The sequence below is a fragment of the Cervus elaphus genome, chromosome 30, assembly GCF_910594005.1.
Source record: "Cervus elaphus chromosome 30, mCerEla1.1, whole genome shotgun sequence".
NCBI lineage: Eukaryota > Metazoa > Chordata > Mammalia > Artiodactyla > Cervidae > Cervus > Cervus elaphus.
In genome coordinates, this window is record NC_057844.1 from 22,956,308 (window position 1) to 23,028,396 (window position 72,089).

The 72,089-nt window shown below is 43.0% G+C and overlaps 1 long non-coding RNA gene across 1 annotated transcript; it reads left to right on the forward strand.

Moving 5' to 3' along the window:
• The first annotated feature begins 10,193 nt into the window (after positions 1–10,193).
• Positions 10,194–58,378, forward strand: LOC122686942. The gene is made up of 3 exons (XR_006338956.1): positions 10,194–10,426; positions 11,380–11,500; positions 57,782–58,378. It is a non-coding gene; the product is annotated as an uncharacterized LOC122686942 (long non-coding RNA).
• Positions 58,379–72,089: the final 13,711 nt, after the last annotated feature.

Sequence of the window (72,089 nt, forward strand, 5' to 3'; positions counted from 1 at the left end):
TTCGGCAACCATCATATCTGTATCTTGTCCTCTGACCTTTTGTATGTGTATTTCCCAGGTGGCTCCATGGTAAAGAATCTGCCTGCCAATGCAGGAGATGGGGGTTCGATCCCCAGATCAGGAAGATCTCCTGGAGAGGAAAATAACAACCCACTCTAGTATTCTTGCCTGGAGAGTCCCACACACAGAGGAGCCTGGTGGGCTACAGTCCATGGGGTTGCAAATAGTCAACACACGACTTACCAACTAAACAACAATAAAAAAATGAATACACAAATTTTTCATTTATCTTTTTAACTCTATGCGTTTGCTACATAGACTTCATTTTTAATGAGTAGAGAGGAATCCATCAAATGAATAGATATGCCATTGTGGCCGATTGCAAAACTGTCTCTAATTCTTTTGGGGGTGGGATGGGGCAGGGAGACAGTCGCATGCTGGACAGCATGTGCAATCTTAGTTCCACAACCAGGGATTGAACCTATGCCCCCTGCCTTGGAAGCAAGGAGTCTTAACCACTGGACCCCCAGGGAAGGACATCTATTTCTTCATCCCTCTCTGTTTTTGTCTCCTTTGCAACGTGACTTTATAGCCTCTCCCATCAGGGGATACAGTTGATTTTCTAACCCTTGGAATATGGGCTGGCCTTGTGACTTGCTCTGACCACCCAAATGCGGCAATAGCAAGTGATGGTGTGCTGATTCCAAGCCTATGCCTCAAGAAGTACTCAGTGCTTCTGCTTGCCTTTTTGGAACCCTGCTGTAGACTATTATCTTGAGAAAAAAATCTCTAGCTAGCCTACTAGAGACTAAGAAACCATGTGGTGTGGGGGCTGGTCACCCCAGCCGTCACAGCGACCCCTATCTGGACCAATCAGCTCCCGACTGGTCATCTAAAATTTATATGTCATCTAAAATCATGGATAGCTAATTCAAGTAATAATAAAAGCCACAGTAATTTTTGTTAGCTAACATTTAGTGAAATCTTGTTATAGGTGGTCATTTAATCTGCTTCCTTCCTTCTTTTTAGACTTAATTATCTCTTCATTTACTAATACCCTTAACTAACATTTACCAAATGCCCTTAGATAGGTATTTGATTAGATTCATTCATTCACTGATACATCTGTGAGCTGGGCATGATCCATAGTTGAGGATACAACAGTGACTATAAAAAGATGCTGTTCTTGGGGTAGAACTCCATGCTTCCACTGCAGAGGGGCCTGGGTTCCATCTCTGGTGAGGGAACTAAGATTCCTACAAGTTGTTTGGTGCAATCAAAAAGAAGAAAATCCCCTTTTCTTAAAAGTTTATATTCTAGTGGAATAGGTGACAAGCAATAGACAAATTGATGGCATGTCAGTTGGTAGTAAGTGTCATAAGAAAATAAAAAGCAGGGAAGAGTGATAGTGACAGAAGCAAAGTGGAAAGAGTAAAGAATGTTTTGTGAAGGCGATCCAATAGAGAATAAATATAAATTTTTGTTTTGAAGTCTTGAAATTGTTAGATTTTTTTTTCTTTAGGATAAATTTAGATAATCTCAATCTCTTTAGGGCAACAGTCGTAACGTGCTGAAAGGCCCTCTACAATGTGTTTGTGCACCTTTAGAGATGGTCCCTTGGAAAAGGAAAATTATCTTAACCAGCAGGAGCATCTGACCCTGGAGGTCACCTTGTCCTTAACTTGTCAAACACCGTTTGCAGCCGGTCTGACGTCAATCAGCAAGGGTTGACATATGATTCATCTGAGCTCGTACCATTGTTGGTTCCTGTTATTGTTTTCCCCCTCACGTTGTAGTTAATCATTTGTTTGAGTTTGGTTAAACACTCACGTGCTTTATTCGGCCTTTTCCGTACAGTTTCATCTGGGCCAAACCCTTGGTGAAAGTGTGCATGTGAGTCGGGTCTCTATCAATGATCTAAGGCCTACTCTCCTGTTCCCGAGGGGCCAGCACACTGAGGGATGAGAAGCCAGAAGAAATGAATCCGGTTTCTAAGCCAAAATCACAAATATGCATAGGTTGGAGAACAGAATGAGTTTTTCTTGCTATGAACCAACTTCAGAGAATCTCAAAGGTTCTCTTTTTTCCTCTGAAGTTACTGTCAAGTCTTAAAATAATTCAATCCTGAGCCATTGACCTGAATCCACTACAAATAACCAGAGAAGGAAGGATGGTGGGGATTTAAGGATAAACACAGGAAGGACAGAGACCAGACTCCACCAGGATTTCAAAAACCCAGATCTGCTTACAAAGTACGTTCTAACCCAAAGTTTCTTAGTTGAAAAGTCACTCCCTAAGAAATGCAGACACAAAGGGAAGAGTTTAATAAAACTCTCCTCTTCCTAACCAGGGGGAGGGAACCATAAACAGCAGGAGACTTTTTAGCAAGTTTTTCTTTCCTTCCTTTCTTCTCCTCCTTCCCTCTGCTTTCCCTCCCTCCCTCCTTTCCTCTCTCCCTCCATGCCTCTTTCTTTCTTTCCTTCCTTCCTTCCTTCCTTCTTCTCTTTCCCCCTAAAATATCCTCCTTCTTAGCTTGACAGCAAACAGGACAGACCCTCTGGCCCTGACTTGCACCTTCTGGATTGGGAAGCCTTCTTCTTCCTATCCACTTGTTAGAAGGCTCTTAGCCCTCAAACCCAGAAAGAGGTAGATCTCACTACCATCCACAATCTATTTCTGATCAGGCTCCAAATGAAACTTCAGACCAGCTTGGAGTCTTTCAAAGTCAGGCCACGCCACTAAGTCTGGGCCCTGCTTGCAAAAACAACTAATGACTTGCTGGTAATCGTCCCAAATTCAAGGAGCCTGCAAACTCTTGAAACAGGGCTTTGGAAATGAAAAAGAAGTTTCCCCTCTTAGTTCATCTCCTCACCATCTGGCTAAATGTTATCATCCTTATTGCACTATGATTAATTTTTTTATGCCATAGATTTCTGCTAATTAATTGCAATGACCAAGAACAGGAAATTTCAGCAGGACCAGATCATGTTTACCCGGAATGGCCAAGTTGGAGAATGGTTCTTTAAGAGGCGTTCCTTGGGACTGACAAATTTCAAAAGCTGAGCAGAGTCTCTGAGATCAACCAATTCAAATAGTTCACTGGTAGATGAGGAAACCTGTGAGAGTTAGCCCAGCTCATTACTGGTTGGTGCGTTGGTGCATGCGTGCTTAGTCGTATCCAATTCTGCAACACGATGGACTGTAGCCCGCCAGGCTCCTCTATCCATGAGATTTCCCAGGCAAGAATACTGGAGTGGGTTGCCGTTTCCTCCTCTAAGGGAATCTTCCTGACCCAGGGATCAAATCCGAGTATCCTGCAGGCAGATTCTTTACCACTGAGCTCCATTTATAATGAGCCAGGAAGCCCCATCTGTAATAGAGCAAGGACAAAAATCCTAATATCCACTTCTCTGCTACAGAGATGATGGTACCAGGCGCCGCTGCCTCAAGAACTAGTTCAAACCAGAAGCAGCCACTCCTCTCCGTTTGGGTGGAATCATTAGCTCCAGGATGGAATTTGGTCAAATGTCTCATTGCATCATCACATCGCTTTGAAACTCCAAGTTCTCTGGACATAGAGTTCTTGTCTAAGTGATGTGAACCAGTAAGTTTTCTGGAAAAAAATCAGTCCAAACACTTGGCTGGTGTCTTGGAGGGGAAAAAAAAAAGAAAAGAAGAAAATTGGGTGATTAAGTTTTACAAACTGAATTAAAAACTGCTATGTTTGCATCCTGTGGACACTCCTATTGGGTCTAGACCAAGTTGTCCAAGGCTGGGGCTGGGTCGTAGCATTGTATGGAAGTTGTGTGGTAGCTGTTTCTTGGCAGCCAGTAACCTATCAGCCCTTGATTGTTGTCCAGGGTGACAGGGAAGCTCCAGGTTTTAGTCTAGTGGTTATTAAACTGTCAGGCTATGTTTCACTTCTAAACTGAAGAATTGCTTTTTTTTTCCCCCCAAATAAAATAGTTCTGTGTAATCTCTACACATAAAATAGATAAGGGTGACATTTTATATTTAAAATTATAAATTTTCCCCCTCTAAAAACAATAAATGGGAAAAATAAAATTGTCTGATTGAACGAACATTTGAACTTGTGAGCTAGAAGAATCAGTTTTAGACTTAGTGCATCATCAACATGTAATTTGTCTCTGTATGTGGGTTTACTGGCACTGTACCTTATTCACCTGGTATATCTGCTGCTCCACACAAGGTCTGGCTCATGGGAAATATGAATATATCAATGACTCTTAGCTTGTGTTGCTTCAGAAAGGCAGGAGCTACATTTTAATTCACCATTTATCCACCCTTCCCTGAAATGAGTGTGACTTCCACAAAGAAGGCATCTGAGAAATGTTGGTTGGATTAGGAGGTAATGAGTATGTATTTGATGAGGTTGAGTAAGACTGGCCCACAGGAGAGCTCAGTGAAGCGGAGGGCTATGGCCAAGTCGGTGAGTTCAATGAGATGTTCTACCTGCAATGTAATGGATGAATTAGAACCAAATGTGTCAACCTGCTTTGGCTTCCCAGGTGGCTCAGGGGTAAAGAATCTGCCTGCCCAAGTGGGAGACCCAGGTTTGATCCCTGGGTTGAGGAGATCCCCTGGAAGAGGAAATGGCAACCCACTCCAGTGTTCTTGCCTGGAGAATCCCATGGACAGAGAAGCCTGGTGGGCTATAGTCTATGGAGTCATGAGAGAGTCGGACATGACTAAGCACACACGCATGCACATGTCAGCCTGCTTCATACAGAGTTTTCCTCCTCATGGCAGATTTAATTTATGGCATTCCATGGCCCTTGTTTTCATTTGGGCAGGAACATTTTCCAGCTCCTCCTCTAGTCTTATAGATCTTATCTCCTCTGTGGCCCCGTTGGTCTCTTTAGATCAGCGCCTTGATTTGGGTCGTCATCATATTTCACCTGGTCTATGGCTATAACACTCCAAAGAATACAAGTATACTTGTCTCAAGAATCTACCTCTGCCAATTCATGCTGTGCTTTGTTAGAAAGTTTATTTTCTAAAGCCTAGATCTAAACCACAATGAGGTACCATTACACGCCAGTCAGAATGGCTGCTATCCAAAAGTCTACAAGCAATAAATGCTGGAAAGGGTGTGGAGAAGAGGAAACCCTCTTACACTGTTGGTGGGAATGCAAACTAGTACAGCCACTATGGAGAACAGTGTGGAGATTCCTTAAAAAACTGGAAATAGAACTGCCATATGACCCAGCAATCCCACTCCTGGGCATACACACTGAGGAAACCAGATCTGAAAGAGACATGTGCACCCCAATGTTCATCGCAGCACTGTTTATAATAGCTCGGACATGGAAGCAACCTATATGCCCATCAGCAGACGAATGGATAAGAAAGCTGTGGTACATATACACAATGGAATATTACTCAGCCCTTAAAAAGAATACATTTGAATCAGTTCTAATGAGGTGGATGAAATTGGAGCCTATTATACAGAGTGAAGTAAGCCAGAAAGAAAAACACCAATACAGCATACTAACGCATGCTGTTATATATATATGGAATTTAGAAAGATGGTAGTGATAACCCTATATGCGAGACAGAAAAAGAGTCACAGATGTATAGAACAGACTTTTGGACTCTGTGGGAAAAGGTGAGGGGGGAATGATCTGAAAGAATAGCATTGAAACATGTATATTATCAAGTGTGAAGCAGATCATCAGCCCAGGTTGGATGCATGAGACAAGTGCTCAGGGCTGGTGCACTGGGATGACCCAGAGGGATGGGGTGGGGAGGGAGGTGGGAGGGGGGATCGGGACGGGGAATACATGTAAATCCATGGCTGATTCATGTCAATGTATGGCAAAAAAACACTACAATATTGTAAAGTAATTAGCCTCCAACTAATATAAATAAATGAAAAAAAAATGTTATTGCACCCAAAAAAATAAATAAATAAAGACGACCCAAAGAACATTAATTGATGGACAAAAAAAAAAATCCAAGACTTTGACATTTGGCAAAATGTAGATGGCATATATTTTCTCTTTCTATATATATATCACCCAGTGTTAAGTAATACATTTTGTTTAACTCACTTTTTTATAAAACAGGCCCATATCTGGTGAACTGACATTAAATTATAAAATTATATGTGTTTGTTTGGAAGAGATACATGTATTTCACACATGACCAGTGAAAATATAGAAGGTTATGGCTTAATGCTCACTTTTTTATAAAACAGGCCCATATCTAGTGAACTGACATTAAATTATAAAATTATATATGTTTGTTTGGAAGAGATACATGTATTTCACACATGACCAGTGAAAATATAGAAGGTTATGGTTTAATGCTCTGTTGGTATTAATCAGGTCTGTGTTTAACTTAGCATTTTCACCGTAACATTCCTTTATTAAATTGTTTACAAATACCAAAAATAAAATAAAATAAAGCCCAGATCTAGTCAATGAGCTCACCTGCTGCAAAGCCTTCAATGGCTCCCTAGTGTCTGTCGGTAATTTCAAATTCCTTTGCAGGGGGTGTTCAACATCAGGCTTTCCTTCTATTGTCACTGCCCCACCTTACGTGACCCTTAATTTACCTCCATGATGGAGACAGTGCTCTTTGGGGCTTCTACTCCTTTGCTTGTGTTATTTTCATCCAAAATGATCTGTCCCAGGATACCGCTAAGTTTAGCTTCCATGTCTCTCAAAGTCTGCCCCCTCCGTATTCCACAGCAAAGATTCTGGCATTCCAGGGTGAGAAACACCCTGGAACTTGTTAAAATGCATGTTTCTGAGACTTACCTTGGAGAACTCTGCATTTTTAGATCAGCATTCTGGCTGATTTTGATATAGCAGGTTCACTGCCTGCACTTTGAGAAACATCTTAAATGTGTGCATCAACAATTCTGCACGTATTCATTCATTCATTCCTTCATTCATTCATTTGTGCTTAGTCACAAACACAGGTATTTCTTCCACAGCAGAGCTTTTTAAAAAAAATTTATTTTATTGAAGTATAGTTGATTTACAATGTTGTGTTAATTTCTACTGTAAAGCAAAGTGATTCAGTTACACACACACACACACACACACACACATATATATACATTCTTTTATAAAATTTTTAACAATTTAATTGCTTTTGGCTGTGCTGTGTCTTCATTGTTGCATGGGCTTTTCTCTAGTTGCAGCAAGAGGGGACTACTCTGCAGTTGCAGTCAGCTGGCTTCTCATTGCAGGGGCTTCTCTTGTTGCAGAGCACAGGCTCTAAAGTGTGCGGGCTTAGTAGTTGTGGATCCCAGACTCTAGAGCACAGGCGCAGTAGGCGTGGTGCACTGGTTTAGTTGCTCTGCAGCCTGTGGGATCTTCCCAGGCTAGGGATAGAACCCATGTCTCCTGCATTGGCAGGTGCATTCTTTACCACTGAGTCACCAGGAAAGCCCCATATACACACATTCTTTTTCGTGCTCTTTGCCATTATGCTTTTCCACAGGATATTGAGAACAGTTCCCTCTACTCTCAGCAGGGCTTTGTTGTTTATTTATTCTATACGTAGTCTTCTGCATCTGCTAATTCCAAACTTCCAATCCATCTTTCCCCCACACCTCTCCTCTTTGGCAACCACAAACCTATTCTCTATGTTATAGCAGAGATTTTATATCAAGAATTACATATGATAGGATCAATTAATTGAGAAGAATAAGTGACATTTTATGTTATTAGTTATAAACAACTGTCTTTAAAATCATCTAGGATTCATATATCTTTAAAGACAAAAAAATGCTCAAGTCTGCCCCACATAGCTGCTTGGGGAAGCTGTGTGATGTAATTGCACCTCCATGTATGATAAGAAAGTATGAGAAACCTGCCCTTACATGATAAGGGGGAAAGAAATGCCTCACTCAAGGTAGATAGATGGATTTAGACAATTGTGTTTAATTTTTTAGGCTACACTCTTATACATATATTTAAAATTCCAAAAGGAAAAAAAAATTTAGCTTCTGAATTGCACATTTGAAAACTTAGCCTATGGCTGAAATATGTTTTTTGATAACAAAATATTTATTAGGAACACAATGCTCAAAGAACAGAGAACAAATTGTATGGTTCATTGAGTCTACCGTGTTCCAAATGGTAGACACATAGATGGCATTATTTACAGATTTATAGGACTTACTTTCCAGGCTTCCAGGGGTTTATCAGGTTTAGTGATAAACCCTGATGTGAAAATCATATTTTCCCATATAAAATCATATATGGCCTTACAAATCTGAAAGTGAGATTATTCAGAATCCCTGGATGCATGCTCCTCTTTGCACATGAATTTACAGTTTCATCCAAACTGATCTGCTTATGGTCCCTAACCTTGCCTACACCTTTCCTGCTGCCTCTGTTTAGCTCATGTAGTTTCCCATTCTTGGAATACCCTCCTTGCTATTGTTTTAACCACCTAAGCCTAACCTTTATCCAAGATCCAGTTAATGTTTACTTCTTTGTGAAGTCAGCCTAAACCATCTCAGACCACAATGAACTTCAGAACACCTCTCGCCCTTATTGTTTAGCCACTAACCTGGCATTTAACAGATGCCAAGGTAGCATTACAAACCTTCTTACGTACAGATTCCATTTCCCCAATTACACTAGTGCACAGCCCCCGCATGCCATATGTGTCCTTCTGTCCACTAGACTGACTATAGGATCAGACCAGTGGTGGGAATGCCTCTAAGTTAAGATATGAATGCAAATGTGGACATTGTCTTTATTCTTTTTGTATGTGTGTGTCAAATATTCTCTGTGGTTGACCCATTCTATCGTGTAGGCTCTGAACTCCACTCACGGCCTATGACATTTAAAATTTCAGTAAAAGGTCTTGTTAAGTTCAAAGCTATCTCTTGGGATAAGGTCCATTTAAAATCAGGAGTCTCAAACTTATGACAGATTTTATTTTGTTGGGCTCCAAATTTACTGTGGACAGTGACTGCAGCCACAAAGTTAAAAGACTCTTACTCCTTGGAAGGAAAGCCATGACAAACCTAGACAAGATATTAAAAAGCAGAGATACCACTTTGCCACAGAGGTGCATATAGTCAAAGTTATGGTTTTTCCAGTAGTCAGGTATGGATGTGAGAGATGGACCATAAAGAAGATTGAGCGCTGAAAAATTGATGCTTTCGAACTATGGTGCTGGAGAAGACTCAAGAGTTCCTTGGACAGCAAGGAGATCAAACTAGTCACTCCTAAAGGAAATCAACTCTGAATATTCATTGGAAGGACTGATGCTGAAACTGAAGCTCCAATACTTTGGCCACCTGATTGCTAAGAGCCCACTCACTGGAAAAGACCCTGATGGAAAAGACTGAGGACAGGAGGAGAAGCGGGCGACAAAGGATGAGATGGTTGGATGGCATCACTTATTCAATGGACATGAGCTTGAGCAAACTCTGGGAGACAGTGAAGGACAGGGAAGCCTGGTATGTTACAATTCATGGAGTCACAAAGAATCAGACATGACTTAGCAACTGAAGAACAACAAACTTATATGCTTTCTGAGGCCAGTCAAGTAACCTCATAGACTGTGCCCACCCAGCTCCATATTCTTGTCACGAGGGAATATAAGCTAAGTCTGTTCATTAGAGCTGAGCATGTTCATGCCCCAAGGAGCTCCACTGGAGCTCTAATGCCATCAGCAATCCATGGTCTTTGAACTCATTGCTAGGGCAGTTTGTTCTCTGGTTAAGTGCCTCTTGCCACCCTCAACTAAATGCAAATGTCTGGACCCAAATGCAAAGACCCATCTCCAGGTACCCTAACCTCTGTTGACCTCTTTGCGCAGAGTCCCATTGATTCTCAATTGTCAATAATGTCTCTCCGGGCAAGGCTTTTTGTTGGCTTCTACCTCTGCCTGGAGTTTGATGGCCTACAGTGCTCATCAAGCTCTGACTCTCTGCTGCCCTCAACAGGCCGTTGACCTCATTGCCTTGGCCATTGAGCGTGCTTAACTTTGGCCTTCCAGGTGAGATAAAGAAGGTCTTAACAGTTTGAGATGAATCATTTTGTGTCAAGTGCTTCTGTGTGTTTGGTCATTACATATTGTTCTGGTTGTGCATGGGTAGATGCTTTCTTCTTAACTTGCAGTTATTGTAGGTACATTCCAGTGGTTTTTTCCTTTCTATACCTAACATCTTTTCTGTGTGTTTTTCTAGCATCTTTTTGGTGTGTTTTTCTTCCATTTAAAATCACAGTGCTATGAAGTAGAAGTCCAGGTGGCACTATTGGCGAAGAATCCACATGCCAAAGGAGGAGACATAAGAGACATGGGTTCAATCCCTGATTTGGGAAGATCCTTTGGAGGAGAGCATGGCAACTTACTCCAGTAGTCTTACCTGGAGAATCCCATGGACAGAGGAGCCTGGTGGGCTGTGACACAGAAGTCAATTATCTGGGTAAAGACAGTATGGTTTAACTGAAAGCATGTGACATTTGGAGTAAGACAGATCTGTATTTTAATCTGGACTCTTCCAATGACTGGCTCTATGAACTTGGGCAATATTTTTTCTGTTTTGTTCCTTTCTGAAAAGGGCATTATGTAATCATATGCAAGCAAAACTGACTCACAGATGGTGCTTAATACTTGGGTTTTTTCCCCCTTCTTCTTCAGGTATTTTCACTTTGAGTAAGGCAGTCAGTCGTCAGCTTTCTTGCTATAGAAATTAGCCATCACTGTGTGGGAGACATTTATCATCTACTTTTCCCCTCCCCTCCCTCTCCTTTGTTGTCTTCAGTCTGTGGTCTCTCAGATTCAGGAGAGAGAATACATCTCGGGCAGACGTTTAGTCAGCAAGCCTGGCACTTTCTCCCACTGACTGAAGGATCTTACTTGACTTGCATGCTCAGGAACCATCCTTTGACTGTGAGCAACAGCCCTATGAAATGTTGTTGTTTAGCCGCTAAGTTATGTCTGACTCTTTTGTGACCCCATGGACTGTAGCCCACCAGGCTCCTCTGTTCATGGGATTTCCCAGGCAAGAATACTGGAGTGGGCTGCCATTTCCTTCTCCAGGAGAATCTTCCTGACCCAGAGATGGAACCTGCATTGACAGGTGAATTCTTTACAGCTGAGCCACTAGGGAAACCCCATGAAATGTTAGTCATATGAAAATTAGGCAGACTGCTCTGTCCTGTTAAAACAAAACTGGATCTGGAAGGGTTCATTGGAAGAGTAGGTGTTACTTTCTAAGCATAATAGGCAAATGTGGTACGGCCAGCAACACCAGTCCAGGGTAAGACCACAACTCTGTGACCACATGTTGAATTTTCACTGTCAGAGATGTTACATATTATATCTTTGACTCATCAGAAGAGCTTTGTGTGGTGGACTCTCATTCCCATTTTACAGATGTGGCAACTGAGGCTCCAAGAAGTGGAAGTAACTTTCTCAAGATCATATAACTAGTAAAGGCCAAAGCTGGAATTTGAACCAAAGCCTGACTGGACACAAGATGCTGTGTTCCATTACAGTAAGTCCCCTGTATGTGAACCTTCAGGTTGCAAACTCTCAAAGATGTGAGTGTGCCCCTGTGTGCTGGCTATCGTACCATTGCTGTTATTTAGTTGCTCAGTTGTGTCCAGCTCTTTTGCAACCCTGTGGACTGTAGCCCATCAGGCTCCTCTGTCCATGGGATTTCCCAGGCAAGAATACTGGAGTGGGTTGCCATTTCCTTCTTCATGGGATCTTTCCTGACCCAGGGATTGAACTCACATCTCCGGCATTGGCAGGCAGGTTCTTTACCACTGAACCCCCAGGGACGCCCTATTGTACCGTACTACTGTACTTTTCAAGGTATTGTACTGTAAGATTAAGCGTATTTATTTTTGTGTTTGTTTCTATATATTATTTGTGTGAAAAGTATTATAAACCTATTGCACTACAGTACCATATAGCCGATTGTGTTAATTCGGCACCTAGGCTCACTTTGTTGGACTTACAAACAAATTGGACTTACAGGTGAGCTCTCAGAACAGAACTTGTTTGTATGTAGAGAACTTACTGAATCTCTAAAGATAAGGGATTCTGAGAGTCAGCCGATGGGGAGCACAGCCAGCAGGGATACAAGTCTTCACTTGGCTCCACAGGGAGACACAAGTTTCAGCACCTCATGGCTCTGTGGGGGCTCCTAAAGGCTGGGCTGAAGGCCAGCGTTAACTATACTACTGTACCATACTGAAGTCAGATCATAGCCTTCTGTCGGTTGCTGATCCGGTGTTGAATGACGGGTTACATTTTTAAAGATTGCATCAGTAATTCATGCATTATTACTCCTGAATTAGTGCAACGCTTCAAATCATCTTGTTGTACTTCAGCATAATTACCTACAATTAAAAATAAATTCCTGTAGGGTGAGAATATTAATTCCTACCCAAATGTCTTTATTTCAGTTGTACCTATCAACTATTACCCAGCTCTTACTCAACAACTCTGAACACTTTTTGTGGAACAGACTCTGCTCTGTCCAGTGAGTTTGTGTTTCCTATATTACAGTATATTCATCTCTCTTTGGGGTCAGCATTTTCCCTGGTATTTTGTTAGTTGTTGTTCAGTCGCTAAGTTGTGTCTGACTCTTTGCAACTCCATGCACTGCAGCAAGACAGGCTCCTCTGTCCTTCACTATCTGCTGGAGTGTGCTCAAATTTTGTGTTAGTAAATGTTCTTTTAAAAATAGGAAACCATTCTTAAAGTCTTTATTGAATGTGTTGCAATATTGCTTCTGTTTCACGGTTTTTGGTTTTTTGACCATGAGGTGTATGGGATCTCAGTTCCCCGACCAGGGATTGAACCGACACCCCCTGCATTGGAAGATAAAGTTCTAACCACTGGACCGCCAAGGAACTCCCAGTAAATGTTCTTAAAGTTACTGGTTTTTATTGGTTTGCGGTTTGATTCACTGGTAGATTCTGAGGAAAGCTATGAAGCACATTCAAGAACAAAAACACACAGGCTCCTATGCACATATTGTGCATGAAATTTTAGGAGAATCAGGAATCCCCTAGGACCTTCGTAAGTGGGGTCCCCAGGCCAGCGGCACCAGCATTATTGAGAGCTTGTTGAAGAGGCAAATCCTTCGGCCCTACTGATCAGAAACTCTGGGGCTGAGGACCAGTGATCTGGGTATTAATAAGCTTTCCAGATGATTCTGATGACCGAATGTTTGAGAACCATGGCATGAGGAGTTAAGAACCTTGCCCTGGCAGGATGCCATTCACATCCTGCAATAAATATCAGCTCTCTGAGAGCAGAAAGGGTAATGGATCCTTGTAAGCTCTGATCCAGTTACCTTCCCTGGGTGCTAACAGCTGCTTCATGTTTCAGCCCAAGGATGTATTTGCTTACTGGCAGTAAGCAGGGGGCTGGCAACACCATCGCTGATCCTGCCGAGACACCTGCATTGGCAGGCGGCTTCTTTACCACTGAGCCACCAGGGAAGCCCCAAGTGTGATTAAGGAGAATACAGTTTGGTGCTTGGATTTTCAAGAAGTCAACTTTTGGAATCAATCTAAGTTTTCCATGCAGAAAATTTTACCTTTCATCAAAGTAACCCAGTCATTGTGTATGCTTAGTCATATCCGACTCTTTGTGACCCCATAGATTGCAGCCCCCCAGTCTCCTCTGTCCATGGGATTTCCCAGGCAAAAATACTGGAGATACAGTACATTTCCTCCTCCAGGAGGTCTTTCCTGACCCAGGGATCGAACCCATGTCTCCTGCATTGGGAGGTGGGTTCTTTACCACTGAACAACCAGGACAGCCCACTGGGCAACTTACCAGATGCAGTTGAAGGTTTGAGTGACTTGTCTTAGCCCCACTCGTGAACAGGAAATCAAGATCCTTTTCCACAGAGAGTCCACTGCCTCCCTACATTGCAGGACAGCTTACTCCCTGAAAAAGAAAGGAAAACAAAGCTAAACAAGAAAAGAGGTTATTTAACTGAATATTTGAATGGGTCCCCAAACTGCTAAGCACTATTTTCAGGAATCTGAAGATATAAGTTCCGTGACTCTGCTTCTCCCTCCAGCTGACACCCCATCTCTCCTCTCTGCAGAATAGCTGTTTCTACTTCTTCAGCCCCATCGGTCCACTGAAATGGTTTTAGCCATGATGACCTGGGGTGGCCCTGGCTCTCTCTCTAGGAGTCTGTGATTCTCTCAGCGGTAGCTGACTTAACTTACTTCTCAGCGGTAGGTAGAGCTGCGGATCACTCCCCACCTTTTTAAGCTCTTCCTTTCTTTTATCAAAGCACCTCTTTTTTGTAACTATTTAAAAATATCTTGCTGTTTCTTGGGTGCTAGCCTGCTCCACTGTCTTAAAGTCCTTGTTAGTCACCATGTTTCCTTCGTGTGAATTTCCCAAATGGTTGTGGAGGAGAAAGGGGGCATTATTCTGTACCTGCATGACCGGCACATTCCCATTGTTCACGACTCCACCCAAATTGGTTCCTTGTAGTTCTTCCAGGTGCCATTCACCTGTCCACCCTGGCATCTTTACACACTCCACTCCTTTACCTACAGGGCTCTCTTTCCATCTTTGCCTTCAGATTTCAGCACAAATACCTCTCTTCCTGGGAGCCTTTTCTGACCATCTGATCACCTCCATGCTGGGTGAGTTGGTTTTATTATTGTTCTCCCAGGACCAGGTGCTTTTCCTTCAAAGCACTTATTCAAGTTTCTAAATGTATATCTATTTCTGGTGATCTGATGAATACTTACCTCCCCGTAGATGGTAAACTCCAGAAGGGCAGAGACCTGGTCTTCTCAAAAAAACTTTTGGCTAAATAAATCACTTTATTATCTCACTGAATTTGTAAAACAATGCATAGAGCTTTGACCTGACAATTCCTAGGGGGCTCTATGCCCCCTCCTTCTTCTGCATTCAACATCTGTCCTTTTGTTTCACTCTTCCCCAAAGGGAGGAGAGCCTGAGTTTGTCTGGCAAGTTTGAGAAAATCAACTCTGTTACATAGCCTACCTGGTCCCAGTCCTTGCCCTGCTCACAGCTCGCCAGTCATCTAGTTTGTTGGGGCAAGTGGTCATGGGTGATTCCAAGTAGCTTATGACGAGGTGGGTAGATCTGCCTATTTCCAGGGCAAAGCCCATTTGTCAACTGTCTGAGCCACTTCTCCAGGGGAGCTATATCAATCTGACATTTTGACTTCCATCTCTCTGACCTTTTGATTTTCTTAATGAGTCAGTAGGTTGGATGAAGTTAAGTGTTAATTTTGTCCACTAACAAAAATGGCAGACTTCTCAGATTTTCCTCTTCCCTGTTATAATGGATACTCTTGTTCTCTGAGCTGACTAGGTCTGAACACTTTTTCTCTTTTCTTCAAATCATGGCGTAAGTCGTAGTAAGTTTCCTGTTTCCCCAGAAACTCCTTTCCTATTCAAGTACTAGTTGTACTGAAAGTTTCAATAACTCCTTTTTTTAACTTTGTTATTTTTCTTATTGAAGTATAATTACCTTACAGTGTTGTGTTCGTTTCGCTGTACAAGGAAGTGAATCAGCTATATGTATACATACATCCCCTCCCTCCTGAACCACTCCCCATCCCACCCCTCTAGGTGCATCACAGAGCACTGAGCTGGGCTTCTTTTGTGATACAGCAGTTTCCCTCCAGCTATCCATTTTACACATGGGAGTGTATTTATGTCGAACCTAAGCTCCCAATTCATCCCACCCTCCCCTTCCCACTCTGTGTCCACGCATCCATTATGTCTACATCTCTATTCCTGCCCTGGAACTAGGTTCATCTGTAATACCATCTCAGAGTCAATGATGAGATGAGTATCTCACATATCAGCTGTCTGTTTCACCCAGACTTCTAGTAGGAGAGCCGTGTCTGGCAAATCACACTATGAATTTACCAACATTTTCCCCTGCTCGTGAAGCTGAGCTGACTTGCAGGTTAGGGGCACTTGACCTGAGAATGGAGACTCAAAGGAATCGAATATTTACCTGGCTTGTAGCCTATGAGGTAGCCTGGCACAAAAATCAATGTTCAAACAAGGTCAGAAAATGATTAACTAGGTCAAACAGAATTCTTCTTGGAGAGAATTGAATTGGAGATGGGGGGGAGTGTCCACTAGTTGGGAAAGGAGGACCCAAGAAGGTAGCTGCACAAGGAAGCTGGAATCTGATCATCATGGAGACTTGGTAAAGGAGGAACTCCAGAGAGAGATCGCCGAGATCCTGTTGCTGGTTGCCCGATAGATAACCAGGTTGTCAGATGGATAGTCGGGTTGCTAGGTGTACAACCAGGTTGTTAGAGGGATAACCTGGCTGCTAGGTGGACAAACATGTTGATAGATGGACAACCAGGTTGCCAGGTGGGCATCCTGGTTGCTAGATAGACAACCAGGTTGCTAGGTGGATAGCCAGGCTGATAGGTGGGCAACCAGGTTACTAGGTAGACAACTAGGTTGCTAGATGGACAACCATGTTGCCAGGTGGACAACCAAGTTACTAAGTGGACAATCAGCTTGCTCAGTGGACAACCAGGTTGCTAGAAGGACAATCAGGTTGCCAGGTGGACAACCAGGTTGATAGGTGGATAAACAGGTTGCTAGGTGAATAACCAGGCAGATAGGTGGACAGGTAGGTTGCCAGGTGGACCACCAGGTTGCTAGGTGAACAACCAGGTTGCTAGGTGAACAACCAGGTTGCTAGGTAGATAACTACGTTGCTATGTGAACAGCTAGGGTGATAGGTAGACAACCAGATTTCTAGGTGGGCAACCAATTTGCTAGGTGAATAACCAGGCTGCTAGATGGATAACCTGGTTGCTAGATGGATAACCAGGTTGCCAAACAGACCCCAGATTGCTAGAACTGCCTAGGACCCCAAGTGTGCCCGTGCTCTGCTTCCAATACTATTGGAAGACCAAGTGCATCTTTGTCCTTTGCAGCCAACAAAGCTCAGTGAAGGTTCATGATTCAGAATGCTTCCGCTTGTCTCTCCTGAATTCCCTGTTTCTCCAGCACCCTTGAGTAAACTTCTAGAGGGTATCCCTCAGCACAAAACAAGAGCGTGTCTCTTTTCCCCAACAAACTACACTATCCGTGGTCTCGATTTACTCCCAACTTCACACATGACCTCGCTGACCACAGAAGCCCATGTTCTCAGTGTGGTGGAATACAGCAAGAAGTGTGGGACCTTGGTGACAGTCACACAGCTTGCAAGCTGATCCCAGCTGGTCCATGTGCCTGGTTTGGCTCGCACGTATGTGTATGGAAATTTTAAAAATTAATTTCTCACACTGAAGGAGATTCCCCATAAAAATCCAGATTCCTAGATTTCCTGAAAAATTGTGAACAAACCCCCTGACAGCACTGGGCCTCCTTTTCCTGAGTGTGGTCATTCATCAGTGCTGAGTAATGTCCACCCCTCTAGCTGAACATACTCTTAGCTCTAGTTCACCCCTGACCTGCCTCCATCACTTACGTGCCTCTCTGATCCTTGTTGTCGCTGGACTTTGCACTCACAGATAGAAAAAGAAGGAAGAAGCAAACAGATGAGGAAAAGAAGTTATCTCTTAAGCCAAGGCAGGAAAGAATTAAGGAAGGGTTGTAATCGAGACAGGATACCGGGGAGTGACCCTAAGGATGGGGACCCAGCAGTGCCATTGAATTTGATGAGGAGGGTATCGCTGAAGTTCTCCATGAGTCCAGAAGTCAGATGGCAAGAGGACAAGGAAGCTGATGGTGGTCAGGTTGGATAGTGGAAATTCAAAGAACTGAGTCATGAAACGCAGAAGACAGATGTGACTGTTTCAAAAAAATGTTAAATAGTGACCATTGCTATTATCTTCAGAATTTCAGAGACTTAGGGGAATTTCAAACAAAGAAAGGTAAGCCTGTGACTTAAAGAAAAAATAGATATTGTCCCCAAAGGAGATGAACTATCTCTGGGAAATAATAAGGTGGGATGGAGAATTCTGATGACGGCATGGGGAATTTTCATCTTCCAGAGCTAGAGGGAGATCGTCTGTCTCCTCTGAGATTTATAAGTTCCTGTGGCATTTTGTCCATGTTTTAGTTTTCCTGCCGAAATGGAGGGACTCTGAAATTCACAATTAGGAACAGGTCTGTAACTGAGCAGGAGCCTCTGGGGACTTCCTAGGATAGGCCTTCGCCTATATCCCCTGCTTCAGCTCCTCTCTGAAGTACCCAGATGACAGTATTTGATGCACACTTCCTGAGTTGTTTTGCAGATGTGAACCGCCCCCTGAAAGGGAAAATATTAACTACTTGATGACCATGAGCACATAGCCCCAGGCCTCCTGGAGCCTACTGCTGTTCAGTCACTAAGTCATGTCTACCTCTCTGTGAGCCCATGGACTGCAGCGTGCTAGGCTTCCCTCTCCTTCACTGTCTCCTGGCGTTTGCTCAGACCATGTCCATTGAGTGGGTGATGCTATCTGATCATCTCATCCTCTGCCTCAGGATTGATATTAACCCCTGTGACTTCACCATCAGCTCATTAGTGAACCGTGCATGAGCTGACCATACACCCTGTAACCCTTCCTCACTTGCCCTTAAAAAATGCTTTGCTGAAACCACTTCGGGGAGCACAGGGTTTCTTTAGGGCATTAGCTGCTTGTCTCCTTGAATGGCCTTGCAATAAACCTTTCTCAGCTCCAAACTCCAACGTTTCAGTTTGTTTGGCCTCACTATGCATCGGGACCACGAACTCTCGCTAGCAGCACTTTCTTTTAAAAAATGTCCCCGTGGTAATGTTTTTGATGGAATATTATCCTTTGGCCTGTTTCATTTTTCTCAGTGCTCTTTGGAATATCTCATGTGAAATAAATGCTTCAGATTTACATGAGGAAATTTGATTTACAAAAAATAGCGTCATAGCCATTAAATATTACTTGGTTTGTCAGTGTATAGTCACTGAGAATTATGACTTCTGTTTGCAAATCCATGTGCCTCAACCTGCAACAGCTGAGGTTATTTAAGATCTCAAAATGGACTTGGTTTGTGTTCTGCCTTACCTTGCTAGGAGTCTTGGTAATACACCCACTTCTGTGGGTGTATTCGTTAAGCTTCTGTCTTCCTTAAGCTTCCAGATTAGAAATATCTGCTCTTGAGCGAATACTTAATTATTCATTAGGGCTAGTCCTTCTCATACAGCCCTGCCCTGCTCCTGATGGAGGCTAAGAAAATTCCCTTAGATTCACTCACATGAAATATCTCCTCTTCTTTCTCGTATGGCCTCTGGCTTCTTGCTTCCTGCTTTGTTGAAATCCATAAATTTTCATGTGATCTTTGCTTCTCTGGCTTGATCTCTGCCTGAATCCCCTTCTGGGCTCAGCCGGGCAAGAAGACTTGGCTTCTTTCACTGGTGGCTGCCATCTTGTTTCTACTCCCAACTCTGATGTTTTCCCAGCCTTTTCTTGCTGGTCAGCTCTTCCTCCAGCACTGGCTCCCTTCCCTATGGTAACTCTCACAGTGCAGGACTGGGTGAGTCTCTGTTTACAGTTTGCTGCAAGTCTCATTATAGTTATTTGATGGGGAAGGTTTCAATTACACCCCAGCTGGTTCATTCATTTTAATTTACACTCCCACTACCTGCTCTCTTCACTTATACTTCCTATACTTCTAACGATTAGTCACCTATGTGGAAGGAAGATAGTGAAAATACCCTTCTGGGTTGACCTGATTGTGCGGTTCTTTTCAGATTACAACTATGTATCTGAAAGGAAAGTGAAAATCTGAGGACAGTGGGCATTTGTAATATCTACAACATTGATGGTCTTTGGGGCTGGAAGGATCTGGAGAGAATTCAATCTAAACTCTTTATTTTCTAGATGAGGCTTGGAGGAGAGATCTGATTTATTTGGGATCATTTTGCTAGCTAATGTCAGATACCTGTCTCCCTAGATAAGACCCTTTCCATCCCAGAGTATTTACTGAGAACATGGTTACGCCTGTATAGTCCTACCTACAAATAAACTATTTATGTGTGTGTGTGTGTATACACCTGAAGAATGTTTCCCAAACCTGTCAGAATCATCTCGGATGACTTTTTAAAAGCACAGTAATATAGGCTTCTTTCAGACACCCTGAAACAGAATCTCTGAGGCTGGGCTCAGGAACTCAAGGTCTTTCCTGAAGGATGCTATTTTGTATAATTCTCTCACCCTCCCCCTCTCTTTTTTTCCTTCCATCAGGTACTGCATTTTCTAAGACTGGCTGTTATCAGCATGAAGGGGCCCCCAGGTAGGCTCACCACACTATGTTGTCAGGGTAGAAACCAGAAATCCAGGGCAGAGAGGTACACATGTAGCAGCTTGTATGTGGCCCTGAGCATGAGGTCCTGTATCTTTAAGCAGAGCTCGGCAAGCTTAGAGACTGGCTTTGCTTGCTCATCTATGCGGAGGCGGCCGCCATCCTGTGAGCAGTACCTGGGGTTGTGGGAGTTCTCTGGGGAAAATGCCCCGTGAGTCAGGCCTGCAGAGGGCTGTGGGGCAGAGTTCTCAGCATGCTCAGTGGTGATTCAGGGGCCCAACTGAGACCTCGGCAGTAACCAAGGCTGCCTGAGTAACCCGTTCTCCCTGGTCCGGAACTGGCCCTGTCTGGCTGGTAGGGAGCGGTCCTGACTTAGACAACCACATCATCACCAGCAGTGATCAAAAAGATGCCCACAGGATCAGTCTCCTGGCATCAGCCGTGGCATGTGGGCACAAGGAGAACTGAGGAATAGGGTATGCAAATGGTCTAAGAAGACCAGCTCTCCAGTGAACAAGCATATTCACTATGGCATTAGTGCTAGAAAGACCACACATTCACTGGGTGTATCCACAGGGGTTACTCAACAGCATGATACATGAGGGGCTGGAGCTGTAAGTTCCTTCTTGTGTTTAGGGATTGAAAGTCCCCTCCGTGGTCAAGGATTTGGGGCAGTCCTATGTGAAAGTAGTGAGAGTGACCCAGTGGCTTCAGGGCTGCCTCCCAGTCCTGCCCTGGACCACAGATGCATCAATAGTAGTTCAGCAGCTCTTTAGTCTTGATCCTCAGAAGGTGAAATATTGGCCTCCTTCTCCCTGCAGATGCTCAAGGTCGGCTCAAGAGCTCGTAACGATTCATCCTCTTCTCATCTCATGGCTCTGATGGCCTCCAAAGCCTTGCTGCCTTGCAGCCCAACCAGAGGTCAAGGAATAATGCAAGAAACCCCGTTTCACTCAGATTATCCTGGAATCACTTTTCCCTGGAGCTGGAAGAGAATCCGGGCCACCTCCCACCCCCTGAATCACTGAGAAACTGGGAGTCCTAGAGCAGAGGGTGGATTTCAAATGGAACAAAAAGGTCCCCTTGAGCAGATGCAGCCAGAACCATCATGTCTTTCCAAGGGGATGAGGAGATGCAGGGCATGTAATCTGTAAGGGTTTTTGTTTGTTTTAACCTGGAATCCTCCATGCTTTCTTGTTGGAGAGCTTGTCCTAGAAGAACAGCTTGCTAAGTGGCTGGTCCACGTTGAAGGGGCATTGTGAGCATTTTGGTGGAACTGTAGTAGCCAGTAAGTGACATGACCCCTTGGCGATGCACTCTGCTCCCCATCAGTTTCTCTAGCATCCAGCACAGGTGGGACCAGTGGATGTGTAACCTTGAGTTGAGAGGAACCATGACCCATGGTGGCCTGGTCACATAGACAGGGACTGGGGTTATTGTAAGGAATGAGGAGTGATGCAGGAGAAGTTTTCTGTTAAGAAACCACAGAGGGGTTTGTCTACCTGGATATTAGAACTGGAGACAAGACAACTTTCGGGACATTGACACTCAGAAGTCGTGGACCTGGTGCTTTGCCATTGTAGGGACTTGGCCAGCTCTTGGATTTCTGCTTCTCTCTGTACATAAGCTTTATCTTTTTCTCCTCCTACCTTTGACCTAATGTAACTCCTCCATATTGTATCTTTGGGGCTTCCCTGGTTGCTCAGTGGTAAAGAACCCACCTGCCAAGCAGGAGATGCAAGTTCAATTCCTGGGTGGGGAAGATTCCCTGGAGAAGAAAATCGCAACCACTCCAGTATTGTTGCCTGGAAAATCCCATGGACAGAGAAGCCTGGTGGGCTATAGTCCATGGGGTCACAAAGAGTCAGACATGACTTAGCAACTGAACAACAACAACATCGTATCTTTTCCTTAATCATGTTTCTCAGTTCAGTTCAGTTCAGTTCAGTTGCTCAGTTGTGTCTGACTCTTTGTGATCCCATGAATCACAGCATGCCAGGCCTCCCTGTCCATCACCAACTCCCGGAATTTACTCAAACTCATGTCCATCAAGTCGGCAATGCCATCCAACCATCTCATCCTCTATCGTCCCCTTCTCCTCCTGCCCCCAATCCCTCCCAGCTTTCTACTTCCTCAAAATTTGGGCTTGCTCTTGACTTCAGCTGGCTCAAGGCTATTCATGGTCTTACCCACTGCATCTCAGCCCCTGTCGCAAACAGCCTGAGAATCTGCATTACTTCTCAATTCAACAACCTATGAGTGAGAATCTAATTGACCCAGCAGATGCCTGTTTTGAGTGCAGATTTTTTTTTAAAAGAAACACTACTTTTTTAAAAGATTTTTTTTTAATGTGGACTGTTTTAAGAATCTTAATTGAATTTTTTTACAATATTGCTTTTGTTTTTAAGTTTTGGTTTTTTGGCTTTCAGACATGTGGGATCTTAGCTCCCCTGACCAGGGATTAAACCAGCACCCATTGTGTTGAAAGGCAAAGTCTTAACCACTGAACCACCAAGGAAGTCCCCTGTAACTATCTCTTAATTTTGTGTCTCCCCCATCAAACTGTGTCTTATTCATCTTAGTATCCCCAGTGCCCAGCCCAGTGCTGGAACCAATGCCAAGTACTAAATATGGGGACAAAGCAAATGATCAGTTCAGTTCAGTCACTCAGTCGTGTCCAACTCTTTGTGACCCCATGGACTGCAGCATGCCAGGCTTCCCTGTCCATCACCAGTTCCCAGAGCTTGCCCAGACTCATGTCCATCAAGTCAGTAATGCCATCCAACCATCTCATCTTCTGTCATCCCCTTCTCCTCCTGCCTTCAATCTTTCCTAGCAGCAGGGTCTTTTACAATGAGTCAGTTCTTCATAAGTGGCCAAAGTATTAGAGTTTCAGCTTCAGCATCAGTCCTTCCAATGAAAATTCTGGACTGATTTCCTTTAGGGTGGACTGGTTGGATCTCCTTGCATCCAAGGAACTCTTAAGAGTCTTCTCCCAACAGTTCAGAAGCATCAATTCTTCGGTGCTCAGCTTTCTTTATAGTCCAACTCTCACATCCATACATGACCACTGGAAAAACCATAGCCTTGACTAGACGTACCTTTGTTGACAAAGTAATGTCTCTGCTTTTTAATATGCTGTCTAGGTTGGTCATAGCTTTTCTTCCAAGGAGCAAGTATCTTTTAATTTCATGGCTGCAATCACCATCTGCAGTGATTTTGGAGCCCAAAAAAATAGTCTGTCACTGTTTCCACTGTTTCCCCATCTATTTGCCTTGAAGTGATGGGACCGGATGCCATGATCTTAGTTTGTTGAATGTTGACTTTTAAGCCAACTTTTTCACTCTCCTCTTTCACTTTCATCAAGAGGCTGTTTAGTTCTTCTTCACTTTCTGCCATAAGGGTGGTGTCATTTGCATATCTGAGGTTATTGATATTTCTCCTGGCAATCTGATATATAGATTATAATCTATAATATAAAGCAAATTATATACAAATGCAAAAATGGTGGAGAAGGGAAGAGGGAGGCTTGGAAATCCAAGCAGACATGAAATATAAAGATCCAGGGGTCATGGTGATACATAAGCACTGCTGAATATGTCCAATAATGTTGATTTAGAATATGATGCATAGGATTCGATACAATTTCTTATAGTGTTCTCAGCATTGGCTAAATCTTTATTCTACCTAGTCTGTTTCTACATTTTTTAATGAAAGAAGAAGAAAGGAAAAGCAGAAAATGCTAGAGAAGATTGGAATATGCAAGGTAAAAAGAACAGAGGGATGTAAAATAATAGTTGGATTCTTTAGTTTGGGAATAAAAAAAAAAAACAGACTAAGGATTGACTTTTTCAATTCAGCCTCAGAATCCAAGGCAACAGATGTGTGGACTCTCCTTTTATTCCAGTGTCACAATTAAAATCAGAAAGAAAAATGGGGAAGCAAAAATTGTTGGCAGGTTGATTGCCAAGCAACTGATCGAATTGCAAGGGTCCAAGTCAATTCACTCTTCTTAACAACAAAATAATTGGACTATGTCTGAACTATGTGAAATTATCTCCATTTTAAAGATACTAAATGAATTTGATTATTCAATAATCAGTGCACTGCTCAGCATTAGCAAGTTATAGCAGCCAAAATAGCTGATTTGACTCCAAAAATGTCAACTTGACAGCACCCTGTAAACACACTCATAGTTTGTAGAAGAATGGGCTCCCGAGCCAGAACTTGACTTACCACTTTACCCAGAGAGACAGTGGGTGTGAAAGTCACTTGGCTTCCTCTGGGAAGATGGGAGGTTGCTTGCTTTTACCCCCCTCACTGGACTGTAGAAGATTCATCCAATCATTCAAAAATATGCTGCAGTACAGTGCTGACATCAACCATCCAGGGTTACCACAGACTCTACAGGAAAAGGGCACTGTCCTCCTAAGACTCCTTTCCCTTCTAATACCAGCTCCACGTTTCAGGGTCCCCAGGCCACTTCTGAACAACTGGCTACAAATTTGGGAGTTCTCATGACCCTCTCAGATTTGATAATTCCCTAGAACAACTCACAGACCTCAGGAAATCTCTCTCCTTATAGATTTACTGAGGATGCAAATCTGGACCAGCCATAAGACACCCATAGGGTGAGACCTGGGAGGATCCCAAATGCAGAGGTCTTGTGTCTTCTCCATCTCTTCTCTGTATAGAATCAGGATGTATCCTGGTACACTGATACATTCACCAACCATTTGAACCTCAGGGTCCAGAGTTTTTATTGGGATTTCATTATGTAGCCATGATTGACTGTATCATCAGCCAGTTGTCTGAATTCTATCTTCAGCCTCCCTCCTCTCCATGGAAGTCAGGAATTTGGGTTGATATCATGTGGCTCAAAGCTCCAACCTCAAGTTACATGGTTGACACTTCTGGCATGGCCAGCTTCCCCCTTGAAGTCACCTAGTGGCCCACCATGAGTCACCCCAGCAGCATCAACTCAGGTGTGGTCCCCCAACTATCTTCTGGTGAGACGGGAGATGCCCAAACTTCTGTGACTGCTGCCACTGCCCACAGGGAGAAGAATAAAGTTTAGGTGGCATTTATGCTTCCTAACCTGTGTCCCAGTGTCTTGCCCTTTTACCTCCATCCTTTCACTTCTCCTACCGTACTCCCCTCAGCTCTCACATGGGGTACCCAGAGCTCCAACATGGGGAAGTATCTCTGTCCTCCTTTCTTGATCACTTCTTTTTAATTCAAGTTATCTGTGTCCCAGGAAAAATGGCAGTGGAATATTCATTCCATTAATAGTCCCCCAAATAAATTGTTCTTTGGTGTATTTCCCAAGATATGTGTTGGGCTGCTTGGTCTGTGCTTACCTTCATTATCACCATCACCACAACCATCATCATCATCATCAATCGCCCTCCACCACCTCCTTCTTGAAATTCACCCCCAAGACAAGTGCCCTACAAGTACTAATAGGAAGCAGCCTTCTGTGTTTTCACCCAGAGAGAAAACCATGCTTTGGGAAGTGAAGTAGAAAACAGACCAGCAGGCACAGCAGGCAACATGCCTGAGCCCCATGGCACTGGGAGGTTGAAGGAGGAGAGAGCAAGCAGGAAGGATGCGAAACATCGGTCTTCCTGCAGACAGGCAGACAGGCCAGGCCAGCTGTCAGCCAGAACAGGCCAGAACATGGTCTCCTGGGGGACAGGCCTGCTGGGGCAGTCAAAGCCAATTGTTTGAAAGCAGAATTATAGAGGAAGCATGGCAACGAGAGGAATGACGCTGGCCCCTGCCCTCTTGTCTTCCCAGACACAGGAAAATCATGGAGCCAGGACAAGGGCTGCTCTGTAGCTTGCCCAGTTCACAGGGCAGGTGGTCACGCAGGACATGCACAGCTACTGTGTTCTCTGTTGTTGAGTTGGTCATCACAGAGACAGAGGGAGACCCGTTGTTCTCTTAGCTCCCAGATCTGGGATGACATGGTACTTTGGGGCCAGTAGACTTGGGTTTGATTCCTGTCTCCAGCTCTACTGATAGCTAGCTGTGTTATGGTGGGTGTGTGGCCTGGCTTACACTAAGCCTTGTTTACCATGTGTCAGGCTGTCTTCTGCCTATTGTGTAGCGAGGGTTAGATGAGATGATAGACAGGAAAGCTTATGATACCCAGCACATTTAGCCTGTTTCCCTTCCTCTCCCTCTTGTCCATGGGTCCCTGGTGCCACCATCCTCTGCACAGCATCCTGTACCTGTAGATTTGGCAGAAGCTCCTGCTTCATTTCCTGCTGGACTGGAATGATTCAGGATCCCCCACTGTCCACCATGGTCAGCCCCTGATGGGGAGCAGTACTGAAGCAGAGCTTCTCATGTTCCCCTTGACTCACCCCATCGACTTTGCTGGAATAAAAGGAGGTTGGCATTCATGTGCTTTAATTTCCCTGACACCAGAAAAAGCCTTTCCTTCACTCCCCTCACTTCCCCCAACCCCCAAGAAAACAAAAACAAACCCTCCACTTTGCGTTAACCTGCTGATATTCAACTATTGGGATTTTCTTCTTTTAAATTATCAAAATGCAAATTTTCTTAGAAGTCATGATATTTAAAGCCTGAAATTTGTCTGTCTGAACAAATGAAAGAGTCTCAATCTCCCCTCTGAGGTCCCTGTGTGAGGGAGGGCCTTATATAATTGCTGAGGAAGAAAAGCAGCCCAGACTCTACTTAACCTACTTCCACAGTTTTGTTTTGAGCCCATTTCAAGAAAGGCTGCAAGACCAGTTTCTCATCAAACCCACAAAACTCATATTCTCAGACTTGGAGTTTTTTCTGTCCCCACCGCTACCTCACCCCACTTCCTCCCCACCTCTGTACGCCACCGTGGCAGGAAGGAAAGATGGGACCTTTGCTGAGGGTTCAGGAGTATGGTCTCAGGACCAGGGAGCCTGCCTTTCCATCTAAGCCCTGACCCTCTCCAGCCATGTGACCTCAGACAAGACATATAATCTGTCTGGGCCTCAGTTTCCTCATTTATATATTTTGGGAACAAAAATAGTTCTTATTTCATAGGATTTGTTGCAAGGTTTAAGAATTAGATGCTTAAAACAGTACTCAGAACCTAGAAAGCATCATCCACATAGTCAGATAACAGAGAGGAAAGCCCTGGTGTTGGCATCAAGCTGCCAAGGTCTGCATCCTGGTGCTGCTGCTTATGACTGTGACCTTCAGCTGGAAACTCAAACCTCTCAGTCTCAGTTTGCCTCTTCGTAAAAGGAGGATGTGTGCTAAGTCGCTACAGTTGTGTCTGACTCTGTGCAGCTCTAAGGATTGTAGCCCACCAGACTCCTCTGTCCATGGGATTTTCCAGGCAAGAACACTGGAGTGGCTTGCTATTTCCTTCTCCAGGGGATCTTCCCGACCAAGTAGTCAAACCTGTGTCCCTTATGCCTCCTGCATTGGCAGGCAGGTTCTTTACCACTAGCACCATCTAGGAAGCCCATTAAGGAGGATAACAGTAACCATATCAGGGGATTGTTGCGAGGTTTAAATGAGTTATTATTACAAAGCTTTTCAATCAAACACACCAGGCACCAGTGAGCACTCAGTATAATTATTATTTTACTCTATAGCATGTTGACACTGTACAAGGTGGTCCCCTGTCAAAGAGGCGATGGAGTGACTTGTGACACCTGTGATTTTGTTTCATGATGAGATAATATGAAATGTGGGCCAGAAAATAGCCACTTCTATTTATCACTTCACACACAAATAGTTGTTTTCAAAAGCTGTTAATACAGTTTCAGTCACTAGCTCCTGATCTAAGACCTCTCCCTAGAGACTCCTCCCATTTGAGTCCCATACCCCCAACTTCTCCACCCATGTGAAGTCCTTTTTACCCAGCTCACTGCCTCCCGCCTCCTGCCTGAGTCTGTGTGTTAGCCATAATTGCTTCACAAAATTATACGACTCAAAAAACAGAACAGCATATTGAATGGGAAATAAAACGACACATAAGTTGGGTTCATCACATCTTGCAAGGGTCCTGGAGTTTTCCACATGATTTGATTCCAGCTCAAAAATTGCAGTAGGGCTTCTGTAAAGTCTGCTAAAATTGACCCCTGTTGTTGTTTGGAGGGGTGGTTTTCTGATTATCTCAGAGTCGTGTGTTGTCTGTTAGCTCCTTCCCTTAAAGTGCTGCTAAAAGTGCACAAGGATCATGAGTCTTGGGAACTGGTTTATCCAGTGGCCACAGGGCATAACTCAGATTTTGGAGAACTGGGGTATCTAGAGGAGGGAGGGTCTGGATGTTCCTGCCAGTGCTCTCTGCGTAGCACTGGATGGTATAGATGGGCTGCTCCAGAATTACAGAGCTGCAGAGAGAGAAGCAGACCAGTCATATGTCATTGAGAAAGGATTGGACAGATATGGTGAGAGTCTATGGGCTTCCCAGATGAAATTAAAAGATGTAGAAGTAAAGGCCCCATGCTGTAAGCAAAGGAGAGAAATAGGGAGAAAAAGGTAGTTTGCAGTATCACTCGGAGCTGGAGCTTTGCCAAGCAGACCCAGTCAACGTCCAGAAATGCAAGGCAACTGCAGATGCTGGTGAAATGATAGTTTCAAGGAACAAGCCTGAAAACAGGCTAGGAAGCTAACAATACTCCTTCTGTCTCCTTGTTTACCCCAAGGAAGCTCAAGGGAAAGAAATTACCTCGGAAGAAATTATGCCTGTCTTGTAATCATTATTACTTAACAGATGAGATCCCCTTTCCACTTCTGCTCCAATTCATAATTATGAACAACAATGTATTTAACTTCAGATGTCACCTTGTCCTTGTCTTGGGGTTAAGCATCAGTTTAAAGTTTGGGGAACTCCAGAATTTTTAGATGACCACCTCGTCCCCACCATTGCAATCAGGCATTCCCCCAGCAACCTGGGTCGGGGAGGGGGCAGCGTGGTATTTCATCAAAAGGAGGAAGGGACTTTTACCCAGACCTGCTGAGGGGTGGTCACCCAGGTCTCCATAGAAATGACAGAAGGAAGGCCAGGAAGTCCCTTAAGAAGCAAGCATTGTAACTTGTAGTGGAGGATATGACCCCACTTACCATCAACCTACACCCCCCACCAAAAAAAAATTAAGAGTAGGCAGGAGGTTTTTTTTTTTTTTTTTTTGGCCGTATCCCATGGTACTCGGGACCTCAGTTTCCTAATCAGAGATCAAATCCATGCCTCCTGCACTGGGAGCATAGATTCTTAACCATTGGACCTCCAGGGAAGTCTTGAAGAGATTTTTTTTTTTTTTTAAAAGAAATAGGTTGGGCTGTGGTCTAATAGGAGTCAATTGATTGGATGGAAAATTAAGAACATAGCGAATAAGGTTGTGGTGCTAAAACCTCATTGAATTGAATCTTCATTGAACCTTCACTGAACTGGAAAAATCATTTTTTCTGGCTGGTGGTGGTGGTAGCAACACAAGCAGAGATTGTTTTCTCTCTCTGGTTTGGGACACCCCTTCAGTATAATTGATAGAAGAAGAACTCCACCCGGTGACACTGCCATTTTTCAGGAGGCCAAGATGCTCCAAGAACTTGACTTCTGATTCACCTTGAGAATGTTCTGGAAAGGCCTCTCATATTTGTCCACTACAAGATAGAAGCTCCTCGAGATGGTTTGTCCATTTATTAGCTGCAGAAACATGCACCTAGCTTGAGTGCCATCCTCACTTTGAACAGAAATGAATTAGAACTCATACAAATATATTGTGAAAAATAAAAATGGTATGTGTACAATACATTATGGCTCATAAAGCAATTCCTCTCATTACCATATTTGATCTTCTCAAAAATTCTTTGTAGTCAGTTGTTATTCTGAGTTAAAAAACAACTCCTTAGCTTGATAAGTTATTTAGCTTGAAAATATACTTTTTTATCATATTAATTTGACTGAATTTTTCTTTTGCTTTCCTCAATATTTCTAGACATTTTCATTTCACTCTCCTCCTCCTAAAACCTTCAGTAGATTTCTAGAATTACATGAAATCTCTCATACGATGCCCACCATGTTTAGATTCAAATCATTCTTCCAACTGTATTTCCTCATCTCATCTCCTTGGAAGCACAATTCTGTGTTCTCTCTCTTCTTCCTCCTCCAGTCCCATTCTTGCCTTCCTCTTCTCCTGGCTTCTCTGCTTTTAACAAGGCTTGATTCTAAACTCTGATCACTTCTTAGAGGCTTTGCTCAGACACCACCTTCTTAAAAAAGATCATTCTTGCCAACATTTTCACATTTGGCTGTGATCCCTTCCTTCTCAAGGTTCCCAACATAAGTAAAATCCTTGTTTCAAAAACTATGGTAGAATGGTGTCAAAAGTATTTAGTGAAATATCTTAGTAGGTTATAACTTCTTGAAAGCTGTGGCTTTCTTCTTTTTAGTTCAAAACCTAGATCAAGTATTATTTCCACTATGAAATTCTTTTCTACAGGCACTTCATCATTCCGTTCTGTCTCTACCAGGTCCTTTTTAAACATTAGTAACATCTTATGGAAAAACTAAGAGCTTACTTTTTGGCCAATCTAATACTTTAAGCACATGTGCTTATCACATTGTATTGCAATGGTTGGTTTTGATGTTTATCTTCCCTACTAAGCTGTAAGCAACGCAACAGAGCACAACATGGTACTTAAGCGGCCTCAGCGCCTGGGTCTAAATCCCCAATCTGGTATTTAACAGGTGTGACTCTGGGCAAGTTATTTAGTCTCTCTGTGCTTTGGTTTCCTTATCTCTAAAATAAAGATGACAATAGTACCTACCTCACAGAATTGCAAGGATTAAATGAATTAGCCCAGTTAAATGCTGATCAGGCCAGAGTAAGCCACTTAATGTTCTTTATTGTTCTTTGTATTATTATTGACGAGGACAATGCTTAAATAGGCACATGGCAGGTGTTTGTTGAATAAATAAGTGACTACATGAGGGAAAGTGTATACGATGGTTCTTTCTTACAGATTCTAAAGTCATAGGCTGCCTCACAGCAATTAATATGAGGCTTATAATAGGTGATCAATAAATACTTGGGAGCATGCTTTATAATATTAATCCAGTGACTGGCAGGTTGAGAAAGAAACTAAATTACACAATGCATTAGGCTTAGATAAAATACATGGTCACACAGGATTTTACATTAAGGTTGTGAAATACATTGCCCTTTTGTTTTAAAGCTCCCAGCTGGGAAGAGTATTTAATTCGCATGGTTGGTATTAACCAACTTTGGGCTTCCCTGGTAGCTCAATGGTAAAGAACCCACCTGCCAATGCAGGAGGTGTGGATTCGATCCCTGGTCGGGAAGATCCCCTGGAGAAGGAAATGGCAACCCACTCCAGTGTTCTTGCCTGGGAAATCCCACGGACAGAGGAGCCTGGCGGGCTACAGTTCTTTGGTTTGCAGAAAGAGTTGGATACGACTTAGGGACTAAACAACAACAAGCTCTCTCATACGGTGGGGGAAATTCACAAGGTAGATATCAGCTTAGATCATGGGGGCAGCTAGAAACATGCAACAGGAGGTGAAGATGGACACTGAGATTCTGTGTCCCTGTGGGGTGGGTGCAGACTCCAGACTTGCCACTGGGGACAAGTGTAGGGAATCTTATAACTGATACGGTTCCTCTGTCCTCTGCAACCTGGAGGAGGTCTCCTGCCACGCTGAGGATTTGGTAGAAAGAATGAATCAACGAATCCTTTCTTTCTTTCTTTTTGAGGATTTCAAGAAAGCAGATTAGAAAAGAGCTCTTTTGGCCGATTGATCAGGCAGGTATTGGGCTATTTCACAGTCCAGCAAACACGCATGCGCATGTCAACGACCACACTGCAAAAAACCAGGGGACCTGTTTGTTCAGGTAGAAATGCTTACACTGGTTGCTTTCCCTCCCTCCTGGGTTTGTCACTCAACTTTCCTAATTCTGCGCTGGAGGGTTTTTTGTTTTTTTCTTCCTCCTCTCGGCTTTTTAAAGTAACATCGGTGGAGCAGCTAATGAGGCGGTGGAAACCAAGCTGGTCCGTTCTAGGTTGCTAATGACTCCATTCCCGGGAGCCTAATCAAAGATTTGTACATTTAATTGCTGTCAAGTCAGCTCCAACCACCTGCCATTTCTGCAGCACCTGAGCTCGTGGCTCGGTAGCCCCTGATTCTAAATGAATCCATTACCATTTCTAGAGGCCAGAAAGCCAAGCTGCTGGGCAACCCTGAGGAGGTTTATCTGGGATGGCAGGGACTATAGACACTTCGGAGAGGTGTCACTGACCTAACTGGGTCTGCAGTAAAGGAAATGGTGATTTACTAGAATCAATTTCTCCTGCTTCTAGCAGTGAGGGAAAGGGTGGGTGTGGTGAGGATGGGGGTGTTGAGATGCTTTTATCCTTGAGGATGACTTAATTTCCATCCCCAGCACGGTTGTGTCCTGGATCAATATTCTCTGGGGATGCTTTTCAATTAATATAACAACTGTTTTATTCTTTTTCCCAAATTCATGTTGTCATTGTGCTCTGGGCTTTTGTGGTGATTTGAGGAAAAAGAAAGCAGTTACTCTGGACCTGCGTTTAACCCAATGATAAAACAGGTTACCTTATGGGGATAGAAATTAGTTAGAAAAGAAAATTTTGTTTAGCCATTGTTCTAATTACAATAAGAATTCTTTAAACTCATGGCCTACATACACTCTGACTTTCACCAAGAACTTGATTGGCTTTGCCTACCAGTATGTAGTGAGAAGGAGGCACTGAGCCTGAGAACTTATGTATGAAAAAGAAGGGCTTGTTTATTTTATTTTATTTTTTTTACCTTCCCATCACAGGCACGCATATCATGTGCAAAGGAAGGAGATGTAACAGGCCAACCAAAGTTAGACAGGTACAGTGTTTTGACCTATAGACAAATAGTCCCTCCTGTCTGAGAATTCCCTCAGTTGGAATATGGCTAATTGCGTTTGAGATTTATTCTCACTTAGGGTGAGCAACCATTCTGGCCTGTCTAGGGCTGAGGGCTTTCCCAGGGTTAAAACTTAGAATTCTACACAAACCGGGACATGGTTCCTCCCCTCTCCCTTAAGCAGAATCTGCAGCAAGAAAGGCAAATTGTTCATTCAGATTTACAAATAAAATGAAGGTAAATACTGTCAGGCTGTAAATGCTTTTTCCATATTCCTGCCAAAAAAAGAGGGACTAAGGTATTTAGGTTGGTAAATATTCACTCATGAGCCCTAGCTTGTCTTTGACAAATACTTGCTCTGGGCAACTTTAGAACTGGACACACTTCTCATTATTGACTGAGAGTAGGGAGGTTTTCTTTTTTCTTTCTTCAGGAAAGAAATTTGGTAAACTTGACCTGATTTAAAAAAAAAATAAATTAAGAGACCAAAATATCTCCATCATTTCACTGCAGCCTATAGCTTCTCCTTGATCTTGAATTTCTAGCTTAGCCTTTGATGGTCAACCAGTTGATGTGGTGAAGATATTGTCATGACTAGCTATGCCTTAAGGCTCTCTGTTAACTGTTATTTTTCCATATTTATTTGTTTTCCTCCACTTTACACTGTTGTCACCATGCTCCAGACAAATGCACACTTGTTTTGATTTCTTCCTTACTGCTTAGTCTATTTATATCAGGGGACCCTGGAAAGTGTGCAAGATAACCTGACCAGAAAGCTAAATTAATTCCAAGAGCAAACACCATAGGATCTGCCAATCAGATGGGAAAATATTATTCATTGTTATTCACTTACCACCCCCAAATCTTTCCCCAGAGTGCTTGAAATCACAGACAGGAGGTACATTTGCTCTTGATTCCTTTGAAATTTGAAGATAGAACCAAAAAATAATTGCTATCAATCTGACAGGACTGAGGAGGGCAAATATGTGTATATCCATGTGTATATACTTTCATGGAAAAATTAAATTGGCAGCCTTCTTGATGGAAAATTCCATGCCGTTTGGGTTGAGAATCCTGTAGGGGCAAACATAGCCTGAAAACAGGACTCCTGGTTTTGTTACCTTCTGCTTATCTTGCAAGGCTATGCTGAAGCTCTTTTCTCCAGGAATACCCTCCCTTCCCTGGCTGGAGCCTCTTCCACCCTGGGCTGCTCTGACCACCCCTTCCTCCATGGGGCAGTTATTCTGCATCTCGGCTTTAGCCCTTATTACACAGACTTGGGGTCATTCGTGTCTGTGTTTGTCTCCCAGGTTGGCTGCAAACCCGCTGAGGTCAGGATCCAGCAGATATTCCTGCTGGTGCCTTGTGATGGCACCACCAGTGGGTGCTCAGCAAATGCTTGTTGATCAAACGCCCGGCTGTTATACTTGAAACGGTTTTGGTGATGCTAGGCACAGCACTTGGCTGATCATTTCTGCAGAATTTAGCACTGTAAATAGGATTGGGGCCAAGTCAAGAGATTCTTAGCATTCTGCCCTTCTAACCTACCATCTGGGCCCAAACATCCTTAAAGGTTAAATTGGCTATGACTTGAGAGATGGGGTTAAAAACATAAGGTTAAGAGGCGATTGGCTTGTTTTATTTCACTTATAGTTAGTGCACTTGCTTTTCATTCCCAATGGTCCCATAAAGCCTGTATGTGTTAGTTGCTCAGTCGTGTCTGACTCTTTGCGACCCCATGGATTGTAGCCCGCCAGGCTCCTCTATCCATGGGATACTCCAGGCAAAAATACTGGAGTGGGTGGCCATTTCCTCCTCCACCCATAAAGCCTAGAGCTATGGAAATTAAAACGATCAGGAAGCTTGTCGTTCTCACCACTTTCTTTCTCCCTCCCCCCTTTTCAAGCAAGTGGGAAGGCTGCCTTCTGCTTTGCTATGAGAGAGACAGACTGATTCTGTCCTAGAGAAGCATTTATTATCACCCTGCAAGCCCTGCCAGGAATAATAATCAAGATGGTACCCGGTGCCCTAGGACAGAGAGGTCTCTGTTCAGCTCAGCCTAACTCTCATTTTTGCACTTCTGCATTCATCTCGCCCAAGTATTATGGCACATGGTGGAAGAAATGGAGAATATTCTTCCCTGGAAACCTTGACCATATTGCAAGTATATCTCACTTTACCCAAGAAATATGGTCCCAAAGAGCTACATTGAAAGTCACCTTTTTTCTAAAGAAATCCAGTGCTTGTTGAAAATGCATGAGAAAAAGCTCGTGTTTAGTGGAGGTGTTTATGAATATTCCAGAGTTATATCTCTGCTAATGGAATATCGATTCATAATTTCTCTTCTGTGAAAATCCTCATTTTTCACAACATGAGTTTGCTCCAAGTGGGATGTGTAGGAACGGTTAAGTGTTGGTGCTGTGCGATTATTAACAATGATTAATAGGTCAGCATCCTTTAAGGTTCTTGGGCTTTCAGGCTCGAGTTTCCCCTCTGTTCTGCTGCCTCTCCAGGGTCCTATCCCCCAGCTCACCCTGATGAACAAGGGAAAAAAACAAAAAAGAAGAGATGAGAGCCTTTTCTCCATTCCCCTCTGAAAGTGTGGGCTTGTTGGCAAAGAGTAAGGGGAACAGTTGAGATTGAAAAAAGAGAAATGGGAAAAAACATCACCCCCAGAATGTAGGGAAGCACCAGGGTGGAATTAAGCCCCCTGAACCCTTTAGTCTTTCTGGCCTGACTGAGGAGGGGACCCAGTGTGACTTGGAACAGAGAACACCCAGTCCTAGCCCCATCCCACTCCTAGGTTCCCGCCACATCACTAACCCGACAGTCAACGTTTCTGGGCCTCCATTTCCCACATGGGTACCCAGTGGAACCCTGGAAGGGCTTCAATCAGGGGCACATTATGAGTGTACCATATGTTTGGTATGACTGTTGCAGAACCTCATGGGATTTGCTTGTTCAGTTAGGCGACGTGCCAGAAAGAGAGGAGAGAATCTAGTCAGGAGATTTAGCTTATCAGCTGCCACTGCAAGAATTTTCCCTGCTACAAATTTCCTAACATTTTGACCCTTCTGGTTTGAAAATTTCCAAATCTGTTCGTAAGCCAACCCAAACCATGACATGGTCTATATCACTTGTGCAGTATAGATAGCAGCCGGATCTATGTTACCAGGAGGGTATATGGAAGCTGTGATGTATTTCCTGTTCTTTCCTGTGGGTGAGTCTAGTGTTTCCAGATATAGAAACAGAACTCCCGAGACCCAGATTCCTCTGTAGGTACCCAACTGCCCTGTGCCTCCACTGGGTCACCCTTAGGAAGTTTGTAGTAATAAATCTCTAAAACATCCTTGGGAGATTTATAAAGACTCCTGGACACCTGGCTGACAAAGGAAAGGCCAGACAGTTCACCTCAAAACTGCAAATATCCAAGTGTTTTCAAACATGTAGTCAAAATACCAGAATGCCATCCTGAATACCAAAATGCCATAAGACCATAATGCCTACATAATTGTAAATTAGATGCTTGGTTTCATGGAGCCGTAGGTCAGTATTTTAGACAAAATCCTGACATTTGCTTTATGTCTCTTTTTTGGAAATTCACCCTCATCTTTATCTTTACAGTGAGAAAAAGCTTTGATCTGTCTCTACCAGTCTTGCTTTTTATTTTGATGATGGACTCACCTTAAAGATGTAAGAGCTTGAATAGCATTTAAACCTTCATCATCACCACTGCCAACCCACCAGGCAACAAACAAATAAGCATGAAGTCAGAAGCTCTATGGCCCAGCTCTACCATTCACTATCCTGCTGGGATCTGGCTCAGTCATATCCCCCCAGCCCTAGCTTATTTGTCTGTACAACTGGAATGATGACCCCTGTCTCAGAAACTTCTTAGAAGATTCAGCAAGATGCTGGGTTGGAAGCTCTTGGAAGTTGCATGAATATTGCCTCATATTTTTGCCCATAGGTTGTCCTGGCACCTGCCCTTTGTCCTACAGGAGGACCACTGAAGGATGTGCACCCACACGTACCAAGCTTGGCTCTTACCCTGGCCAACCCTTTGCCACCCCAAGCTACACTATCAACAATCCTAGGATCAAAAAGTTTGAAATGCTGTTCCCACACGCACCCTCTGTGGTCTCAGAACAGCAATCAGTTTGCCCTGCTGGGTCAATGCTGTCCAATCCTGACTTCATTTAGATATCAATTTAATCATTCTTAGTGGAACACATCTACCTGAACATTGGGATTAAGAGGAGAGTAATCTCACCTAGTCACTTTCTTCTTTTTACAGAAAAACTCATTTAAAATGATTTTTGGTCAAGTTTATTAAGTGTAATTTACATATACTAAAACTTACTCTTTTTAGTGTAAAGATCTATGAGTTTTGGCAGACACGTTTCTTGCATGACCACCATGATCCATCAGTATACAACAGTTCCATCACCTCCTGAAATGCCTTGTTCACCCTATGATTGTCAATTTCTTCCCGCTTTCCAGCCCTGGCAACTATTGATTGGTTTTCTGTCCCTATAGTTTTGCCTTTTCCAGTGCACGTGTACTAAGTCGCTTCAGTTGTGTGCAACTCTTTGCAACTCTATGGACTGTAGCCCACCAGGCTCCTCAGTCCATGGGCTTCTCCAGGCAAGAATAGTGGAGTGGGTCGCCACGCCCTCCTCCAGAGAATCTTCCTGACCCAGGGATCGAAGCAGTGTCTCTTATGTCTCCTGCAATGGCAGGTGGGTTCTTTACCACTAGCGCCACCTGAACCTTTTCCAGGGTGTCATGTAAATGCAGTCATTAATTATGTAGTTTGGGGGGATATGGCTTATTTCACTGAGCATGGTGCATTTGAGATTCATCATGTTGTTACATGTATCAGTAGCTTGTTCCTTTTTAAGGTTTCATGGTAAGCTGTCCAGGACATGGTGTACTTCAATTTCCGTATCCATTCACCAGTTGAAGGACACTGAAATGTTTCCACTTGGTGATTATAAATAAAGCCTCAAACACTTATGAGGTATTTTGCAGGTACCATTTGGCTTTAAGAAATGCATTTGAGTTGAGTTCCTGATAAACACTCAGGGACTAAAAGACGGGGGCCTCTTGGGGAGAAGTGAGACTATATTCCCTTCATCGGACAGTCAGGCTCAGATCTGTAAGCTAAACATGGGTTAGTTGGAGCTGGAGGCTGTTATTGTTTTTGTTGAGGACATGTGTCGAATAAAAATTAAAATTAATTCTATTTTCCTGAGCCCCTAGGGACAAGTGTAAGTATATGGTGGCAACTATGAGTTTAGTGTGCCTAAGGTTATGTAGGAGGTAAAAGAATATGTCCATGGAGCTGGCAATTCCCAGGATAGGTCATCTATGTGTACTGGATGAATTATTTTTCAAATCATGGGTAACACCTCTTTAATAGGTAAGGAAGAATGTAGGGCCTGAGAGTAGGCTGTTTTATTAACAAACTTCTTAGGGTCATTCAGGTTGAATAAACTTTCTTTGCCTAAATTAGGGGACTTGTCTATTTCATAATGATAGACTCAGAAGTTGGTAGAGATAATCCTAGCTTCCTCCAATTTGAGAAAAGAAACAGCTCTTACACAGGAAGAGGGGGTGATCTCACATCTGGGCTTGTTAGGGAGAATGTTACACCAAACAAAATAAACTTTTCTATTTCTATATGAATTCTACTTTTTTCCCAATCACGACAAAAAATGTGATTTGTTCATGAGGTCAGGAAGCATTGGTGGAACTTCCTTAGGTAGATCAAGGGGGCACAGTGGTTCAGGCAAAGTAATGACATTCTTGCAAACGTGGTGGTGTGAATTATGATGGTGTCTTCAGGGAACTCCCCAGAAGTGGCTCCCTGGGGCTGGGACTTGCAGTGGGAAGAGTGACGGGCTGAGCATGAGACACAGCGGTGGGGGGAGGGCGGGAAGCTGCAGCCTCAGAAGTCACAGGGCTTTAGTGTAGGGCTTACAGAGTGAAGTCTTGCTTCCATTTGGGTGGTGAGCCATACAGGGTGAGATTAGAGACAAAGATTCTTTACTAGTTATTGCAATAATTCAAGAAAGAAGTGATACCATTTGGGGGACAGAGAGAAGGTACCAGACTCAAGAGGCTATTTTATCAAGACAAACTTATTTGGGTTTGGTTGCCAACTGAAGGGGAAATGGAGAGACATGTGGGGCCTGGTTTCTAAGTGGCTGATCAGTGGTTCTATTAGTTAGAATGGGAGACATAAAAGAAGGAGCTAGTTTGAAGAGGAAGAAAGACAAGATTGGCTTTAGATCGGCCATGGAAATGACTAGGAACCTACTTTGTCTTGATATAAGGAAGATCTTCCTAACCTTTTGATCTGTACAGTAACGAGTTCCCCATCACTAGGAGTATTCAAGTAGAGGCCTGCACAACCCTCTGTCAAAGCTGTAAAAAAGGCAATTCCCGCACTGGCTTGGAAGCCAGGGTAAACAGCCTTTCAAAGATCTTCCAGCTTTAAGAGTCGATGATGCTATAGGAGTAGGAAAGAAAGGCTGTTTATTTCAGACACTGTGATATCTTCTGACAGATTTGAAATCCCACTGTGACATATACCATGAAGCAAAAACAAGCAGGAAAAGGAGAGTGATAAGTGCACACTTTCTATATGTGTATCGATAGCTGTACATTTACTTCATGCTCATTTTTTATGGGAGGCTGTTTATATCCAGAACTTCAGTCACTGTTTTAACAAGTCAACGTTCAGCATTTGACATACTTGTCAATGTCGGGTGCTGTGATATAGCCAGTTCCACGTGAGTATGTGTAAATATGTGGTTGTGTATGTGTAAATAAAAAGAAAGGACCATGATTCCTAACTAAATGATTACTATTTTCCTTTTAGTGCAGTATCTATTCTATTACCGCCTAGCAGTCATTTATAAACCTTTTGCAAGGCACTGATGCTGAGGGGAGTTAAATATCAATCTAAGTATAACATCAGTATGTAAACAGATTGATGAATTGCTAGATTGCTAGGATATAAACCATATGGAACAGCAGGAACGCTCCGAGGAGCTGAGGATAATTTTAGCATTTCATAAAATCTGAGGATGAGACCAGTTGATTAAACTTGCTATTCTGGTTTTACTCTCAAGGCTACATAGAACAATTAGCGTCTTGAACAGTGAAATAAAACTTGCCAGCTTGTTTTCCCTCTAAGGATTAATGGACCCTGTTGGTGTTGGTGCTAGAACACACTGTAGGGATAGACTGGGGAGGGGTTGTCACCCTGAGGGCAGACTCTGTTATCTGTTCCCTTAAATGTTGTGCACACACAGTTAAGGTTCCAAAGCATTTAGCAGATCTTCAGTGCAAGAAAGATGAAGAATCCATTGCTTTTCATGTGGTGGGAACAAGACTAGAAACCAGGTTTCTCCTCTCTCCATTCTGAGCCCTTTTTGGGCAATTACGCTAGCTTCACAGATTGCATTCAGCAATGGCATTGTATATTTCACAGCTTGCTGTGATCAGGAGAGACTGCCTCTCTTTCCTGGATTCTATAAGTAGATCCTTCTTCCCTTCCAATTGTGGATGTAGCCCGACTAGACGCACTGGGGTGGATGGAATTAAGTTGAGAGGTCCCGCGGCTCCTTTGAGGAGTTAAGGAATTTCAGGGTAATTCCATGCAGTCCAAGAAAAGCTGAGAATTAAGGAATTGGGACTGAATTTAAGCCCAAGAGGCAACAAAGGTGGAAAATGACTTGAGCCTTCACTGAACTGGAGTTTGGCAAATCGGACCGGAGCTACCCAAGAAGAGAAAGTGGAGTCTTCAGAGGCGAACCACGGAAGAGATGAGAGAAGAAGGCTCTCAGTTCAGGCTCAGAAGACTGCAGCCACTGAGCCAAGGAGGCTGTGGGTGAAGCTGATAAGGCTGCCTGCCAGGCTTCCCTGGCATGCTTACCCCGGGAGTCAGGGCAAGATGTCTCCAAGCACATAGGCAATCGGGCTAAGCTGCAGCTCTAACCTTGCACCTTTGCTTCCAGGGAGCTGCTGGCAGAATGGTGGTGTGAACAGCATCTGGATGAGGAGGGACCCCTCCTTTCCGGGGGGAGGACAGGACAGCTCTGGGGAAGGCTGACCCTACCACTTCCTGGGGGCAGGATAGGGCCCAAGAGGAGCTGGGCTTGGCGCGGCCCCTGCACATTTGACTCCAAACCGGCCTTCTATCTCCCAAGAGAGAATGTAGGAGGAACCCTGGAACGTGCCTGGAGCCAGAGTCATCATTTTGCTGCCCTTCTAGTCCATTTTGCAAAAGTGTGCATTCTTTCCACGATGTTTAAAAAAAAAAAAGAATGAGTGTGCTCTACTTTAAAGTGTTATGTAGTTTTCCTTCAGGGATAATCATAAATGCCTCATGTATTAGATGTGACCATTTACTCTAACTTCATTGGGTAGTGATTCCATACAGTCTTTCCAGAAGTCTCTAGAAAGTTCCCTTGCTGATTTCCGACGCATTTAACTACCTGGGGCTCAAGGGGGGATCCTCCTCACAGCATCTTGAACTGGACTCAAAGGAACTACTATCATTTCTAAAAATGAGTATATCAACCAGGGGTAGAAAAATGTATGCACATCACCTTGAGTGGGACGTGGTAGGGCTTGGTGTGAGAACTACCATATGAGGTTTTAGTGAAATAAAAAACTATGAATGTATAGGACAGAATAGGCTTTGAGTTCAATGGACTGATTCTTGTTCTCTAAATGGATGGGTAAGGGAGGAAGAAGAGGAGGGAAGGAAGGCAGGGGAGGGTGAGGAGAGAGAGAAGAAACTGCAGCAACATAAGACGCTATCCTGAACTTTGAGACGGTAAACCCCTCTGCACTTCCCAGAGGAAGTTTGTCAGTTTCACTGACTGCCCGGATATTGGTAAATTGCACGTACCATAGTTAGAAGCCGTCCTGGTTTTGTCAGTTGCCCCGCTGGGTGCGTGACCTTTGGCAGACACAGTGTGTATTTGCTCCCGCTTGACTCCCGGTGGCAAGTCCACTTAGATAAAGCCCTCCCCTCAAGGCCATCTCTCCACTGATGACCTCTGGGGCGCCCATGCTCTGCTTTCCTGCTTTGAGATCTTCCTTGTCAAGTCCCCCTTATCACTGGGAAAACTTGACCTCCAGCACACAAAGCGTGCCCTACACACAAAACTGGGGGCAACAGAACTTTCTGACTTTAAAGTCAATCTGGCTTTGCTTAACTTTGAACAGAGCATTTGTATTTTGAAACTGTTTATGAGAAGTCCTCTGAGCTCTGACCTGCAAACACAGATATCAAGAAATGCTGGGGCCAGAGTGTCCACATGGCTGGGATAAGGACAACTGAGTTGAAGAATAATAAAACCTGTCACTGATTGCTTAGGGTTTTGAATTCTCCAAAGGCAGTCCTTTCTGGTCTTTGGCCTTTGGTCCAGGGGAAAAAAAAAAAACAGAGGCTTCGGAAATAAAGTATATTAGAGTCTTCTCCTGGCTATTCGCCAACTGTGAGAACTTAGGTGTTCTGCTTTGCTCAGGAAGCTAAGTTTTATCAGGTATAGTAGGGAACAACATCTGTTTCACAGGATTGTTGAGAGGACTAAATGAAGTAATAAATGCTTTCCAAGAGCTTCTCAAATATTTTATGTCTTCCCCCATTTTACAGATAAGAATACCAAGGTCCAAAAAGGTTAAATAACTTATCCAAGCTGGGAAGACATATTCAAGAATTAAGGCCAGAGGAGGTGGTCAAGAAATTCCCATTAAAATCAGATTTAACATCATGTTAATATGATTCTATCTATCTCCCTCAGAAATTTGCCTTTGGGGCTAAAAGAACCATGGTGTTTTTTAATATTTTCACAAGTTATTTTAGGTTCGATTTTCTTCTATGAGGCTTTCTTGGAGATAAAAGGGACAAAGAACCACTGTTGCATTTGTTCTGTGATCCTTGTAATATAAAAATTATAACAGAGCTAACCCCCAGTGACAGACACAAAATGAGGAAAGCATGAACAAATACAGTCCTTAGTACAGTGTTCTGCAAATAGTACGTGTCCAATAAGTATACGTCGATTGGGTGTTTAGAAAGATCAGTTCGCTGATATTCTGGGAGAAGGCCAACAAGTCCTGGAAAAGAAAACAGACATTTCATGTTGCTGTACGTGTCCCACCCTGGAGGAAGATAAACAAGCACAGTTATGTCCGCAGGGCTGGGGTCAACGTGACACTAAGAACTACAAAATCGAAGCGGTTATTTTGGCAACCGGAGTCCTAGACACTCACCACGGCACCAGATGATGTTTATTCCAAGGAGAAGATTATTATAATGTATCTCTTGGATTAAGTTTTTCCTATTACAAGAACTCTGTGTCAGATTCAGCTAAAATAAACTAACACGAATACCGCCTTACCAATGGAGTTGCCTTTTCACTTTCAAAAGCCCACCTCCATCTTTACAGATTGCCTTTCTGGACTTGATCCCCAGAACAACCATGTGGAATAAATAGAGCAAGTATTTTTGTTTGTGATCTTTACTGAGGTGGGGCCGGGGAGCTTGTGTATCACGGGTTCATCTAGCAAGGTGACTGGTACATGTGTGTGTGTTAACCGCTCAGTTGCACCCGGTTCTTTGTGACCTCATGGACTGTAGCCTGCCAGCCTCCTCTGTCCATGGCTGGTATATAATGGGTCCTTAATGAACAATAATTAATAGCCATCACTGAGTGTTTTCCATGTGGCTGACACTACTCTGAGCTCTCCACGTACGTCTTTAGGGGGAGTTAGGCATCATCATGATGAGCGTGTGAGAGCACTCGTAGGGTGACCTTGGGCAGGTTACTGAAGCACTTTGGTCTTAGTTTCATTGCCTGGAATATGGGAATAATAACTGGGCTGACCTCATAAGGTTATAGTGAAGATCACCTGAGCTGATGCAGATGAAGCCTTCGGAGCAGGGCTGGCGTATCTGAATGCTCAGTAAATACTGACTACTATTTGTCCTTATCCCAGTCACCTCTTCAGTCATTGGTGGAATCAGCATTGGAACCCAGGTTGCCTGGCTCAAGAGACTGGGTCTCTGATCCTTATTTATTTGGAATGAGTAACCAGAGCAGTGAAGAAATAACCTAGAGTCATGCAGCAAGACACTGGCCCAAAGCCACGTCTCCCATCCCTCAGGCTACAGTTCCAGCGCCAGGTGGAGGCGGGGCTGCGGAGAGTGCGCAGGCGGCTGCCGAGGAGGCGGCGGGGCGGTCAGGCACCCTCGGGCCTCAGATAACCCCTCCCTCCAGGCTGCTGATGAGCTTAGGACCGCAGGCATCAGCTTTCTGCTCTTTGGCGGTAAAAGGCTGGATGCTGTAGCGCGCTGAGGTGGGGAAAAAAACTGAGTGAGCTCAGAAGTGCTCGTAAGTGGTAACAGGTAACTCTCCAGTTTACAAAGCACTTTGACGTTCATTGTCTCACTGGACCATTGGGCCAACCGTTGTGACATAGACTATTATCTCCAGTTTTCAAGCAACCCAAGCGCAGAGACGTTTTGTGAACCTGTCCAAGTGTTAGGGTTGCAAAGCCCAGAGCCCAGCCTTCCACGCAGGGCCTTCTCACTCCAGATCTCACGTTCCCTTCTGGACAAAATATTTGACCCATTCCACTGAAGGATTTTTGTCCTTGGCCTCATTAAAAAAAAAAAAAAAATTTCATGATCTTTCCACAGTGTTGATTTTGGTCTTCTTGGGAAAGTTTCCGTTTGAACCTTTAGGAAGACAGAGAGTATGGAACAAGATGAATTCCCCGATCACATCCACAGCCATGGCCTCTGTGATTCTTTTCCAGAATTTTATGAAATAAGTAAAATTATTTACTTGGAATGCCTGGTGCAGGAAGTGTCACAGAAGCTGTAAAGAACCATTTATTGGGGACTGTCTAATCATGTGCTGTGACAAAAAGAAAGTGTGGGAGAAGGAACGGGGGCATAGGGGAGTTTATTTCATTCACTTTATATGTTATTGTCTTATTCTGATGATCTTTTATTTCAAAACTTCAGTCTACAGCAGTCTTCCACATAAAACAGCACTCTCTGGATCCTCTGTGATTCATCATGCTTCTTTTCCTCCCATATCTAGAGATTGTTTTTCATTTTGAACCCAATTGCTGCTTCTTTGATTCTGTGGCAAATCGCCCTCCTCAGCCGTGTGGTATAATTACTTCCATGGCAATGGGCTGAAGTTAGAGACAGGCTATTATGTGAGGCTGCTGGCTGAGCGGAGAGACCAGAGCTAAGAGTTCCTTTTAACCCGGCCATCCTTAATAATGGCAGGACAGAGGTAGAAAATTACTGGCATGATAAATTGCTCTTTTCAAAAAAGGCTTTGTTCCTATCTCTTAAAAAGCTGTGCCACACTGAGAAAATTTCTCCACATTTTTAATTGTGGATCATTTTGTGTAAGAAAAACCTCCCAGTGAAAATGGTCTAATGCAGTGTGCTGAGTTCGGCTTTGGTAAGGCTCCACATCATCCTAACGGAGTGCGTGAAAGCACACACAAACGATATTTGCTTTTACCTAAAAGTGTAAGTGATCGTTTGCGTCAAAAGCAATGTAGGAGATGGAGGAGTGGAGACTGGCCCCTAAGCAGAACGCCTACTTTTTAACACACTTACAGGAAAGAGTAGGGGTAAAGGAAGTGGGGTGTGCTGCCACCAAGCGGTGAGCCCGGTAAGACAGGTGACTACCAGGCTCCTTCATCTATCCAGAACCCAGCCTCATCCATCCGGAATGGAAGAAAAGTTAGGAAAAAAGCAAAGCCTCCCCCCTGCCACAATTAGGTAACTGCTAGGAAAAGACACATTCTGAAGTTTGTGTGCTTTATTCAAAGAATGCAGACTCAGAACCTTGTCTGTGCTAATTTTAGGCGTGATTCTAACAAGCTTGCTTTAAAATCCCATAGCATATTTGAATCAAGGGACTAGAGTGGGAAGAAGAAACGAAAGTGAATAGACTGGGCATTTCTGTCATATTTATTTTATTCTAATAGCAACCGATCTCAGCCAGCGTTACACTGGTGTGTGAAGGACTCATTTTAAAGATGATGAAACAGATTCAGAGGTCAGACAGCCAGTATATGGTAGACTTGTGCTCCATGTTTGGGATTCTGTGATCCCAGAGCTCATGTTCCTTCCTCTTCTGCCCCTGACCTTTCTAAAGACAGGCCCTCTAAGAATCCCTGATGATCAGGGCAATGGCAGGAGGCAAAAGAGAATCATACTTAAAATTTACCACACTCTGAGACTGTCAAGGACTTCCTAGGTGGAGCCAGTGGTAAAGAACCCCCCTGCCAATGCAGGAGACATAAGAGACATGGGTTTGACCCTTGGAGGCTCCCCTGGAGGAGGGCATGGTGGTCCAGTGGTTAGGATTTGGTGCTTTCACTGTGGTCCATCCCTGGTCAGGGAACTAAGATTCCATATGCATGCAAGCTTAGTCGCCTCAATTGAGTCTGACTCTTTGTGACCCCATGGACTGTAACCTGCCAGGATTCTCTGTCCTGGCAAGAATACTGGAGTGGGTTGCCATGCCCTCCTCCAGGGGATTTTCCTGACCCTGGGATCGAACACATGTGTCTTATGTCTCCTGAATTGGCAGGGGGGCTCTTTACCACTAGCACCACCTGAGCCCCCTAAGATTCCACAACCCTGCAAAAAAAAAAAAAAAAAAAAAAGAGTGAATGAATAAACAAATACATACAAAAAAAATTAGAGAATGCTTAGTTTGTAAGTTCAAATTTACAACAGTCACCGAATCAACCAATGAGAACAATAAGAAGGTATTAATTCAGAAATTAAGGGTGCCTTTGACATGCTCTTCTGGTCCTTCTGCTCAGTTAGGTTTTCGTCTTAGACTTTAGGCTGGTTGCATAGAGTGCAATGAGACTTACTGCCTTTGCTATAACAATACTGTAAGGGTGACGCATCGTATCTCTGGGGAGGACCTCTCCCCGGGAAACTGGGGGTTGACTGTAGAGGATTAGTAGATTGGAAACCAAGTTGGCACCTACTGAAGGCTCTGGGCTTGCTTATGGAGCTGAATCATATATCCTGATGGAAACTTTCCCCATCCTGGGAACCATTAATGTGTCATAACCCATCATTTAAAAATTATGGGGTGTTTCGGACTTCCTTTCTCACTCAGCCCACAGATCCTTATCCTGACACACAAACTGAACCTTCTGAATATAAATGAAAGGGAAAATCCTTCCATCACCTCCTCCTGGAGCAATTCTATGAGAACAGGCACAAGAAGAAACCATCTACTCTGGGTTCCTTGTGGGGACAATAATTGTCACCCTCCTTAGTCCTTGGGGCTGACTGCTGCTTTTTATTCTCAGAATCCAAGCACATTTTTTCCTCCTGGCAGACCCTGGGTGACCAGTCAAAATGAAGAACTCCTCCCAGCCTGGCAACTCGATTACCGGGTTCACCAAGGTCCAACCAACAAAGGCAATGGCCACAGTGAAGTGACAGAGGTCCTGCCGCTGAGGATGAAAATCAACCTCGCCAGTGTTTTACAAGCAGGGCCAAATTTCCAGGCTGCCTCACTCAACATATGAGCATCTTTTTGTTTCCCTGTTCACCTTAAGAAACTATGAAATGGAGGGTGAGAGAGATAGCATCAAACATTTTGCAAACGTCACTCAGTTTTACATCTGAATAATGTACAGTGACGCCGGGACCAGGTGGACAGTGAGGACGAGGGAAGGGATGACAGAGAAAGAGGTTTTTCAAGGCCTACCCTCAAGACTTCCTCCAGTTTCCCCCTCCTGGTGTCCCCGGTACATTCTGCTGATGAATTTAGATGGTGATGTTTACTTTTAATTTTATCTGCAGAAAGAAGGGAAGACAGAGCTAGTGAGACAGTTAAAGGCAGTCATCTGGATCTCTTCCTGACTTTTAGATAAGTGACATACCCACATCATTTACTCTTGATAAAGGCTCTCAAGGCTGCTCATTTGCCAAAGACATGTGACTTTTTAACCATGGAAAGTTTGAGAGGTTGCCAGAGCAAAACTCTTCACTCCTACTTGTGGAACTCCCTTCAACACACACACATACACACACATACACAGAAATTTTTGCACCCATTTTTATAGATGTCGCCCATCGCCTGTGCTTCCATCCATTGCTGTTGCAACATCTGCACGTCCATATGTTGTGACATCAGTCTAATTGGCTCCTGCTAGCTCTTCTGTGTTCCCCACACACCCAGGGGACTCTCCTGGTACACCCCCAGGCCCACTGAACCTCCAGAGGATTCCCCCTGGAGGAGGAGGGTCACTGGGATGTGCAGGGAGGTTAGAACACAATGACCCAGTCCACGGGATGAGGACATCTGTCTGGCTGTACTGTTCATTCCTGCCCACGACCTCACAGAAGCCTCCATGGGATCGGGCAATTAATATGGTCAGGACCAAATGCTGCCCAATTTAATTCAATTACTCTTCACCTCGAGAGAAAATATGCTTATTATAGTGACAGGGCCTGGGTGAGGAAGACAGGCTTCTGGCCAACAGTCTGCCCACACGTTGCCAGGCTTCAAGCAGGGTGCAGAGCAGGGGGTGTGAGGAGACGGCGGAGTTCGGTCTGCTGTGGATTGAATGTCAGGACCCGACTACTCAGAGGCAGCTTTGCTGACACTGTGGGCATAGCAGTTACCAAGGAGAAGCCAGGCTTAGCTGTTACATGATAACTGCCTCATTCACCAAATCCCAGGGAGGAAGGGCTGAAGTAGAATGAATGACAGTGGCCAGCAGAGAAAAAGGAACCATTTCCCAAAGCTGGGCTTCCCCAGTGGCTCAGCAGCAGAGAACCTGCTTGCCAATTCAGGAGATGCAAGAGATGCGGGCTCGATCCCTGGGTTGGGAAGATCCCTGGACGAGGGCATGGCAACCCACTCCAGTATTCTTGCCTGGAGAATCCCATGGACAGAGGAGCCTGGTGGGCTACAGTCGATGAGGTCACAAAGAGTCGGACATGACTGAGCACAAACAAAACTTCTTCCCAAAGCTACTATTTTAAGGGAAATTCCTTATTTATGGGTCATAAATCTCTATAACAAATTTGATCACCAAAAAGACCATGTAGACCTTAAATCTCTTTTTTTAAATAAAGCTTTATCTTGGGGACTCCCCTGGCAGTTCAGTGGTTAGGACTTTGTCTTCCAATGCAGGAAGTGCAGGTTTGATCCCTGATCTGGGAGCTAGGATCCCTCATGCCTCTTGGCCAGGAAAAAACCCCAAAACATAAACAACATAAACCACAGAAGCAATGTAACAAATTCAATAAAGACTTTAAAAATGGTCCACATCAAAACAAAAGTCTTTAAAAAAAAAAAAAACAAAAAACTTTATCTTGCCCTAATTTGCCCTTAGCCTGCAGTATTTAATAATAATTCACACCACCATCTATACCACATGAACTGCTAACCAGCCACTGTTCAGTGCTGTTTGTAGGGGCAGTTCTATTTAACCACCCCCCTACCATGAACAGTGTGATATAAAGCCCTCCTTACCCCCATTTTATGGTGGGAAAAATAAGGCTTGGAGAGGCTGAGTCACCTGTCCAAGGTCACCTGGCTGGTAAGGGACAGAGTGGACTCCAGTCACACCTGTTGATCACGAAGCCCTTGTTCATGACCATTATTCCAGATTTCCCCTTGGTTTGAATCTTCCATATGTTCTTTTTTTAAGATTTTTTTTTTCATGTAGGCCATCTTTAAAGTTTTTATTGAATTTGTTACAATATTGTTTCTGTTTTATGATTTGGCTTTTTGACCCCAAGGGTGTGGAATCTTAGTTCCCTGACCAGGGATTGAACCCGTGCCCCCCACCTGGAAGATGAAGTCTTAACCACTGGACCACCAGGGCAGTCTCTGACTCTGCCACATCTTCTTTGCCTCTTTTGAATGTATGCACGGCACTGGAGAGAGGTCCTCCCTAATGCTTAGGGGCACATTGACTACCCGAGACCCTGTGTCCACATAGAACCATGTCATCATTTCTTAACCAGCATCGTGGGTTCAAATCCCAGCTCTGCCACTTGCCAACTGTGTAACCGGGAATTCTCAGTGTATGGGCTTTCACATGGAAATGAGAAAAGATATTTCCTCCTAAGGTCGTGAGGGAAGCTGACAGAGTCAACACACTGAAAATGGTGCCTAGGAAAGGTGTTCAGAAATTGCCAGCTATTATTATCACGTCCCTTGTGAAAGCAACTCGTGTAAAAATTGGAAGCAAAGGAGGTTTTCCTTGGTGTTCATGGATTTGCAATACATGCGGTAGTCAGGCTTTAGCTGGCACTGTGGTCATGAATAGTCATACTGGCCAAGGAGCCCTGCCCTGGTTGGGGTGGGGAGGTTGTACTTGTCCCAGGAGACTCCTTAGCACATTCATTTTGAGGTCAAGTGAGCTCTTCTTTTAGCTTGATCTCCTGTCTTAAGCACTAACTGTTTTGACTCAGAAACAGCATGAGGGAGAGATTGGACAACTGGCCCCCTCTCTACCCCCCACCCCATCTCCAGGCCACACCAGGTAACAGCCAAGGGCTCTGCCTTTCACATCCCCTCTGGAAGGAGGGGGACTGCCGGGGGCTAAGTGTCCATCCTGGTAACTGCCCTTCACACATTAACTCTGAGTTTGCCAACATGCTTCCTTCAGATGAAGCGTCGTCTAGCAGCTTTGCGGGGAGTTTTGAAAACTCGAGAAACTCACAGGAATTTCCCCAAGGTCTTACCACACTCGCCCAGATCATTACAGAGACACAGAGGTCTCCCCGAAGCCAGGGTGCAGGCGTCTGCAGCCTGAAGAGATGGAGGGCGAGTGCTTTGAGTCATACTTGAGCTGTTAAGGATGGTTCTTAATCACCACTTGGATTTCTTTCAGGGCCAGGGTCACTTTTTGTAGTTACCATAAATCTAAGCTAATATGCATATCAGTGCATATCAGATAATGTAAGCCCTGGAATCGCTCTCTATAGTGATTCCGGCAGGAGCCATGGCAGATCGCCACTGAGCTGGGAGATAAGAGTTACTTCTCCCCACCGGAGCCCCTCATGCACGGCTCCACTCGCGCTGAGGAATGGGTGGTGATCTGCTGCGTTCAGTGCCTCTGATGGTCACTTACAGTGTCCTGGCCCGGCCCTTTCTGCTTCCAGATTCCCGGTGGAGAGTCTGGAGCCCACGAACAGCAGCCAGATCGTATGGGTCAGTTTTGTTTGGACATTGTGGAGTTAGGATTCTGAGACAGATGTTTTCATAAAGGGAAGAACTCTTTAGTGTCCTGCCTAGAAGTAGCATCTTCTCCTATGGGATTGCGGCTCGAACAAATGGAGTGAAAATGAACAGAAAAGCGGGAGCCTGGCTTCTCTTCTTCTTCTTCTAAGTACTTATTCAGTTGACTGCGTTGGGTCTTAGTTGTGGCTTGCAGGCTCAGTAGTTGTGGCTTGTGGGCCCGGCTCCTTCATGGCATGGGGGATCTTAGTTCCCTGACCAGGGATTGAGCCCATGTCCCCTGTATTGCAAGGCAGATTCTTAAACACTGGACCACCAGAGACATTTCCTGGCTTCTTTTTTTTTTTTTTTTTTTTGCTTTACATTTTCAAGTGAGTCCTCCAGACTCTCAGCCTTAGTTTCCCCATTACCATGGTTACTGAAATGGACCATTTCCACAGCCCACCCTTGTATCCTGCAAACAAGTTGGCTTCATCATCTTCAGCGGCCTAAGCCCTCCACCAGTCTGCAATGTACATTTGAGTTATAATTGACAGTATCACTCAGACAAGGAAAAGAAGTGTTTCCAGTTCTGGATGAGCAGGGCTCACCACTGTAGCCGGATATGAGAGGCGCAAGGCTGGTAAACGACGTACATGCCCAGCTCTTGGGGCCTCCAAAGGGACCCTGGGGGAGAAGACGGCGACCCCAGTCAGGTAACCATTTCAGGGGGATAGGGAGCCATGTTACCTAGGTTTCCACACCAGCTGAACTCAGGGATAATTATACGCGATGCAACACAGGGCATAAAACAGATTCACTTAGCATCTGCAAGAGTTGATTGCACCCAGGCCTGCCCAAACTGGCCTTTCTCACTGCAGGGTGTGGGAGAGCAGGGCTGTGCAGGCCCCCTGAGGCTGCTGGTGCTCAGCCGTGGGAGACACGCCAGTTCTCAGGTCTGCTAATGAGTGCTGCGGTGTCTGGCAAGGCCCCGGCCCGCGAGTGAGTGTGACTAATCAGGAACCTTTTCAATAACGCTGACGGTTCATTCTCCTTTCTTTTTTTTTCCCCTCCCTTCCCTGTTCTCTGGGCAGGAGCCGGTTGAAATAAGAGCAAATTAACCTCATTCTGGATAAAGGCAGGGCCTGATAAAGGACCCCTAAAAGGTTTGCCGTGCCCCGTGCCTGCATGTTTTGCAGTCGGGCTAATTATCGGACTTGGGTGGGCCGGCAGGGGATTTTTTTGTGGTCGTTCCCTCCTCTCCATAGGAGGCAGCATCTAAAGACCGTGCCCGGGCATCATTCCACAGGCTGCTTGACAAATAGGCTTCTGACACCAGCAAAGGCAATGTCATTGCGATTATTCTACATGTGTTCCAGCCCAAACTGACGACCCTCCCATTTCCTGTTCAAAGGCTACATTTCATCAAGTACTGTTTCCCTCTCGCATGGAAATGTGAGACCTTAAATGCCCTGGACTCCTTAACTGGGAGTGGGAGCCAAAGAGGGGGGCGACCCTTTTTCAAACTCCTCTCTCTCCCTGCCACCCACTTTGTTGCTTGATAAGTTCATTGTGCTACTAACACCCAAGCCCAACTGTATATTCACTCATGGGGAAGGTGTGTACGTCTGTGTGTGTGTGTGTGTGTGTGTATCTCAGAGGCGTCAGTAATGCCATCTGTTGGTTAATGGGTTGGAAGAATTTCAAGCTGGAAGGCAGGTTTTGCTGATGTTGGACCGAAACTTTTAGAAAGGGGTAGTTAATTGTTTAATTGATGTGGTACCCTCATCATGGACTAGACCTCTGAGAATGACTCAAACACAATTTCTTAATGATAGAGCCAAAGGATTTCATGTTGAGAGACAAGAGCAAGTGAAAGAAATGATGGAGCTGGAAAACAATGAGGTGGTTTTTAACTTTCTTTATTCCCTAAAATAAACACATAGCCTAACTCAATCTTCTTTCTACCTGTTTAATTTAAGCCAGTTTGTTCTCTCTTCTCAGCCCTGCAGGACTACTGATAACTGGCTAGGAGGTCCAAGATGCTAACTAGAGTTATCAAACCTTCTAAGTTAAAGCTTGAGACATGTGTTCCAACAGGGGTCAGAATATTCGCAGGAACAATAAGTGAGAGTATTTAAAATGGGAGAGTTCCTTGAACGTTCTGACTGCTAAGCTCTTTTCAGCCTCTGGGCACCTCGTATGTGTAAAGAGTCATGGTTATGGTTTCATGCAGGAGTTGCGACTGGTGATGGGAGACCAGATCTGGCCTTCAGCCACGTTTTATGTTGTAGGCCAGGAGATCCACAGATACCGCTGCACTGGTCGACAAGAACCCAGAAAGGTAGATAAGGGGACATCACCCTTACTTTATGGCAGAGGAAGCCCCTGTAGAGATTCATAGACTATTCAACATGGACGAGCCTTAGGAGGTCTCTTGTGATGAAGATAGTAACCTCCTCAGTAGACCATGCAATCTTTTTCTAATTGTCATCATTATTAGCTCATGTCAATTGAGGGTTACTGCTACAGCACTGTGCTAAGGATTTTTTTTTAATTATTTATTTTTAATTGGAGGATAATTGCTTTAAAATATTGTGTTGGTTTCTGCTATACATCAACATGAATCAGCTATAGGTATAGGCATGTCCCCTCCCTTTTGAATCTCCCTCCTACCTCCCACCCATCCCACCCCTCTAGGTTGTCACAGAGCATCAGACTCAGGTTCCCTGCATCATACAGCAAATTTCCACCTGCTATCTAATTTTACACATGGTAATGCTTATGTTTCAATGCTACTCTCTCAATTCTTCCCACCCTCTTCTTCCCCCTCTGTGTCCACAAGTCTGTTCTCTATGTCTGAGTCTCCATTGCTGTCCTGCAAATAGGTTCCTCTGTACCATCATTCTAGATTCCATACATATGCGTTAATATACGATATCTCTCTCTCTTTCTGACTTAGTTCACTCCATATAGTAGGCTCTAGGTTCATCCACCTCATTAGAATGGACTCAAATCCTGTTATCCTCTCACAACCCTCTGAAGCAGGTGTCATTACAATTCCCATATCTCAGAAGAGTCAATGGAAGAACAGAGAGGTTAAACGCTCTGCCCAAAGTTTCACAGCTGGTAATTGTTGGAGCTGGGATAGACACAGTGGTAGACACAACGTTGCCCTAGTTGTGAAATAATACAATGAGGTCCTGACTCTTAATGTCATATACACAGAATCCACAACCAACTCGATTTCAGACCCCAAACCGTCTCCAGACGCTCGTCATGACCACTGGTCCAGAAACACATAGGGCCACACTCAAGCTCACACTCGCACACAACATGTACATGTGCACTCACGTACACACTTGGGAACAGACTTGCTCTGTTCTGCCTCCCAAACTTGTACATACTCAGGAACACAACAAAAAAGGCAATAAAATGTGGTGCTGTTTCTCCGGCAAGTTCCCTATTCATAAAATGGAACTCGAACATTGCCATGACCTAAATTCCAGGGATATTACATAAAGGAGCCTGCTACCGTTTTTGTACTGTGATTGATTCTCCTTGGGAGAACGGAAATGGGTAATTATGCATTGGCATAGCCTCAGGGAACATCAGGTGAATTTAAAAAAAGAAAGTAAAGAAAATTCCACATCAGACCCCTTGAGGACTTCTGTCAATTACCACCTGATCCTGAGCACAAGGGGATTTGTTTTCCCGGGTATTCTTAGGGCTTCTCTGCAGCAAGCCCCTGGCTCTGTCCTTTGCAGAAAGACTCCAGGAGTTACTCTTGCAAAGAGGCCTCCCTCCTGACCTCAGCAGAGCATTGACATCCAGGCCCTGGAGGGTGACTCAGGTGGTCTTGGGGTGGAAAAGAAGAGTGGACTGACTGGAAAAGACCCAGATGCTGGGAAAGATTGAGGGCAGAGAAGAAGGGAGTGACAGAGGACAAGATGTTTGGATTACATCCGACTCAATGAACATGAGTTTGAGCAAGCTCCAGGAGATGGTGAAGGACAGGGAGCCTGGCATGCTGCAGTCCATGGGGTCACAGAGTGGGACACAGTTGAGTGACTGGACAACAACCACTGGAGAAGTGTAGTTGTTGAAGGAGACCCATGCCCTCAGGGGACCCCACCTCTTCCCCGTTCCACTTCCTGCGCCCCTGAAGTCAGCTCCTGGCAGCAGCAGCCTCTGTAAGAAGAAAACCAAGACTCAGTCTCTCATGGATTGATAAGTGGTTCGAAAGAGATGTTAAAGGGAAAATGTCAAAGAGAAAATGTGAAGAAAAGGGAAATGGAGGGGAGTCACGGAAAGAGCCTTCTTGTCAATTTGTTGTTGTTTAGTCACTAAGTCCTGTCTGACTCTTTGCCACCTCATGGATTGTAACTCACCACACTCCTCTGTCCATGGGATTCTCCAGGCAAGAATACTGGGGTGGATTGCCATTTCCTCCTCCAGGGAATCTTTCCGACCCAGGGATGGAACCCAGGTCTCCTATGTGGCAGGCAGATTCTTTACCATCTGAGCCACCAGGGAAGCCCTCTTGTCAATTATCTTAGTGAAAAGACAGCCTCGCCCTGAGAGGACCAGAAGGGCCTCAGCCAGCGTGTTAATTAAGCCAGAGCTGACTGTGATGACAGGCAAATCCCCGCTTGTCACTGATTTAGCACAAAGTTCACTTTGTAAGAGATTGGTTTAAGATGATGCCTCTGTGTTCCAGAGAGTGTTTCAGGGACCCAGGCTCTTTCTTTGGCTTCCCCCTCTGCTGGTGCCTCAATTGTTCACTTCCAGCCAGACAATGGAAGATGAAAGAGCTCGGAAGATAAGAGGCAGGTTTCCATGGGCCAGGTCTGAGTGACTCAAGGCTCTCCGTCTATATTCCTATACCCAGAACTGAGCCAGGATGGACCATGTAGACACAAAGTCTGCCACTTCTTGCCCATAACTCTACTGTGTAGAGGGAAGCCTGAATCTTTGATAGGTAGCTCGTGTCATCACTACAACCACTCACATATTACAATATAGCTAATAAGCTTGAAAAGATTGTTTCGGAGGGTTTCAGTCTCCAATTATTCACCCATTTCAAGTGATCACCAACATGCTGTGCAATTTACAGCAGAATTCTGGTTTATTCCACAGGTCAAACAACTGAGAAGGAAAGTTGTGATCATATCATTATATATGAGATTATATTTAGTGTAAATACCATTCTTTTTATGCTGCTGTGATTTCGAAATATTTTCTCTTAGATTCCAGGTCCCTGGAAAAGTTACTGTATTAACTACCTTCAGGACTAGCAGGTTTTTGTGGTAATTTGAAGTTTGTCTATATACTTTATGACATCTCAGAGACTATCTTTGGTTTACCTGTGTTATAGAAACAATGACTTCCCAGGTGGTGCTAATGGTAAAGAATTAGCAGGTAAAGAATCCACCTGCCAATGCAGGAGTCACAACAGGGTTTGATTCCTGGGTTGGGAAGATCCTCTGGAGGAAGAAATGGCAACCTATTTTAGAGTTCTTGCCTGGGAAAATTCCATAGACAGAGGAGCCTGGTGAGCTATAGTCCATGGGGCTGCAAAGAGTAAGAATGAAGCAATACAGATACAGTAAGCAAGTCATCTGAGAACTCCTACATTTTAGGCAGGAGGCTGAAGTGAGGTGAGGAGTAAGGGATGTACCTCAAGCTGAGTTATCTTACAGGAAAGGGCTAATCTAGAAGTCACACGCAGTGCTTTAAAGATTCCTCCAGGGAATCTTTCCGACCCAGGGACGGAACCCGGGTCTCCTACGTAGCAGGCAGATTCTTTCTCAGGCAGATCCTCCCTTTCATACTCTAGTTACAGGTTCATACCTACTGCAAGGAAAGCTGGGAGGCAGACATTGTGGTTGGGTATTTTATGACTGGAATAAAACTGGAGTGCTTTGAGTAAGAAAGAATGGAAGAATGGACTTTGGGTGGGCCATTCAGTCCTTAGCCAAGCGAAGTTATACTTTGGGGGCCATCCTTGGGAATAGGATCTTTGGGCTTCCCTGTGGCTCAGTTGGTAAAGAATCCGCTGGCAATGCAGGAGACCTGTGTTTGATCCCTAGGTAGGGAAGATCCCCTGGAGAAGGGAAAAACTACCCACTCCAGATTTCTGGCCTGCAGAATTCCATGGACTGTATAGTCATGGAGTTGCAAAGAGTCAGACACAACTGAACCACTTTCACTTGGGAATAAAGTCCTAGAACTAAATAAAATTAGTTATAGACAGCAAGGCTAGACTAGGTTTTCCCCAACCAGAGTTGTATTAAATAAGATGAAAATTTCAACTCTGCTATGCATTTTGATTTCCACAGAGTCTCCACACTGCTGTGAAGGTGGCCAGGTGGGACACATCCTATCAGCAAGCAGAGAGAAGAAGCATAGGGTCCAGGGAAGATGGAACTGAAAGGACAGTCTTCTGTTTAAGGAAGGTGCCACAGCGTGATCAAGGGGTGAGAGCAGGACTGCAGAAATGTCTACACCAGGAACCAGGGTTCACAGGCACCATCAGACACTCCAGTGCTTGAAAGGGCACTGGGAAATGACACATGAGGGTTAGGAACCACTCGAAGTGGCAGAAAATCCACCTCGACCCCACTTCACCAGAGAGGGTTCGTCTGCAAAACTGGGGAGGAGGAGTGAGATCGAGTCAAACTCAATCGTGGGGCAGCGGGGACTAAGCAGACACTTTATACTGTCCTTGGAATGTGATCAAAGCCCCTAAATGTATTAGGCTGATCCCCTAATGCAGCCCGCCACAAGGAAGGCTTGGTATCTCTCCTGTCTCCTCCCTCACTCTTTTTGACCAGCTGCGGGGAGTAACTGAGTTCATTGCCTGAGAGAATTAGGTCAGACCAGAGCTGAATATCAAGCTGACAGAGGGGAGTTTGGTGCCAATGTTGATTAAACGAGAAGTGAAAAGAGAGTCTCACTCTGAATCCAAATATGGGAATTTAGAAAGGAGAAGGCTAATATTAAACTGCTTAAAAGTCAGGATGGGAAGATACACTTATTATCAGAGAATCAGGGAGCTTCTATCCAAGTCAATACTTTACTGTAAAGAAGCCACCTTTTATGTTAATAGGTATTTAAAATACTCAAACTTTAGCCGTTAGGATAAAAATGATTCATTTGCTATCCGGAAATTCTTGAAAAACTCTATCTATTACTGCTCTTCAAATACATATCATGACATGCATTATTAACTGCAGGGCTGTTTCTTAAGTTTTCTAACTCCTATCATTCCAGCCCAGAACTGAAACAGCAACTCCCTGTCATAAAGAGGACAGCCTCTGACCCTGTCCATCCTTCATAGAAATGACAATCTCATTAATGATGCTAAGTTTATATTGTAAATATATTATCAACACTCTCACACCAACTGCTTATGGTAAAAAATAATTACCAATTAGTTTCAGCAAATGCATTATAAAAAGGTAGCTAATTTTAACCATCTTCCTCTTCCCTGTTTTAGGAAAAATAAAAAAGAATTGAGTGCTTCACAGAAAGCAATCTGTTACCTGGAGGAATTTATGATCTTTTAATGATCTTTAATCAGAATTTTTAAGAATCTCCTAAGAATGGTGGTTCAGGTAACAACAAGAAGTGAGTTGCAGTTTCCAGCTTTCCTCTTTCTCCTTGAAATGTAATGGTACAAATAAATTACTTAATTGACTTAACCGTTTCTAATTTATCTAAGATTTATCTAAGATTCCTTACAGGATGTTGTCTGGACATCTATTCTACTCTCTGTCAGCAGGTGTTAATCCTTTTAATACTTTCCCTTTTTTCCTTTCTCCCAGGAAACTTGTTCTTCAGTCTCATACAGGTATCTTGTCCCTGTAGCTCTCCCTTTATTCTCTTTATTTATTTAAAAAATATTTTTATTGATTTATTTAATTTGGATGCAGCAGGTCTTAGTTGCAGCATGTGGGGTCTAGTTCCCTGACCAGGGATTGAGCCCAGGCCCCCCGCATTGGAAGCACAGACTCTTAGATGCTGAACCACCAGGGAAGGCCCTTCTTGCTCTCTTTTGCTCCACCCTCCCTCTGACTTTGCTGCCTCCCTCTTGAGCCCAGACGCTAAGACAGAAGCCTCTCCCCCAGACCCTAGTCTCCCTGGTCCATCTTGTCCTTTGCCATTTTCCAGCAAATCGAGAGAGATCAACTATCTGTGTTCTCTGCTTTTAAACGGGAGAGCCAGATATTGCTGGAGAAAATGGTACATTCTTGTCCGTTGATTCCACTGGTTTCTAACGTCAGTTGTTTCCTTAATACTGTCCAGAAATCTCATCCCTTCCCAAAGAGCTTTTACTTCTTTATGGAGGAGTTAAACATTACCATCCACCACGCCAGCTGCAGTCCGGCTCTGACCCTGGAGTCGCATGGACACAGCTCTTGCCAGGCTCGACAGGACCTTCTCTTTGCTGGGTTGTACTAAATACCACAAGGGAGGATGTTGGGTTGGACAACTGGGGCTCTTCTCTTGACTTTGCTGGTTTTCAGCTGTGTCATTTTGGCGAGTTTTGAAGTCCCCATTTTTTCACTCATGAAACAGATATAGAGAATTGTGAGAATTAAATGAATAATAGAAATAATTTTTAAATTGTAGCCTAACAATATTTATCTTTTACTTGGAGTTTGGTTTGCATGTGTGCTCAGTAGCTCAGTCATGTCCTATTCTTTATGACCCCGTGGACTATAGCCCACCAGGTTCCTCTGTCCATGGGGTTTCCAAGGCAAGAATACTGGAGTGGGTTGCCATTTCCTCCTCCAGGGGATCTCACAGACCCAGGGATCAAGTTCACATCTCCTGAGTCTCCCACACTGGCAGGCAGATTCTTTACAACTGAGCTACCTGGAAAGCCCTGGAGTAGTTGGTTACTAAATACTAATTTAATCACTAGTAAATGAGTTTAAAATTTCCACCTAATTTTTTTTCTATTTGTCCCCTGTTTCCTTTTTTTGACCTGTTCTTACCCTCTTTTGGATTAATCAAACATTTTTTATTATTACATTTGTTACCTATCATCATGATTAATATTATTTTTGTTTGGGTCAGGATATTATAAACTGTGGGATTGAAGATTTGCTTCCAGGAAATTGACAAGGATGAAATTTTTGATCTGGGCAACGTGCTATTATTCTTTTATTTACTGAGCACCTACTTTATACCACATGCTGTTCAAGGCTCTGAGAATCAAACCAGGAATAAAAACAGATACATGCTCTGCTCTCATGCAGTTTATCATCTAAAAGAAAAAGAATTCATTTGAATCAGTTCTAATGAGATGGATGAAACTGGAGCCCCTTATACAGAGTGAAGTAAGCCAGAAAGATAAAGAACATTACAGCATACTAACACATATATATGGAATTTAGAAAGATGGTAATGATAACCCTATATGCAAAACAGAAAAAGAGACACAGAAGTACAGAACAGACTTTTGAATTCTGTGGGAGAAGGTGAGGGTGGGATGTTGTGAAAGAACAGCATGTATATTATCTATGGTGAAACAGATCACCAGCCCAGGTGGGACGCATGAGACAAGTGCTCGGGCCTGGTGCACTGGGAAGACCCAGAGGAATCGGGTGGAGAGGGAGGTGGGAGGGGGGATCGGGATGGGGAATACGTGTAAATCTATGGCTGATTCATATCAATGTATGACAAAACCCACTGGGAAAATAAATAAATAAATAAAGGAGAAATTGAAAAAAAAAAAAAGAAAAAGAGTATGAACTTTAAGCTTAGACAGTCCTGAGTTCAGAAGCTAGCATTTTTACTAACTAGTTGTGTAACTTTAGACAACTGGCTACACATGGGGTATTCAAGCGTAAACCCTGGAGCGATACTCCTGGAGGGTAATTTTGAAATACAGAGATAAGGTATAGAAAACTCTTGCACAGCTGGGGCATGTGGATGGTAATAAGTGTGCTATAATTAATTACCATTATTATAAATTCACCAAACTCTAATCACCTGAATGCTTTGCGACAAATTAGTATTGTTAAACAATGCCAAATGGGGACCATTTCACTCTCACTCTCTCTCTACCTACACTATCAAACTGTTATATGTTTGTATTTTTCTGCACTTTGATTTTCAATTTTGTGAACATGATTTAACTTACCATCCAAGAGTCTGTAATAACAATAGGAGTTGGAATAATAAGAACCATATTATTACTACGTGGGGCAACATTCGCCATCTTCCTCGTGAAGACAATGTCTAAAGTTAGTGTCATATTACTTCTGGTGGTTATTATTAACTACTAACTTTAATGTTCATGTAAAAAGGATATGCTAGGAAAGCAGGATCCCAACTTTAAAATATAGGAAGTCTCCTACATATGAAGGAGTTCCGTTCCAACAGCACGCTTGTAAGCCCAACTTGGTTGTTAAGTCCCACAAAGTTAGCCTAGGTACCCAGCTAACACAATTGGTTATATAGTACTGTACTGTAATAGGCCTATAATATTTTTCATACAAATAATACATAAAAAACACAAAAAATAAAGAAAGTATTTTTACTCTTACAATATAGTGCCTTGAAAAATATTGAGTGAACAGGCAAGAAGAGTTACTGACAGAAGGGAGTGGTGGAGGGAGATGGTCAGAGCTGGAAGATAGTAACAGGAGACGGAGGGCAAGCTGCAGTTTCAGTCACGCCTGATATTCACGGCATATGTTCTGATTCCCTGTTGGAACCAGATGCATGTTCTCATCTTTGAAAGTTTGCAACTTGAGGGTTCATATGTAGGGAACTTACTGTAGTCCTATCTCCAAATACATCTATTTGGAATCGCATAATTAATTAGCATAAAATCCCTTTTCAAATTCTCTGGCTCCCAACTACAATTTTCACATGGGATGGACTAGAAATTCAAACTCTGTAATTATCACTATGTCAGAGTTATTAGTGGCACTTCTGTATATGTATCAGTTATGTAATATCACCTAATGTCGTTCAATAATATGTGCTTTTGACTCTATCTCCTAAGAATGTTTCCATTAAAATGTTGACTGATTATATTGCGGTGGGGGTGGGGCAGTTGTTAGTGATGGTTCTGGAACTTTACTTTGCATAAGAATCACCTGGAACTCTGCTCAGTCTTATGTGGCTGCCTGGATGGGAGGGGAGTTTGAGGGAGAATGGATACATGGATATGTATGGCTGAGTCCATTTGTTGTTCGCCTGAAGCTATCATAACATAGTTTATAGGCTATACCCCACTATAAAATAGAAAGTTAAAAAAAAATAATCACCTGGGAAGAAACAGGAAGTGAGTGAGGGCGTGTTTGGGGTATTGTTATAAATACAGATTCCTGGGTTCCACTCCCTAAGACTTCAGTTGGCAAGCTGACCATGAATAATCTCTTAACCTAAAGTGAGAAATTTTCCACAGTTTTGGGAATTCCAGACTACCTGACCTGCCTCTTGAGAAATCTGTGTGCAGGTCAGGAAGCAACAGTTAGAACCGGACATGGAACAACAGACTGGTTTCAAATAGGAAAAGGAGTACATCAAGGCTGTATATTGTCACCCTGCTTATTTAACTTATATGCAGAGTACATCATGAGAAACACTGGGCTGGAGGAAGCACAAGTTGGAATCAAGATTGCCGGGAGAAATATCAATAACCTCAGATATGCAGATGACACCACCCTTATGGCAGAAAGTGAAGAAGAACGAAAGAGCCTCTTGATGAAAGTGAAAGAGGAGAGTGAAAAAGTTGGCTTAAAGCTCAACATCCAGAAAACTAAGATCATGGCATCTGGTCCCATCATTTCATGGCAAATAGATGGGGAGACAGTGGAAACAGTGGCTGACTTTATTTTTCTGGACTCCAAAATCACTGCAGATGGTGATTGCAGCCATGAAATTAAAAGACACTTACTCCTTGGAAGAAAAGTTATGACCAACCTAGACAGCATTTTAAAAAGCAGAGACATTACTTTGTCAACAAAGGTCCATCTAGTCAAGGCTATGGTTTTTCTAGTAGTCATGTTTGGATATGAGAGTTGGACTGTAAAGAAAGCTGAGCGCCAAAGAATTGATGCTTTTGAACTGTGGTGTTGGAGAAGGCTCTTGAGAGTCCCTTGGGCTGCAAGGGGATCCAACCAGTGCATCCTAAAGGAGATCAGTCCTGGGTGTTCATTGGAAGGACTGATGTTGAAGCTGAAACTCCAATACTTTGGCCACCTGATGTGAAGAGTTGACTCATTGGAAAAGACCCTGATGCTGGGAGGGACTGGGGGCAGGAGGAGAAGAGGACGACAGAGGATGAGATAGTTGAATGGCATCATCGACTCAATGGACATGGGTTTGGGTGGACTCTGGGAGTTGGTGACGGACAGGGAGGCCTGGCGTGCTGGAGTCATGAGGTCACAAAGAGTCGGACACGACTGAGCGACTGACCTGAGCTGAAAGTGAGAAATTCAGTAGGCATCTTTTACTTCCTGTGTCTGTTCCCAGGAACAGAACTGTGGCTGTGATTTCTACTCAATGGTTATCCTTCAAAACTCATCTCATCATTTCTCCTGAGGTTATTGCAACTTAACCTTGATCCTGCTTAACCTTTTTATAAATGATTATTTTTTAAGAGGCTAAATGAGCCAGATTTCTTGGACTGAAAATGGAGTCATGCAAACTGATAATTTTAACTATAATTTACACGAAAAATGTGAAATAAAAAATATTGAATCAACGCTTGGCAAAAGTAGAATTCAAATCAACTACAGAAGTGTTTGTTGAAGACCTGTTGAGGTTCATTTTTTTTTTTTTTTTAACATGGTGTCTGCCACCTTTCTTGTCTAGCTCATAGTGGACACTCTATGTCTTCTTTGAGTTGATTCATTTAAAAATGAGTTCTTTTGATGCGTTCAGTGAAAATGCATGGTACACAGTTAGAAGCTCAGACGTGAGTCAGACTCTGGGCTCTAATCCTGTTTTGCTATTCACCACCCACCACTGTGTGATTTGGAGGGAAATTGACCTTCTCTGTGCTTCTCATTTTCTTCTTTTCCAAATGGGGCTAACAGTAGTACCTAATTCATGCGATGGTTGTAGGCAGTCAATGGAATAGCATGAGGAATGGGTTTATCTCAATGTCTGGCACTTCTTAAATGCTCAAGAAAAGCCTGCAGGACACACATGGGCAGAGCCTGGATGGACTGATGGAAAAAGAAGCTTCAGATCCACTGACAAACAGTATCTAAGGATCAGGTCTGGGAATCTTTTATTTTTTTTTAAAATAAGTCTTCCTTTATTTTTTTCTTTCAGAAATTAGTCTTGCTTACTTTATAATACCTAAATGATACAGACATAATTAGAATATAAAAAATAAAAATTCTAGACCTCTTAACTCCATAATTCAATTCTACCTGGAGATAAAAAATTTTCTACAGTGTACATACCTTTTTCAAGTATAGATATAGATTGTATAGATATAGGTGTGGATTAACGGGTTAATAGATGGACAGACAAGTGATAAAGCAAATTTAGTAAAATGTTAGTAAAATGTTAGTGGCAGAATCTAGGTGATGGATATATGTGTTCTATTAATTTTTATAAGTGTTCTTTTAATTTTGCTGTTTAGCTGAGATTTTTCACAATAAAATATTGAAAAAATAACATGACATTCTTAGGTAGAGATTTCTATTGTTGTTATTTAGTTGCTAAGTCATTTTCAACTCTTTTGCGACCCCATGGACTGTAGTCTGCCAGGCTCCTCTGTCCATGGGATTCTCCAGGCAAGAATACTGGAGTGGGTTGCCATTTCCTTCTCCAGGGCATCTTCCCAACTCAGCGATTGAACTCATGCCTCCTGCTTGGCAGGCAGATTCTTACCACTGAGCCACCTGGGCATCACATAGAGATCTCTATAATATTTATTAAATAGGAAAGACCAGGTTACAGAATATAATGTATGTTGTGACACTAGTTTGTTAAGTAGATGTTTATATTTATAAATTATATTATTGATATAATAATGGCATATAGACATAGATAAGGTTGTAGAGATCTATCTTTTAAGTCTGTATATTACCCAGATCTATATCCTTATAAAAATCTATATCTGGGACACAAGATATAGCTTTTACATATGGATTTGGAAAAGCTAAAAATGAAAAAAATGCATCTTTATATTCATACAAATGTTAACCAAAAGAAAACTGGTGTAGTTATAATTGTATCAAAAGAGTGGAGTTTGAGAGAAAAAGTATTACTAGAAGAAAAGCACATTTCATAAAGATAAAGTAGTCAATTCATCAGGAATATAATAATTCTAGATTTATATGTTTTTAATACAGTAGCCTCGAAATATACAAGGAAAAATCAACAGAATTAAAAGGAGAAATGGACACAGCAGCAGTAACAAAGGGAGATTTTAACAAACAGACAAAAGTCAATAAAACCAAGTAGATCTGTGCATCATAACTAGCAGACTTAACCGTTTCTGAAGAAAATACTTATCAAAATAGACAATATGCTAGGCCCTAAAGCTCTTGAAAAACTTTGAATGATTGAAATCATTCAGAGACTTCATGTTCTTTGAAAGATCTTTTACTGACATTATGGGTAGAAATATATAAAAGAAAGCAAATGATATAAATGGAACTAGTAAATGGAACTTAGTAAATATTTGGAACTGAATGAGAATGAGAATATGTATATCAAAACTTGAAGCTTAGAGCATGTGGCTGAAGCCATGGTTAGAGAGACATTCGTACTTTTAAATGCACAGAGTAGAAAAGAAAGGCTGAAATTTCAATGATCTAAGTATCCAGCAGGGACTTCCCTGGTGGCTCAGCAATAAAGAATCTGCCTGCAATGCAGGAGAGCCAGGTTCAATCCCTGGGTCGGGAAGATCCCCTGAAGAAGGGAATGGCTAGGTACTCCAGTACTCTTGCTTGGAGAATCCCATGAACAGAGGAGCTTGATGAGCTATAGTCCACGGGTTCACAATGAGTCAAACATGACTTAGTGACTAAACAACAACAAGTATCCAACTCAGAAAGTTAGATCATTTGAAGCCAAGTAAAGTAGAAGGAAGGAAATAATAAACATAAGAACCAACTTCAGTGAATTGGAAGGCAAATATACACTGTACATTAGATTCAACAAAGCTAATATCTTAAAAGTGAATTTCAAAAAGAAAATGTATAATTTCCTAGCAAGACTGATCAAGAGAACTTAGGAGAGGGCATAAGTGATTCTTATCAGGAAGTAAATAAGGGCTTTTTGTTATGATTTGACAGACATTAAAAAGATAATGAGGTTATATAAACATCTTTATGCCAACCAAGTTGAAAATGTATGATATATGAACTGACAGAAAAACAAAATTTGTTCAAATAGATAAAAATAGAAAATCTACAAACACTGAGGAGTCCACTATCTGTTAAAGAAATTGAATCTTACTAAATACCATGATGATGATGAAGATGCCATCTGGAGAGGTTCTTAGACCCTAGCTTCCATTTTTAATGTTGTGGGATTTTTATTAGCCTAGTGCCTGGATTCTCTTATCTGTTCCTCCTGACAGGAGAAGCAATTACCTAACAGGATTTGAAGGAAGAAACAACGCAAGCTCAGGTCAGTTTTAGTGATTAGAACCTTGCCTGACAATTAATATTCTGGCCTGGAGAAGTCCATGGACCGAAGTCCATGCTGTTGCAAAGAGTCGGACATGACTGAGTGACTTTCACTTTCACTTTCAATAAATGTTAGTTGTTACTTTGTTTAGAAAAAAATGAATCCTTATTTGGTGCCAGAAGTGACCTAAATGCTTTACATTGCTTTATGTGGTATAACATGTAAAAGAAATCTTTGAGGTAAGTTCTATGATTAATTGCATTTGGGACTTCCTGGTGGTCCAGTGGTTAAAACTCTATGTTTCAAATGCAGGGGACGCAAGTTTGATCCCTGGTCGGGGAAATATGTTCCCACATGCCACGTGGTATGGCCAAAATAATGATAATAATAATTAAAAAATAAAGATATATTCTAAAAAAAATTACTCTTATGTTACAGATGAGGAAATCAAAATTTGGGAAAGGTAAGTGGCTGTCTAAGGTTATATGCCTTGTGGGGTCTGATCTCAGAGTATACAACTCCTTGCAAATATAAGACATTGGTGGGTCTTATAAGATAAGTGGGTCAAACAAAAGAGAGCAAAGGATTGATGTGCATTTGTCACTATTCCTAGAGAGGAAATTTAGGGTGAGTGTCCTACTGATGGTCAACCAATAGCATCTAATCCCAAGAAAATGAGAGTGTATGATGTTTAAAAGGACTCAGTTTAACAGAAGTAATATTCAAAACATTACATATTCATGGAACACCAAGCATGTCCAAGAGTCTTCATGAACCATATAAGCATCACATCATTAAATGTGAAAACAATTGGGTCTTTTCGAATATCGCTGTCTAACTTTCGGGTCTCCCTCCAACTCCAGTTCTCTTTGGAGTTTTACCTCCTCCATAAGAAGGTTTGGGACCTGATCTAGATCAGTTCACGCTTATAAATGGTTCCAAAGTCATTTTTGTTTTCTCTTCCCTTCCACTAAGCTGAGCTAGCCAATGCCTTCACAGCCTTGCAATCATGCTTATCATACAAGCTTTTCCTAATCATTCCTGAAAAGGAAAAGGCAAGGTCTTTTGGGGAAGTATATATGATATTTGAAGCACTTCTTGGATCAGTGTTCGCTGGAAAAAAACGTGATTTTTATAAAAGACAAAAACATACAAACCCCTTTAGCAAATTTGGATCTTACTGACATTCATGCAGGTGTTTGGAAATGTTTACAATCTGAATTTGAGCCGGGAATTAGAAAGCTATGCTTCTTACACTTTAGTGGGAGAGTATATGTGATAGGGAATTTTCAAGACATTTATTTCTGGAACCAAAATTGAATAATACTGAAAAGGAGCATGCATGCCTGCTAAGTCACGTCTGGCTCTTTGCTACCCCATGGACTGTAGCCCACCAGGCTCCTCTGTCCACTGGATTCTCCAGCAAGAATACTGGAGTGGGTTGCCATGCCCTCCTCCAGGGTATCTTCCCAACCCAAGGATCAAACCCGTGCCTCTTGCATTGGCAGGCAGGTTTACCACTAGCAACACCTGGGAAGCCCACTGAAAAGGGGTCTAGGCATTAAATTTCAAAGTGCTGTTCAAATAAAGTTAAGTTATCCCAGTATCCGGAATTAAGGAATTAACAAACATTTGGAATATGTGAACAAAATTGGAAACACTTTAAAGGTTTTTTTTTTAATGTATTGTATTTGCATGAAGTCTTTTTAATAGAATAAATCTGACTATAGCATGTTAAGTTTATCAAAGTGTTACTTTGATATATATATATTGTAATGATTGCTGAAATAGTGATATTTGTCACATTACATAATTATAGCACAATATTATCACCTATAGGGCTTCCCTGATGGCTCAGGTGGTTTAGAATCGGCCTGCAAAGCAGGAGAGTCATGTTCGATCCCTGGATCAGGAACATCCCCTGGAGAAGGGAATGGCAACCCACTCCAGTATCCTTACCTGGAGAATTCAATGGACAGAGGAACCTGGTGGGCTACAGTCCATGAGGCTGCAAAGAGCTGGACACAACTAAGTGTCAGAGAAAAAAATCATCTATTACTTTATTCATTATGCTGTGCATTAGATCTCTAGGGTTTATCTCCTACTTGTTACAAACTTGTACCTTTAACCACTATCCTTATCCCTGCCACCCCATCCCCTGGTAATCACCATTTTACTCTCCTGGGTTTTGTTTTGTTTTTTAACATATTTAACATTTTATTTTTGTTTGTTTATTTATTTATTTATTGGCTGCACTGCACGACTTGCAGGATCTTGGTTCCCTGACCAGGGACTGAACCCGGACCCTCAGCAGTAAAAAGCTTGGAGTCCTAACCACTAGTCTGCTAGGGGATTCTCTATATTTAACTTTTTTAGATCCCAGATAGAATCTTTGTCTGACTTAGAAGTTGTCCAAGTCTTGTCTTTGTCTGGCTTAGACGTTTTCTTTTTAATGACTGATGTGCTGTGTCTTTGGGCAAGTTCAAATCTATGCTTAGAGACCTCAGCTTCCCTATTTGCAATTTGGACTCCATAAAGCACATAGACATGGAAAGAAGATTTTTATAGAATGCCTATATTTCACTTTGGCTTTCTTGCATACGGCAGCTATAAAACCACAAATAGCCCAGCCAGATTTTCCTTATGTCTGGGCTTCCCACCCAGGAGCAAGTAAAACACTTTTCAAAAGTACTATTAGCTCCACTGAATTGCTACTTCCTCGTATTATATGGAACCCAGGTGGTTTTTAAGTGTTAACACAACTTCCTCAAAACTGCTTCTCTGGCTCCCAGGGATTAACTCAGATGCTTGGAAGGTAAGCTTTGCTCATTATTTTAACATTTTCTGTAGCTTCTCTGCAGGGTAGATTCATTCAGGCCACCCCAGAGTTTCCATTTTATAAGAATGCCCCTTCCCAAAGAGAAAGAATATTTATGGAGCTTGCTCTGACAGCTCTGAAACGAAAGTGATAAAAAATTGTTTAAATTGCCAATCTGAAATTAATGTTCCCTTTCCAGTAAGAAAGAATGTTTTTATGAAGCTTGTTCTGACACTTCTAATATTATAACATTTTAAGCCTGACCTTCTGAAATGAAGGGAAAATAGTTCAAGTCTCTGTGGTCTAGGTATGACATGTGAGGTGTTAGAAGAACATACTCTCGCGGTCCTTCCATTGGCTTTGTTGTTTCTTTTCCCTTGTTTTCTTCCTTACGTAGAAATGGTACCCAAAATTCAGGCCTTGTGCCTTTTCCCTCTTTCTCCCCAAACTCTCTTTTAGGTTTATACATTCATACAGGGATTTTCATAGAGTGCGAGTCTATGAAAATCATAGCAATTTGCAATCCTGAATTACTCCAAAATATTAAGTAAAAGTCTGTGTGTTTCACTGGCAAACACCATCAGAGGGAAAAAGAAAAAGGAAGCTTACATAGGAGGTATGGAAGAAGAAGAGAAGAAAAGACAAAAGGGGTAGATTTTAAAAGTTGGTGAAAACATGACATACATTCCCCTTGTTTCCAGAGAAACCATCAGTCACCTAGAATTCTTCGGCAAATCCCTCACCAGAAATGCGAGTAAGACTCTCCATCAAAAACCAGAGGAGAAGCACTCATTGCAAAACTGAGAAAAACATTATTTTGCTCAGGCTTATAAAAGTAAATACATTTATACAGGAAAATAAATTCTTTATAGAATTTCTATAAAGGCCCTTTCCAACTCCATTTATATAAATATATATTCCATCTTGCTGATCCACGAGGAAATCAAATATATTTTCAGAATGGTAAACTGAACAAAACTATTACACTTGTGTATGCATGGAGGGGAGTGCCAATGACCATGAGTGATAAACAGTAGGTAATAATGGTATGGGAGGTAAAAGTCTACCTATTAATATACTATTTGTAACTATTAAATCCCAGACTTGAGAAAGAAAAAACAGTTTGTTAAATTACACATTCAGTGACATAACTTTGGTATCTGAGCAAACTTGCATAAATAAAATCTGTGTGTCAAGGGCTTCTGACAGATGAAACAGCTTAAATTTTACTCCTGGGGCTTCACCAGGTCTCCAGGACCGCAGTTGAAATGATAGCTTAGGATTGTTCAGAAATATACAGTTGATCCCTTAGGTAGATTATATATGAAGCTATGCTTTAAGCATTTGCAAAATTTATAGCACCGTAAATTGGTATTGAATTCCAAAGTGTTTGAACCTCAAGATAGAGAAAACAATACTGTGGACTTAAAAAATAACATTGTTTTCTATTAAAGCATATACATGCATTAGAGAAAATTTAGGAGATGTACATAAGCCAAAAGAAGAAGAAAGCATGCATAATTCTAGCATTAAGAAATCAAGACCACTGTATATCTCATTACATATATTCTTTTCTCCATTGTTTATAATGGCCACATGGTATCGCACTGCATGGATATACCGTAGTTGATTTAACCAGCTCCTCAATGCTAGGGATTTAGGGTTGTTTTCCTTTTTTTTGCCAAAATTCATCAAGTGACAACGAATACCCCTGTAACATAAATCTTTGTACAGATCTGTTTGCTCCTCTGCAATTAAATTTGGGCAGAAAGAGAATTTACGTGAAGAGAATATTTAAAGCATGTAATCATTTTAAAGCTACCCTCCAAACATTTGAGTTTTATTTTGATGGTCAGAATTCCATTATAAGGAGAGTTTATCTTAGATACAGGGCTTCCCTGGTGGCTCAGAGGTTAAAGCGTCTGCCTGCTGTGCAGGAGACCTGGGTTTGATCCCTGGGTCGGGAAGATCCCCTGGAGAAGGAAATGGCAACCCACTCCAGTATTCTTGTCTGGAGAATCCCATGGACGTAGGAGCCTGGTGGGCTACAGTCCCACGGGGTCGCAAAGAGTTGGATGCAACTGAGCGACTTCATTTCATTTTCATCTTGGATACTACTCTAAGAAGGGAGATGAATTTAATACTACAAGTTCTTGGTGGAGTTTACTTGCAAAGTATGCCATGGCACAGGATTAAAGAACAGAGTC